A 60948-nucleotide genomic window follows, 5' to 3' on the forward strand; every position below is an offset into this window, starting at 1 on the left:
TGGAGTTACTGCAGCAGTCCTGCAGTTAAAACCATTCTGGCAATTCTCCTCTGACCTCTCTCATCAAAAAGCTTTTTTGTCTGCAGAGAAAGAGAAGAAAGGCCATTTTGTCTGTGTGAGGATAGGCATGGAACACATTTATAAATAGGCTAAAAAGACATACTGCAACATTCCGTACAGCTTTGGACAGAGACAGTATCTTGTCTATCTCTTTTAGCCTTACATAAACACTGAAAACTGAATTAAAGTGGGTCTCCGCAGTATTACAATATGAACAGGGAGAGATCAAGCTTTGTTCACCGGATGACTAGCCACTTGAAATCCCAAACCACATGACCACCACCTTCAGCAACAACTACTTGGTTTAGGGCCAGATAACAAAGGCTGTTGGAGTCCCATTGAGATCAGCCCTCATGCAGCAGAATAAGAAAAACTCAGTCAGCGTGTTATTTTTATCCACTTTGGAAGACGCCAGCCATGGGTTTGTAGCTGAATGTTTGTGTGCATGTGCCGTTTTTCCTGTTGGAGCCTCACACCAGCAAAGGTCTAGCCTCACTATTGTCTATTGTCTCCTGCTTGAGCCTTGCTTCCTGACACGCCAGAATTCACGGAAATGGGAATGCAGTCCAAACACATTCCTTGAGTTACACCCCCATCCCTGTCTCATTGCACCCCTCCATCCAAGAAGCATAGTGCTCATAAAGGGTCCACTCCCAACAGGATGTTAATTAGCGACACACTCTTCAGGAAGTCAGGGAGGGAGCAGGTGGAAATGGAGACACATAGACTGAGGATTTGCTTCTCAAACACATAAGACTTTATTGAGTTAACTAATCACAAAGTGGTTGCAAGATAATAAGTCTGCTCTAAATTTTTGGTTTAAATAAAGAACATTCAGTGCTAACAAATGCAACAGTCTCACCCTCCCCATTTACCACTTTCCTTCTCAGATGGCAACATCTGGCTTTTATAACCCAAATGTACACTGCTTTCCAGTTTCTAATGGAACTCGAATAGGAGGCCTGGCATAACAATTAAATAAATATTTGCTTTTGGGGGAACTTTCTTGCAAGGGAATATGGAACAAAGGTTTATGTTAGCTGTGTCTCTTAAAGTCAGATGGTGGTTGCTAATTATAGTTTGTTGAAATCAATAACCACAAGCATTGCTACCAACATTCTCATGAAACTCTCAAGAATTTCTAGAGGTCCAGGATGCATATAAACTACACACCTATGTACACATACTTTGACATACACATACTGTACTATGCATTAAAAAGGAAATGTGGATCAGGAAACAGCCTTTATATACACAAGTCTGCTAAGATTTTCAGCAAGCCAATAATTCACAGCAATGACCATCTTTCATTTTATAGCCATCAAACAATGAAAGGTCCTGCACATATGTTGATCTTAAAACACAGGATATAAAATCAGTCTGAATTTGGTTCAAAGCTGTAAAATGTATACTTAAAAATGTATTTGTATCCATATGGTACTCTGTTTCTGCAGAGGTAATATTACTAATGCACAGGGGATTACAGCATCATAAAAATAGCTTTAAAACATGACATGCCGACTAAGATTATATAAAATATTGACTTATGCCATCAAATATGTTTTTAACCGATTGATAATATAAAGTTGCTAAATAAATGTGCTTTAAAATTTGTATGAACAGTTTACTTTCTTTTTTAGAAAGCATGTCTCTTAGCCACTTCACCCAAGATTCTTCCCACTGTTCCCACTTTATGACTTTACCTTATATCGTTTTCTGTTTAGTGTTTAATAGACATGCATACTAATCATGCTTAATGCCTGAATGGGATATTTACAAAGAGCACTACCTAATTCTAAAAGAGCACTGTCTACCATTTTCAGGCCAGCTTTGAGCCTGATGCACAGTAGTAAGCTCGTGGACCAGTACAGGGCCAAGAGGCAAGGAAACCCACTCAACAAGTGAGAACATAGACTCACTGTTTCCACTAAAGCACTGTCTTCAGTGTTCATTGATTTGGCCAGCTGTTTTTTCAAATGTTACAGAAATGGTTCTCTCATCATACTCAGGAAATGACACCATGATCCATATCTCTACAAAGGGATGCTGGTATAGTCTAAACACAGTGAGAGCACAGAGACACAATCTCGCTTGGGTGTATGTTCACCAGGCATCAGAAGCAGCTTCCTTATCACACCAGTTACTGATCAAGAAGCAAAACAGTGCAAGAGAAGGAACAGCAATGCATCAATGGTTAAAGAAAAAGCAAACAAAGAACAAAGCAGACAAACAAACTTAGCTTAAAGCAGTAAAAGCATTAAATACTTCAAGTCCTATCTCTTTAAAACGTAAGCACTTAACCAACACTCAGAAGAAAATGCAGGAACCTTATACAGTACAGATCTTTTTAAAAAATTCATTGTTTAATCAAACTTCACAATATGTAAAAACATTTGAAAGCATGCATAAATGGTACTATAACTGCTTGACTGTTCCTCAAGTGAACTGTGGCATTATAAACTTCAGTATGCACTGTTTGTTGTCCCAGTGCTCATTACAGATTAATGCTGCACAGAGTCAGCCTCGGGACATCCATCAACCTTGAGCTTAATAAACATTTCCATGATAAGCTAAAAGTTCAACACTGGATTGGTTCCCTTTTGGCTCTCCTCATGGCACAGGAATCACAGCTGAGGGGCCTGAATACCAGTGGTTTCTGTGTGAGGGGACTGAAAAAAAGAGCTGAGAGAGAAACTCTCAGAATAAATGTGTGAAATGACCAGTGGTTAAGAATAATTCCTTGATGTGTCCTCTGATTACTCAACAAATGTACAAACCCATTTAGTTAGAAGAATTAAAGACAATTTGTAGGTGCAATTAACACCTCTGAAGACCAAGAAAGACACATGGAAGGATCCTTTGAGCTTGTGAAAAAGGAAGGGAATGAAGAAAGAAGACAGGGTAAGACGGATTGTGGAACAGTCAAATGTGTGGAGCACAAAGGCTAAAATGTAATCTGGCCTCCCTTTGGGGACCAACATCTGAACCTTTTCCAAAAACTACACGTTTTTTCTTAGCAAATAGCTGGCATGCTTGAAGGGAAGCATTTTTACTCTGAGAAATTCTACTATAAGTTGCTTCAGTGGACAGAAATGAGGAGAGTATGAACACATTCGAGAAAAATGGGTTAGTCAAAGAAGAAACACATTTTGAAACAATTTTATTGTGGTCCACTATTGTATAGTGTACTAGAAGTTATATAAATTCAATAGGGCTTACAGAATCGAAAACAACTGATTATAGAGATCTCATTGGACAAAAATTGTGCATAAATCAACTAAATAAATGCATTATTTATGATAAGGAAATAAACCGTATGTAAACTTGTAAGCTTGTGTCCACGAGTCGGACACTTTTAGACTTTCCGGTCTTTTAGACTAAAAGACTGAAACCTGAGTTTCCTGTAAGTAAGTTTGAATCATTATTTGATATGGTTGGATTTACTCCATATAGACAATTACTGATAACCCATAATTTGTTATGAGAATGAGTATAGACAGTGGTTCTGTATATTAGCAAAGGCCCTCAAACATGTGCCTCTGTAATCTTTCATTATCATCGTAACAGATTCTTAATTTATCGCTGTTAGAAATTATTAATGGCTCTCTATAAACAATATTTCCTATTGGAAATAGATCCAAGTAGAAACTCTTTTAAAATGCTAGAATTATTAAACATGAAATAAAAACTGTGAGGCTAACATAAACAAACAAACAAACAAACAAACAAACAAACAAATAAATAAATAAAATGATGATTTTGATATCAAAGAAAATATATCAGATATTGTATCTTGTTACAAATATCCTAATTGGTTGTGAAAAATAAGTTCAAAACACTAAAACAACTTGAAGCATTACAGAAATGTTTTTGTGTTCTTCTTAATTATAAAATATTACCTTTTTTACTTTATTGACTGTACTAAACTCTGTGTACCACAAACCATCAGAAATGCTGCAATTTGCTTCAACATCCTTTGTTTTTTTTCTCTATATTTATAGAAATATATCATTATCCCTCTTTCTGCCACTCTTCTTTTCCCCACCATGTTTTTCTTGGTCTGTGTTTCCAAACAAAAAATTCTACAAACAAGTCACAAGACTATAAACAAGACACCTGGCAAGGCATTCAGCTGAAACTGTATTCAGCTGTGTTAGGAATGATTATTTCACTTTATTGAACTGATGAACTTCACAAACTTTATCATCATTCTGTTTGTGTGTACAAAGCTGTGTTAATAATATAAAGTGGTTTGCAGGTGGTGGCGAATGGATTAACAAAATAATTCCTGGATTTTAGAAGTGATCATTGCATTTTGTGTGAAAGCAGTGAAAAATGATTTGTAGTTTGGTTTCTATATGGCAAATACACTTTAACCCTTATTTTCTTATAATACTCAGTGTTTAATCAACTCTTCTAGGGTCCTCTGAACATGTCACGTGCTCTTCCTCTACTGATACAAAGTCACTTCACTGTGTTGCTAAAATAAGGGATTTTCCTCAGGCCCAGAAAAAACACGCCCCTTTTGTGCTGTGTCCAAATACACCCTCTAAATCAAGCAGACTGCTGCCTGCAAGAGTGTGTGTGTGTGTGTGTGTGTGTGTGTGTGTGTGTGTGTGTGTGTGTGTGTGTGTGTGTGTGTGTGTGTGTGTGTGTGTGTGTGTGTGTGAACTGGGATTGCTAGTGGTGTGTGCCGCCCATGTTCACCAGAGCAGAGGCTGCCTCAGTGTGGAAGAGTTACAGAGGTAGAGCTTGTAAACTCCATAGTGGAATATCTCAGAAACATGGAATAAAATCTCATTTACAAACAAGAGTCTGATGAGCTAGCCTTCATCGGGTAAGTTGGCATAAATGATTAAGAAACCTAGTTTATTAACTACATTAGGCAGTATTCATTTTCACAATTTATGACATGGTTGAAATGAAGTGAGTATTTTTTATAATCCTGTAAATAAAAGATGTCTAGTTTGCATTCATGTGCCACAGCACTGCTACTCGATAATGTTAACTCTGCAACATGCTTTGTGAGCTCTTCTCTGTCCAGTTCCGTCATGTGTCCTCATACAGGCTATTGTCATTCTGCAGTGGAGTTAGTATGAGAATTAGTCAAGCCTGGTCACAATTTTAGGGTTGCACAATATATTGTTGGTTAATCATTGTTGTTCAAATGCAGTACTTTTGCAATATTTCAGAATGCCTCAATGTGTAAAAAAAATCTCTTACCTCTTACTAATGTACTGTGAAAATCCCCAGATATCCATTTAATAAATGTGGATATAAAACAGGTCTAAATGATGTATACTGCGGACTTGTAGCAGGTTCCAAAAATAGTTTAGTTACATAAAAAATATAATGATAGAATGAATTACTATTTAATTATGTATAATAATTAAATAATTGAATAATAAATTATATTTCAATGTGATTGAGATTGATACATTTTATAGTCCCGAAGCCTATACTATTAAATTCCAGCGATAGTGTATACATTTTATAGATGCATATCATATGTAATATCTTTACAGATAGCCCATTTTTCATATTTATTTTTCTGAAGAATTGTGGCAGAATATTTGAAAATTTGCGGGCCTTTTTATCAGAGTGCTCAGATTAGAAGAAAAGCACAGTCCCTGACAATAAAAATTTTAATATAGTGTTATGCAAACTTGATTTATACCGTCATTATTAAAGCATGCTTCAGTATAAGAATGCAGGAGACATAGGTCATTGGCAGAAGATAAATGAGTCATTATCTTGCATGTTTGTCCACCTGGTCAACTCCGTTACAGAGTAACATGGACTCCATGAGACTGTGTGTGTATGTAGTTTGCAGAGTTTAGGAAGAAAGGGGCCAAAAGGAAGTCATGTTGTTGGGGTGATTGTCTGGAAAATGTTGCTCGATCTAAAATAGTAGTAATCTCTTTAATTACAGTAAATAGGAATCTGTTTATCAGGATAGAGGTTTGATTTGCATCAGTCTCCTATCCCTATATCGGCAGCCTGGTGGGGGTTTGTAGAGAGAACAAGCAGACGAACCAAAATATGTTTCCAATCTTGGATGTAGACACTCTTCAGTCTAGTGATGTTCCTCTTAGGAATGTGTTCACACACACACACACACACACACACACACACACACACACACACACACACACACACACACACACACACACACACACACACACACACACACACACACACACACACACACGCACGGGTCCCATTATTCTTTGGTTTCAGAAATTTACATCGCCCTAATGTATCAACTCTCTGTCTGGTTCCTAGAGCAGAACTGTTCTCGTACGGTCTCAGTTTTTGAATGCAATACATCATGAGGTTTACTTTCTGCATATTATATAGATTCCAATCACTTCATATGGCTTAAGGGACATGACTGAAACTTATTTTATATAGCATCAATTGCCTTTAAGACAGGCTCAGTGTCCATTTCTTACTTTTTTCACTCTGAAAGTACATGAAGAAAAATAACAGCCCTAACACTCTTTCATCCCGCACTATATATATCTTTCATACACATCACTCTAAACCGTATTAATAAACAATAAATTATTTTGCTTAGGTGAAAATAATGTTATTTTACAAAAATCTTCTTCCCACTTCCCTTTTATTGCAGGACAGTAATTTTCAAGGACGGGACCCCTCCACACTGCCAGAAAGCCAAATGGATTGAGGGAGACAGAAGGCTTTGAAGGGAGGAGATGCCCAACATTCAACTGATTTCCCCCTGACTGTTTTACAGATTATTGCTTTTACGTTCTTGCATTTAAAATACTTTTGGTCTGACCTTTCTGAAGAGTAGGCCTGTGAGTCTGTGAATTTAAAATTTAGGAGCAGAGTATCAAGAAGACAAAGGAACATGATGAAGTAAAGCCTCCGGTCACAGCACAGAGAGGGATAAAGCAACAAGTCTGTCTGGAGTGGTCTGGACAGAGGGTGTTGTGCTGGCTTACTCTCCAGGGCACACTCTCAAGAACACACACTGACAGTGCAGAGGTACTGAATATACCAGGATTAAGGGAGTATAAAGTCTGACAAATTAGGCATGAAATTTATTTCTTTGTTTTATCTTGAACCAACATTTAAAATTATAATCATTTCATAGGGATATTATGATTTGACTTCTTAAGTCTTTTACTGCTTTGTTAGGAATCATACCCAAGGGAGAATGAGCAAGGAGGTTTTGTAGGGACACCAGCATGGATTCTTTGTTAATCCAGACTTGAATTATACTTAGTACACAGCAAACAGAAGGATTGTTGAAGTACTTCAGGCTAAATAGTTTTTCGTATGCGGGCATGAGACCTACTGCTGTGCAGGAAAAGAAAAATTCACTGCACTTAAAAGGGTAGTCTGTTAAAATAAAACACCAACAATCGGTGCATGGGCAAGAATAAACTAAGGCCTGGTTGAGAGTTGACGTAATGCTGTTGGATTGCTGTAATAACTCATTAATCGAGTCAAACTAACATGTGTGGGAGGCCAGTCTCAGTGGAAAAAGCTCATAAAATAGACAGGCTTGTAAATGTGTGCTACTTTGTCAAAATATTTAAAAAGCAATGACCATTACAAATTCCATCTAACAACAAAAGAACATTAAGGCAAGGCAGTGTATACTGATTTTATAATAATATTTTAAAAGTATTTTGAGAGTAAGGTGTTTTTTTATGTAACTCATAGGATGTTTTTGGTTTTGATATTAAATATTCACAAATAAGATATGTACTTTGTGGACATTTTGTCTGAGATTGAGAAAGACATTTTGCAAGACATATTGCAAATGAATGGCCAAAATACTAAGCAGTGTTAGTTGCAAAACCAAAATAGTTCTCAGTTTGACTTAAGGTCTTTGAACGAGAAGTTACTTTTTTAAAGGAAGGGAAGTGGACTTTAGCCTGGAGGATTTGGCATAGGACCTAACTTAGTTTTCAAAGCATAAAATCAGCAGAAACCTGCAATTATTTATGTAGCCAAGTGCTACCCACTCATACCACAGGCACCACGTCACTTTCTTTTTTTGCAAAAACAAAGTTTGCAGATATTTTCTTAACATTTGATCTTCCTCAACATACAGCAGTGGACTCTCTCAAACCCACTGGAGATGGAATATATGGATCTCATCCTAAACCACAAAGATCTCTGCAGTCAGAATTGGATTTATTTCTGAGCCAAAAACACAAAACAACTGTGCAGCTCAGTTTTTCTGACCACATACCCCTCTGAGGTTTCCAGGATTTGGGGACATGAGTATTTTCATCTCACATCTATCTCAGTGGGATCATTTTGGATATGGACAGCAACCAGTGGCAAATCTTTGTGTACGTACTTATGGAAAAACCTCTCTGACTCACTCAAACTGCACCTTTTTTAGATTTCTTTTTTAGAGAAGCCCTGAGCCATGCATAATTTTGCATGAATGTGTGGATAATTTCCTGTCTAGCTAGGCCAGATTCCCTCTACTGCATAAGACACACAAAAAAACTGGAACACCAAGAGTTTTAGTTGGAATACTAATACTTGGAGATTTTGTGGTACTTTCCTGTGGTTTTATTGTAAGCTCAGAAAACTTAGCAGTCATGAACTTGGGCAAACTCTCTGGGCTGAAGGGACTGGTTTCTCACTCCTCAGGGAGGCGACGCTTTAAGGGTGATTTGACTCCAGACATGATCAGTCCACCGTTGGGAGACTTCCGCCACACCATGCATGTGGGCCGTGGGGGAGATGTATTCGGGGACACCTCCTTCCTCAGCAACCATGGTGGTGCAGGGAACAACGGTGATGGAGACTCCATCACCGCTTCAGAGAAGAGCGAGGGCTTCTTCTCTCGCACCCTTCGGCATGTCCGCAAGACTCCAGAACGGCCACAGGGGAGTTCCAGAGACCTTTCTCCTCCACCTCCACCCATCTCCCCAATCATAAAAAACGCAATCTCCCTCCCTCGCTTGGATGTGGACTCACCCAATGGCTGCCCTGTGAAGGTGCTGTTTCCCAGCACACCCAAGACATCTGAAGAAAGCACCTTTTCATATGGTAAGAGCAATATAATACCACAGTGCCCTGTTTCCCAAATGCCTCATAAAGTTACCATGACTTATGTGCTGCAATGTTTTTGTGAAACTAAGCCAAGCTCTTTTGGTAGAACATATTTGACCTTCACCTGTTCAAAATAACAGTAGTGCTAATGAAATTGATTTACTATTTTAAAATGTTCATTGTTTGATTATTTGCTCATAATTGGTGTAATTCTTCTTAATTCTTTTTCATTTTGAATGATCAGTGCCCAGTTTAACAAAAGCATTGTAAACTGGTAGAGAGTGAACATTAAGATCATGTTGAGAAACGCTACTAAAACTTTGCTATCAAGGGCAGATTTTTGCCCTTTCAATGTTTCACCTTGCAATAATAGCACTGAATGCCATCTACAAACTTGTTACAGCATAGCAAAGGTCCAGACACTTGGTGTCTGAATTCCAATGTCCCTGATACTCATACACACCTCAACTATTAATCCCCATCTGACCTAACTGTCCATCATTAGACTCAGACAGCTCAGACACCCACACAGCAAAGTTCTATATGCATATTCAGGGTCGTATGTAGAATTACTCTCTCTGTGAAATGTGAAATGAAGCTTTTTGAATGAATCCAGAGCAATTGCTCTCTGATATCCCAAAAGGATACTGTTCAGTTACTGTGTTATTATCACTCTTTCACTATAAAGAGACATTAATCTCATGGGGATTCTGCATACTGAAATACCAGAAATACCAGAAGTGAAGGGATGACAATTTAAAACCATGTGAAGGAGCGAATTTACTACACAGGTATAAGGACTGACATACATAATGACACACACACAACACATGCAGCTGTGTTTTGAATAGTGTCGTGTACTGAGCTGTTTTTCTGATCAATTGTATTCTGTCCTAAGCAATCAATATCGCATTCCCAATCTCAAATCTTAGTTAAGCCTGGTTTGTAGTCAAATGTTTAAATGATATACTTCAGTTCACATGAATCTTTATGTTTATGTGCCAAAGTCATAACATTACTATATTAAATATTAACAACTGAAATGCATTTTGAACTTAAGTCCTCTTAACTGTTATAAAGCATTTTCAGTGTGGTGTTTGCTCTACTATTTGATGATGATCTTTGTGCTGGAGTACTTTTGAAACTTGTTTTAGGTTATATTATACATACCTGATGATCTTTTTCCTTAGTACAAATTCAATGAAAGTAAAGAGCTAGCTATGTTTAACAAATCAGATGTTTATTCTGTAGATTTTGCATTTCTTTAGATATCTTGTGTTTCAGAGGTGATCAGTACTCTCACAGCATAAAATATTGAGAGGCAGGAAATGCTTTGAATCCCTTTACTCGTCAGTGCCATCTTCTGGGAAAAAGAGAAATAAAATTTATATAGAAAGAAGTTTCTCTTTTACTTCCAGTCAAGTAGAAGCACATGATCGTTCATTCCAATTGCCACTTCTCTGCTTTTTTTCACCTGTTTATAGGTGTAGAGTCGGGTTTTGTCACACTGCCCAGGCTGTCACGTTCAGAGAGGCCTGTGCAGACTGCAGCTCCTTCATCCTGCTCTGCTGAGATACACCGTGGCTCTCTCACAGATCTGCCGCTCACCCTCACTGTCCCCGACTCACTCTGCCCCTCCGATTCCATGACTTCCTTCACCGTCGACCTCGGCCCCTCGCTCATGTCAGAAGTCTTTGCCTTGATTGACAGGCCTAGCGTCCACGTGGAAGCCAATCACTTCTCTGAAGTGGAGGACAATCCTGAGCTCTGGGCTAATGGTGACACTAAAATGAACTCGGACACTAGAACCTCATTGGTGGATTCACTTCTGAGAGAGGATTCAGAGGGCCGGAGTTGCCTTTATGGAGATGAATGGGGGTGTGGGGATGTGATGAATGGAAAATCCAGGAAACCATTCATGGTAGGTGATCTTGTGCGCTCCCACACTGCCAAGGAGCACGGCATGGAGGCGAAAAGGTTCCAGGAGGCTGCAGATGTGCTGGCTCGGCATTACGGCAGTGGATCAAACAGGAAAACTGAAATGATCATCACCCAGAGGAGACAACCATATACTTACCCTGATGAGGAGGAAGAGATCAAGGTCTAGCATGAAGGATGAATGACCTTGAGCTTTACATTTCTATTGTGCCAAATGTACCAGTAGTTTTGAACAAAAAAAAAACTATTAACCAAGCTTCACTCTTGTTTGATGACTGTACTCTGTTGAAATAAGAGAAGCAGAGGACTTGAAGTTGAAAACAATGCAAATGAAGAGTCTGGGATCTTAAAAGTTGTGGCTGTGGAAGGATGTTGAAGTATGTGATGAATGCTGGAATATGCGTTTATCTTAGATGTGGATATGAAATATGTACTGTGTGTTTGATTGTGACAATCAATGAACAAATTGACCTCATTGCTATTATTTTCCTATTCTGTTTGAATATGAGTAATATGAACATTAAACCAGGAGCAGAGTCTAAACAGCATGAATCTAGGCAAGTCAGCTTTCCGCCACAGAGATTGTATGTGAATAACACTTCTCTTTGCCAGTGCATGGGCTACAGTAAGAAAGGTTAAGCTATATGGTCAACAAAATAAACTAGTTTTGACTGGTACAGCATATATGATATTTACACCAGCATTCTTATTTGTATGTTTCAGAGATTTACTATGCATAATGTTTCAGAGATTTACTATGCATGTACAGTCTGTGGCTCTAATTGTCCATATTATACATAAACCTTATTACAGACATATTTTATGTGGAAAACAGCTGTCATATTATTATGTGTATTAATAGTACTGCAATCTCTCAGTTCATTATTTAGTTTATTAAGTAAGCAATATATATATATATATATATATATATATATATATATATATATATATATATATATATATATATATATATATATATTGCATCCACAAATAACCTTTGAATTAAAAAACAACACTCTTGGAAAGTTTTTTGATAAAAACATCTTTATACAATGTTTTGTGTGACACTAAAGCTGTAGATTATAACAGCTAATATGACAATAATGTATGAATTTTTTTTTTAGATTTTGACAGAGGAGTTGACTTCTCAATCATGTGACCTATACTGTATATATACGAATGTGTTCCTTAGCACAGGAAATCTTCACATTACTAATGTACCATTATAAACAATTTGAATAATATATCTAATAAAAAACAAGGAGAAAACAACACAAAATTTAGTACACTATTTACATGTGTGATTATAATTTTCTTGATACTGCAAAACAGATAAACGTCCCAGCTTGCTGAGGACATTGTAACTGTCTATGTCACTGCTGTAAACACAAAGCAGTACATGAAGCAGAAACCAAAGGAAGTGAGATTTCTCTGTGTTATATTTGCCCCTACCGGAACCTAATGGGGAATGCCAATCTGTAGAGTAAGGTTTCACAAAACTACAGCAGTTTGACATTACAAATAATAAGTGAAAACTTTTTAAAAAAGCAGGATATGTACAACACATGATAAACTTGTCATTCAAAAGATATATGATCGTAAATCAGTGTGAAAGTAAATGTAGTTTGGGCTCACTGGGCTGAGGATGAGAGCTGCTTGGGCAAGGACGGAGGTGGAAGTGGAGGAGGCACTTTGGGTCTCTTGCTCACAGCTTTTTTCTGAGGACCTCCTTCTGGTGGAGGAGCTGAAGGAACAGAAGGAGCTGAAGGAGCAGGAGGAGCTTGTGGTTTGGCTGCAGGCTGCGTCTGTGCCTCAGAGATTGCGGGCATGGCCGGTGGAAAACTTCTTGGCAAAACTCCGACCTCGCTAATGGGAGCTACTGGGGTTTTGGGTTTGCCATAACTTACAACAGAGTCTTTATTTAATGATCTGTGCTGAACAAACGACCTTCTTGCTGTAAGACATAAAGCAACAGATTGATATAGGATGAGTATTTTGAAAAATGTACATGCTATCAAGTCTTAATTCAGATGGTTTATGTTCATGTAAAACATCATACGTTTAAAGGGAGTGGTGATCTTCAGTGTGGCTTCAGGGGAATGCTGAGGCTGTTCTGAGCTGTCCTCTGGAGAGTTGTTTGCTTTCAGCTGAGTTATATTCTGAGTCTGAGATTGAGGCTTTGCTTGAAGCTGTGTCCGAGGTTGTGGTTGAGGAAAAGGCTTATTCTGATTCTCAACAAGAACTGCATTTGAACTAGAAGAATGTGCAGACGGCTGACTGGCTGAAGCAGGATTGTTATTCTCCCATATTATTGCATGATTCACTGGACCAGTATTAATATTTACTGCTGCACCATTGTTTTCGGATGAAGACAGACTGGTTGGTATAGAAAAGGAAAACTTTAAGCATGCATTGCAGCTAACACAAATGCTGTAAATATATAAATGCAGATGAAAGATTTATACATGAAGGAAGAGAAACCCTGGCTACCTGAAAGATGACTTATTGCTTTTATTAATATTACTGAAGAAGAACAATATTTAGACTTTACCTGTCTTTTTTTGAGACAGAGGCAGTTAGAGTTGGAGGAAAGACAGTGTCTACTGGGGACTTCTGAGGTAAAGATGGAGACAGTGCTGGGAGTTCTGGAATCTCAAAATCAACATCTGGAAAACAGTATATAGGTTGTAAGGTGACAAGAGACACTGATGCAGAAAACTTACATGGGTAATTTTTTTCCAACCACACGGGTCTGCAGTACCTTCAGGGAACAGGCTTTTGCAGTACTGTATGAGTGGTTCTATCACTGTTACGACCTGGACCGATGAGGCGGAAGCCATATCTAACAGAGATGTCTCTCTGCAAAATAGTTCCCGAAAATAATCAGTAGATAAGTCAATTATTTAAGCATTAGAAATAAATACAGAGCTAATAAAAGAAAGAAATGATGACATCAATTTCAAAGTGTGTTCATATCTCTGTGTTATACTAACCCTTCAACAAGGGGCCACAGTAGGTTAGGTCCAAGCACTATGGCAATATTGCTAGGAGTCATCCTATTAACTGCCTGGTGCTCTGACAAACATGCTAGAAACTGGATGAGGTATCTGAGGTAGAGAGAACTTGTGAGTTTTGAGTTTTAAACATTTCATGCCAGTCAACAAATAAAGAGTTGACCAAAATGTACCGTAGATTATTGTAGTTTTCTGGTGGAAGTTTTTTCAATACAGCTCGTAACTGCTCCAATTTGTCATCTACTTCTTTTGCTCTTAAAAGACAGAGTCGGAGACACCTCGTTATTATTGCATCTTATTTTACATGTTGGCATTAAATGTGTGCTGTTAATATTTTGATTCAAATGATTTCCAATGTTTTACCCTGCTGCCTCAAACCATTCTTTATACAGTTCAACTGTCATGAGAGGTTCTGGCAGCTCTCTCAAGTAAGATTTCAGGGCACCTGTGAGAAAATGCGACAAAAACAGTTGTTATAGACTTCCAACCTCCTTAAGCCATATCCACCCATCATATTCTACAAATATCTATGAACTCTAGAAATATTTAATAGAAATGTTTTTGTGTGTTTAAAATATTGCCACCAGTTTTCTACTTACCTGCTACAGCATGAGGGTCAGAACTGAACTCAGCATGGTCTACTGTCCCTGAGTTCAGACAGCTCTTCAGCTTCTTTACAACAGAGGCAGCCGCTGTTAACCTGAACAATCCCTAAGAGAAGCCAAGCAGTGTTCAGAACAGATCATTTGGAAATAGGGGAAGCATGTGTGGGTGAGTGCAAGCATGAAAGTCATGTGGTCAGTCATGCTTAGGGAAACACTTCACTGTGGCTAAAATTGAAAGGAAGCAAAGTCCAGATGAATTTGCATAATCCTTTATTGGCCTTTGCTTTTATAATGTTCATTATGCATAGCTTTGGCATTTGTGTTTGCAGGTCTTGGCTCACCTCTTCTCTGAGTCCTGTCTTTAGAAGCATGGTAACACACTCCTGAATGGGTGCAGCAATCTCTTGGCCACAGTCCTTAAGGTGGGAGAGCAGTGACTCGCCATACACTTTCCTTGCTGAGACACCCGGCTGGGGTTCTGTTTGACAAATAAACACACACAAGGTCTGCTGAAGGGGACAACGCATTCTTAGAAGTGAATCATGAATTCTTTTATGTTGTTGAGAACATTTTAGCTGAAAGTTTTATTTGTTTTTGTTTGTCCCTCTGGGTGAACCATTAATGCTTCTGTGTATAAATCTACAATGGCATGTGTACCTTTTAGTAAATATTGGAAGCTAGACCAAAGATAGATAATTCAACCACCTCAAGCACAAATTTGCAGAAAAACAAAATTTGTGATAATTCTAACCAAGAAATACAAAGGGTGATTTTCAAGGACATATGTTGTATTTGTAGCCTCCTGGTGGTCCATCAGCTGGATCTCATGCTCTCATTGCTGCAGTTTGGGTTTGATTCCCTAGCAGGGAGTTAACCCAGCCACTGAAGAGCTAACTCTCAGTGCCAGACCCAAGCCTGGATAAAGTGGGAGGGTTGCACCAGGAAGGGTATCTGGCATAAAAAAACCTGTGCCAAATCAAATATGGGGACCATGTGATCCGCTGTGGAGACCCCGAACAGGGGACAGCCAATAGAACAACAGCCTATCAAGAACCACAGAGAAAATCTATTTTAAAATTGTATTTAAAATTGCTACTCACCTGTTTGGTTGTGATTTTCTTTGAGTTCAGTGATATTTTTTTCCAAAAATGTATAGGAGTGTTTGTGGTATTCAGCTTGGAGCTCTAAGAGCTAAAGAAAGATCAACGTAAGATATCTAACTCCATCAAAAGTGAATTTCTCATAACAGCCCTAATTGGAAAGATTTAGTACTCACTCGTAAGAAGTAATTGGCATATTCATCTTCTTTACTACCAAAATGGTAAAGATCGGCTGAATACTGATCCTATAAAAGAACAGCACAGTACAGTACAGTCTACATGTGCCAATAAGACTTTTTGCTTTTTGAATCCTGACAAATTCAAGTCAAACCTTGATTGACTCCAGTTTTCTCCAGGCTTCCTCCACTTCCTCCCTCAGCCCATCCTGCTTAGCCTGGGGACCTGTACTCCCTTGAGCTCTGAGAAGAAAAGAAATATCAAGGTAAAAGTCTAATAAGTTACTCTATTAAAACAACACAACACTAGCATCTACCTGATTCGAGCATTGTTCCAATCTGTTGTCAGTTTTGCAAACTGCTTCTTGTTCTTCAAAATCTCTGGAAGGTCTTCCTAATTAAATATAAAGTTGTGTGTTCTTAGTTCTACTGAAGGCCTAGGATTAAATACGAGTAAAATATGGTAGAAAAGCAGTTACCTCACTGAGTTTATTTAAAGGCTCCAACACATCCTTTTCCAGCTTCACCTCAAATTCTGCTAATGTCTGTGCCAGAATGTTTTGCATGAAGCAGCACATTTCAAGAACTCTCCTGTAAAAAGACACAACCGGTTGTGGCTAAGAAAACAGAAGTTATCCTTTTTTGTCTTATCAACCAGTCAATTTTCTTGACCACATATTTCTAAATCTTTCAGCTTGTTCCCTCTGCTTAGCTCAGTTGAGCTCACATTAGAAAGCTGTTGGTTGTAGTGCAAGATATTCTTGTCACAAAAAACTCAAATAGCAATGTGTTATGGTCTAAAGCATGTATATGTTTAAAAATAGTGTCCATAAATTCTCACCTAATAGAGGATTCACCATCAAAATCTTTAAAGCTCTCAGCCATGCTGACAGAAAGCAACATAAGTGGTAGCTTTTTCTAAAAGATGACAGACGGGAAAAATGCATAGAAAAAGAGGCAGGGTGTTAAAAGGCAGGATTAACAAATGGAAATAATGCCTTTCTGGAATTTTGATATAAGGCATTAGATGAATTCAGGTGAGGATTACCATTCGTCTCTCTGAGTCTAGTCCCTGCTGACTCTGCAAACAACCCACCAGCTTCTTATGGATGACCTGAGCCGCTTTCCTGGTCGGTTCCACACGCTGCTCCACCTTCACACAGCCACATGCACACTTAGCAACTAGGCTTACACACACTGGCCATATGAAAGGATCTTTAGTGGTGCTAGCATACAGCTAATAGTCTAAAGAAAGCAACAGAAAGTAACTCATGAAGCTGTCAAAGTGACTCACCAAAACCAGATCCTCAGAAAGTAGGTCAGTTGCATCTTGTGCCCTAAAATGGCAACAGCACTTGTATAAACATTTATGGATTAACATTTTTTTTACATGATTTCAACCTTAAGATACTACTATTTGCAGCATGTTAATAAATACAAGCAATTTGCAATCCAGTAAATCTCAAGAGCTATTAAACTTACTACAACCCGAATTCGCTGAATAAAATGAAAACTAAAAGACATTCAAGTCACATGACCCAATATTTTATTCACAATAAAACATAGATAACAAAACACGTTTAAACAGAGAAATTTTACACTTTTATTGACTAAATGAGCTCATTTCAAATTTGATGCCTTTTACAGGTCTCAAAATAGTTGGGACAGGGGCAGGTTTACCATGGTGTAGCATCTCCTCTTCTTTCTGAAAGATGTCTGGACATGGAGGTTATGACTTTCTGGAGTTTTGGTGTTGGAATTTGGTCCCATTCTTGCCCGATATAGGTTTCCAACTGCTGAAGAGTTTGTGGTCTTTGACCTATTTTTTGTTTAATGATGCGCCAAATATAATGATGCGTCTATAGGTGAGAGATCTGGACCCCAGGCAGCCGATTCAGCACCCGGAGTCTTCTAAGACGAAGCCATGTTGTAATAGCTGCAGTATGTGGTTTTGCATTGCCCTGCTGAAATACACAACGCCTTCCCTGAAATAGACATCATCTGGAGGGGAGCATGTGTTGCTCTAAAACCTTTAGTTACATTTCAGCACTCATAGTGCCTTTAAAAACATGCAAGCTGCCCATACTGTAGCTGCCCATTTTTGAGACCTGTAGCAAGCATCAAATTTGAAATGACTTAATTTAGTAGATAAAAGTGTAAAATTTCTCTGTTTAAACATTTTTTATGTTATCTGTGATAAAATATTGGCTTATGTCATTTGAAAGTCATTTAGTTTTCATTTTGTTCACATTTTAAAAATCGGAATTCGAGGTGTACATTCCCAATTCTTATAACTCTATACTGGTTCTGTATAAGTTTCACTTTGATTACTTGGTTATTCATTAAATAATGATTCAATATTAATCATTGTTTCGTTAAATAGTGTTTAATTAAACACAACTACTAAATAATTTGGATACCAATTTCGTACCACATTTGCCACAAGTTATCATTTCTTGTACTCTTTTAATATAGCCATTTATATGAGCCACATATGAGGCCCATTATAGTGTAAAAAAAAAACAAAAAACACTCTCTTAATAAATCAGCACAACATATTTTAAGAACAAAATCCAAAATATTAAACACAACTTTAAAATATCAATATATAGAACAAAAGAAAATGGACTTGTTACTTTGTTAATCTCTCAGCTATTTAACTTGAGTTCATAATCAGTCTCGTATATCAATCTTCACCCTGTGACACTTTTTGACAAGCTTTTTATCTAATCTAACTGAGCAAGCTAGCTATCGTTTAAAATAGTTATATCTTTCCAAGATAAATAAACTGTTATTTATAGTTGACAATAGTATACTAATGATATTTAATTTGATTTTTCACATTCGAGGAAGAACAGATAAGTTCACTGTCCACGCTATTAGAATATATTCTGAAACTGGGATGCAGTGCTGCTGCAAGTCAGGCACTTCATTATGGCCCTATGATACTCCAAGAAGATTTTTTTTCAAGCACAATAGCGAATGCAAATGAAATTTGGGACAGTTTGTAGAGAAATCTTAAAATACATTTCTGGTATATATATTTCACAGCTGTGTGGAAGTGGCCAAAGCTCTGACCTCAACCCCTATTAGCACCATTGGTCTCACTTCACCCAACATCAGTGCCTGACCTCGTAATGTCTTGTGGCTGAAAGAGCAAAACCCTACAGCAAAATCTAATGAAAATCTTTTCCAGAAGAATAACGGCTATTATAACAAAAAAAGGGAGACCAACTCACTTTATCTCTATACAAACTATTTTAAAATATTTTGCCCATGATTTTGAAATAGACACATACATGATTCAGGACTGCCATAAATTAATATTAATTTGTGTTATTTTTTTGTTTCCTTATGATCTAGAAATAGCTTATATTGTTTATACTAGTTAAACTATTACAAACAGTATTGAGATTTTTCTTAATTAAAAAAATTATAATTTTATCCCTTGATAAACATCATTATAAATACATTAATGTAATTAAAAGTCCAACACGTGAAAATTCTGTCTGAAATGAGAAAATGTGGTGCACACATGTGAGTGCATTTTGATGCTGGTTTCAAAATACTAAAAAGTAAAATTAGAGTGTGGTTACAAAGCAGGCTGATGAGAATGTAATTGGGGAAGGAGGAGGCAGCTACTGCTAGCTGCAACATGTACTTCCTTTACTTATTTTACCTTCCACAAGCAGTGTTATAGAGCAGAATCATGGCTTACACTATGGATTACACTGTATCAGGGAGATCAAATTCTCTCCCTGTATTAGGGATATTTAATCAAGTATACATTTGGGTCAGTCAGCTATTAAAAATAGTATCACACTATATAGAAACAGCATCTGAACCTCTGATCTGGAAGGCCTGCTGTGTGTGAAGGCTTTCAATACAAATGCAAACTGACATGAAGTGTGAGATTGACATATCTGACTGACATCTGACTTCATTTACAAACACAAAAGATGAAACAACAAGAGAAACCACAGACTCAAAGAGGATACCACTCCCTGTTAATGTGGAAATGCTGCTATCTCCGCAGGTGCTCTCACCAACTGTTTGCACATTTTACAGTTTAATCAGATACATGCAGGTGTGTAAAAGAGGCCAGTTTTAGGATCTGATAAATTATTTCTCTGAAATATTCTTTTTTTTTTCTCGTTTACCGATCTTTCTTTTACCGATCGTTTTACCAATCAAAGTCTTTTTGACTTTGACAAATACAACAAATACAACAAATGTTCAACATTTAGATATCTAAATGAATTAGATCTATATCTAGCCTAACTGTATGTTTTATAGTGTTTCGTTAAGTATATTACTTCGGCTTATTTGAAACAGTTTGAAAATTTAAAATATGATTAAAAGATAAAATAAAGTTCAGGTTATTATTAATATTTGCATTGAGATTTTAAGCTATGCACAGACATCAACGTTGGTGGCCGTTTATTCTTCTTTAAATCAGTAGACATGTTGAAGTATTCATTAACAGTACTAACAGTTAGTGGGATGCAAAATGCCCCCATTTTATTTGCACCCTGCACATGCAGTGCAGCCTACAGCAAACAGCAGCTCTGCATTAACACCCACCGTATTTCAATCTAGTACAAAGGCCAACTGAAGCTCCCTCGAAAAAGCATCTAAAACAAACCAGTTTTCTAGAGCATTTGACAGTATTAAAAAACATAGAAATGCATTTAAAATGACATTTTTCTCATTTTTTTCTCTGGTTAAAATTGGCAACAATAGTTCTCCAAAGAAAAATTACAAATCCGAAATGCCTAAAATATAACCATTGCTTTTTAGTCAACCTAGAAAAGGAATATGAATCACTGAAGGTGTTTTCTGAGTCAATATGTGAACTTCCCTTCATATAGTTTGGTGTTAGCTTATGCAAAATCTTTCTGGTCAAATTCATTTCATGGTGCCTTTCATATTGCTAAATTCAGAGTATAAGAATAATTTAAAGCTACAATTTAAACAAACAACAGTAAACTAGAGATGATCACAGCACAATATAAGAGCAAACATTATCATTAGTTATCACATGAAAGTACTTACTTCCCCACACTTCCAAACTGCTTCAAAAGGTTAAACTGCTTTAACATAGTTATAATGGGTTACTTTTCTTCCCACCGCCTTGTCGTCCGTTTTCTATGCTTAGGTCAAGATCACACTCATTTGATGGTTATGTCCATATGATTTACACAAAAAGAAAAAACAATGTGATTCACTAAAGTTCTCCTACTTGAAGCTTTCAACCAAACAGTCACAAATGCACACGCCTCAAGTCCAGAAAGAGGAAGTCAAAACATGCATACAAGGAAGGAGTTCTCTGCATCACGCTGTGAAACTCTTTCAGTCATATATATCGATGCAGTGAAAACAGAACTGTGATCAGTAGATTCCCCATCTTACAGAATTCCAGTGTAACAAGCTCTGTTTCACTGGTTTTATTCTCACAGATATGTTTGACACACTGATAAAAAAAAAATCTTTCCTAAAGATGGAAGTTTGGTACAGAAACAGCTTACTTAGAATTACATCATCTTAAACGTCAGCCTTCATATGACTGCAATCAGAGTGGCTGTCAGTCTTGGACTCGGCAATTAGGAGCACTTCATTTTCATTACTTAACATTTATTAACATTATTTGTACGATACTTATGAAGCACCTAATTTCTAGAACATATAATGTCTGATACAATTTTACTACCAACAAAGGTTTCAGAATTGTAATGTACAATATTGATACTTCAGGGAAAGTTGGATATTAAAGACAGCTTATATAGGCCTTCATGAACATTTCAGTCAATTTCAAAGTCAACTGTGGGTGTTAACAAGCTCAGAACAGAATTTATATGTAAGGCTGCCTCTCAGTGGCCATAGGGGATTGGAAAATATACTTAGGGCACTGGAAAATATATAATTTGTCATTTAAATATATTAAAATTTGAACAGATTCATCATTCAAAGCACTCGGCCTTCATGGTCGAGGTTTGGACATCAGTTCAACCATCATTAAAAACCAATGCCTTGTTCATTAGTACAAAATGAAACAGCATGTGTGAGAGACAAGACATAGCAACCACAATGTATTTTTGGTTGACGCTGAAATGGCTGAGGATTTTGAGGTTGTTGGTTTCCTCTGGCTAGTCAAGGATCACGTGACCTCTCTAAAGCGGCGTTTATTCATTACCACAGGGCTAAAAGTATAGCAGAAGCAAAACAGTCACAGGAAACGTTGTAAAAAAGTTTCATGAAGTCTACTTAATGCCTGAACTCACATGGATAATTCATGACTTTAGTATCAGAGAAGTAGTGCAGCCCCTAGTGGCTTCAATGGAAACACTTTTTTGAGGAGTCTTTTGCCAACTGATTGCAGTTCTTGAGTGTTTTGCTGACTCTGTCAGGGGCTTCATCCTGTAATATAATGTCAGACTGCAAAAACAGCCTAATCTCATCCTGTTGACTACGGTCCATTTCGGTTCAGCTGAAAGTGGATGTGAAAAATCCTCGACAGCAAATAATCTGATATGAATGCCAATAAAGTTTATTAATCACACCTTTGCATCGGACTGATTGCCACAAAACTTTAAACTACTCCAGCATAAGGTGGAAATGTATTTTTTTTTTAATAAAAACAAGAACAAATGATTGTACTAATGTTTTTATTTCTAAACCACAAAATCAAATTGAGATACACATCCAATTACTCCCCAACAATAACGCACGTAAATATTTCAGTCATGGAGAACACTTTACAAATCTTTCAAACACATATGTAAATATATTCCTTTTCAAACTGAGCTGAATGTTTCATAATTTGCATCACTGTAATATTGCTTCCCCTAATAATCAAGGCGATTCAAGTCCCACCAAAAAGCTGAAGCATAGAAGACCCTTTTCTGACATGGTATTTACATTCACCCTGAGTGATCTGATCACAAGTTGCAGGCATAAGGAAAAAGAGGAAACATGTTCCTCTGCGTCTTTAAGCATGCGCTAAAATCAGATCCTTCAAATGACTTAAACGCATATGACAATACAATCTGTAGTGTGAATTCAATACAAAGCACCACCTAATCCACTGTGTCATAGCCATGTGGTTACTGGAAATGCATTCAAGATGCTGATCCATTGGTCCATGTCTGATCACACCACACTAGACAGATGTTAAAACCCAGTGTGAGCAAGGCCTGATATAGAAGAGGTATGTTCATGAGTTGGTCATGAGGAAAAAGGCATTTACAGAGAAATGTAAATCACAACAGAATAAAAGGGGGTAGTAAAAACTTCTGATTATAAGCATACATAATAGGTGTGCATATTAATACTGCTGAGGTCCATTCAAAATGAACAAATCAATTGTGTTTAAATGGTATACAATTACTGGCATTTTTTATTCGTTTATATATCTTGCAACTAGCATGCAAAAATAAGTAGGGAAAACATTTGTTAAGTAAAAAATAGGAAGCATATGTGTAGCTTATCCACAGAGAATAAAAAAAACATACAGCAATAAGGTCAGAATAAGAGCCGATGTTTTACAAGTTTGCTAGTGTTTCTCCATTCATTACTCTATCCTACCCTCTAGTAGCATGCCAGGTGACGTCAGTAAGAATGCAACCGTGGCCAACAACCCAAAGCTTTATTAAAACATAGCAAAAAAGCAAATTTAAGAGTAAACTTGCAGCTGTAGGATCAGGACACATCAGAGGTATGGGGGGAAAGGACATGAGATTGTGGTGTTGCTTATTGCTTCCTGTTTTAGGTACCAATAAGCAAAGCAGTGAATTCATGTCTTTAACCCCCACTTTATGTGATGTGGCTCTTAATGTCCAAATCACTACCTGTCCCTGCCAGCGAAGGATAAAAGGACAGTGTCTGGACACACCCTGAGCTGTTTCCCTAATTAATTTGGTCCCTTCCCTCCCACCCCCATTAACAGAGTCCTCAGGATGGGGACGAGCTTTAACGTTTCGATTTGGCCTCCTGTGCATCTTTTTCTGAAACAGATTATAAAACAGAACACAAGGTTTTTCATGTTTTCCAAAGAAAACACACTGAATAAAACGTATACTAAAATAACTTAGAAATGAAGTAGCTTGCACATGGACATTGTATTGCAATGAGTCTAATGTACATCCTGCACATTATTATTTCACCCAACATGATAAACTCACCTTTCCTCAGTTCCTCTCGCTTCTTTGCTGCATCTTCTCTCTGTTTTTTAATAATAGCCAGTCTTGCAAGGTCTGCTCTGGCCTGATCAGTCTTTCCTTCCAGATGCAGTTTCATGTAACGCTCCTTAGCTTTCTGCTTCTCGATCTCCTCCCTGCAATCAGCACGTTTAGAAACAGACCAGATTTAGCTAAAACAACAGAAAAAGCAATCAAGTCTGAATCCTCAGGTGTTCAGCACTACCTCTCTCTGCGTGTGAGCTCTCTCGGTTCCTCAACATCGACCTCAGCAGCCTTTTTGCTCTTCTGGGAGACACGGTTGGGATTCTCAATTTCAATTAACCCTTGTACCCCATTCCTTCTTTGACTCTTTCATACAGAATTAGGGAAAGAGAAAATGTGTTAGCAAAACACGTATACATACATATACATATACGATAGACACAGACAGACAGACACACACACACACACAGAGACAGACAGACACACACACACACAGAGACAGACAGACACACACACACACAGAGACAGACAGACACACACACACACAGAGACAGACAGACACACACACACACAGAGACAGACAGACACACACACACACAGAGACAGACAGACACACACACACACAGAGACAGACAGACACACACACACACAGAGACAGACAGACACACACACACACAGAGACAGACAGACACACACACACACACACACACACACACACAGACACACACACACACACACACACACAGAGACAGACACACACACAGAGACAGACACACACACACAGAGACAGACACACACACACAGAGACAGACACACACACACACAGAGACAGACACACACACACACACAGAGACAGACACACACACACACAGAGACAGACACACACACACACACAGAGACAGACACACACACACACACAGAGACAGACAGACACACACACACACACACACAGACAGACACACACACACACACCCACACAGACAGACACACACACACACACACACACCCACACAGACAGACACACACACACACACACACACCCACACAGACAGACACACACACACACACACACACACCCACACAGACAGACACACACACACACACACACCCACACAGACAGACACACACACACACACACACCCACACAGACAGACACACACACACACACACACCCACACAGACAGACACACACACACACACACACCCACACAGACAGACACACACACCCACACAGACAGACACACACACCCACACAGACAGACACACACACACACACACACACACCCACACAGACAGACACACACACACACCCACACAGACAGACACACACACACACCCACACAGACAGACACACACACACACCCACACAGACAGACACACACACACACCCACACAGACAGACACACACACACACCCACACAGACAGACACACACACACACCCACACAGACAGACACCCACCCACACAGACAGACACCCACCCACACAGACAGACACCCACCCACACAGACAGACACCCACCCACACAGACAGACACACACACACACAGACAGACACACACACACACAGACAGACACACACACACAGACAGACACACACACACAGACAGACACACACACACAGACAGACACACACACACAGACACACACACACACAGACACACACACACACAGACAGACACACACACACACACAGACAGACACACAGACAGACACACACACACACACACAGACAGACACACAGACAGACAGACACACACACACACAGACAGACACACACACACAGACAGACACACACACACAGACAGACACACACACACAGACAGACACACACACACAGACAGACACACACACACAGACAGACACACACACACAGACAGACACACACACACAGACAGACACACACACACAGACAGACACACACACACAGACAGACACACACACACAGACAGACACACACACACAGACAGACACACACACACAGACAGACACACACACACAGACAGACACACACACACAGACAGACACACACACACAGACAGACACACACACACACAGACAGACACACACACACACAGACAGACACACACACACACAGACAGACACACACACACACAGACAGACACACACACACAGACAGACACACACACACAGACAGACACACACACACAGACAGACACACACACACAGACAGACACACACACACACACAGGTCTTACTTTTTCATCGTCACTGCTACTTTCCTCCTCAGAATCTGATGCACTCTCTTTCTCGACATCACCGTTTTCCTCCTGCCAACACACGGTTTATCAATCAGAGACCGACAGGATTAAAGACACCAAAGTAAAACTTTCGGACAGTTTGGACTGCCGCTAAAACAAACATGAGATATTTACCAGCTCCCTCTGCGCCTTCATCTGTCGCTCGATTTCCTCGGGGTTGCTAAACTGCTTACTTCGACCTTTGTGGCCCTTTTTCCCTAAAATAGTCCAATAAAACAAATGTGGCTAATGAAGAAAATACACAATAAACACGAGCTTTATAAAAAAAAAAAAAAAAAAAACCTGAACATTTCATGACGTTGTTCGTTTTGGAGCATGTTATCTCTAAATGTTTAATAAATCAGTGTTCACACGACCGGCCATTTTAATATAACGTTTCCCTTTGAGACGTGACCGGCTGAAGCAGCAGCGGGTTTACTTTTGTTTATCTACGCGTTAGGTTCTTGTCCGTACGAAGCTAACACTGTTAGCAAACAAGCTAACATGCTAACATGCTCTAGACACATGAGGTCCACTTACCTCCTCTCGGCATCGTGACAATAACGTACAATCCTTCGAAGACAAAACACGAATAAAAATCTGACCACGACTTCACCGAAAAGTATAAACCAGTTTCTTTTTATATTTCTAAAAATATATATATATCTTTGTGCCTTTATTGAGGTCCTCGAGTGCGGGACCTTCTCTGTGCCGCTTCCTGAGTGTGACGTCTGTTTTCCTTCTTCTGTGTTTTTAATAATGACGGGTTTTAAACTGCTGCATACCGCCACCTGCTGTACCGAGGAGCGGGTGACCATCTGATCAACACGAGAACCATTAACTACAAGAAGCACCAAAGTTAGTCAGTAAATTCATGCATCTGGACCTTTCTCTGGGTCACTTGGCTATTTTACTTTATTTCTCTTGCTGTCTCAGTGTTAAATTTCTGCACAATTATACTGCTGTAAAAAATAAAATCTGCCAGATTATATGCTTGTGTTCAAAAATATATAATACCGCTTATTGAGCTAGATCCAAGTGTCTTTATAAGATTTCTTTAAATCCGTCAATAGCATTTATCTGTTTATACTGTATGAACACTTCAATAATTTTATCACATAAAAGTGTACTTAAAGCCTTGTATGTTACTGGCAAAAAGTAAAAAAAAAAAAAAAAAACTACTATAATTTACTGTCAAGGGTTTTCTTTTTTTTAAAATGTATAAATATTTTATAAATAAATAAATAGGTGGAAATGTTGCTTATAAAATCACAACCATGGTCACTCTCCAAAATCCACTGAGAGCTTTATGAATGCAAGAACCAACTGCTGGCATATTATTGCTTCTCTTATTGCCAAAGAACAGCAGAAATCTAACATGTAATCTAAAATACGAGGGACAATTCGACTTATTTGTAGGGCTGCAAAAGATAATTTATTGGTCAAATGAAGTGCACTTCAAGTGAAAGGACATTGATATAAAATTGGATCTACCGAAATTATTTATACGTAAATATCAACTTATGTCAAGTTTATTTTCTATTTCAATTAAGGTTAACTATTGTCCATGGCATGGGTGCCTTCGTGATTAGTATGATTAATGTTTTCCTCAGTATCGCTGTCCTCAATGGCAGGTGTGTCCTTTTTCTTCTGGAGCTTAATGTAACAGTAAGACGCAATGGCAAGAAAAAAGCCAGCGGCCATCAACTCTCCTCCAGCCATGTAGAAAATCAGCTCATAGTTCTTGTAAGTATCCACTAATCGTCCTGAATAAAAGTATACAGAGAGAGAGAAAAAAAACTTAAAAAGAATAAGTCTGCTTACTCTCTTCAGAGATGTGTTCTAATATGTGACACATTTTAAATCAGATATATATTTTACTGGAATATGACTTACCAGCAGAAGGAGGTCCAATGAGCACAGCTGTTGCCTCTATTAGGAGAACTAAACCAAGGGCGCTGGGAAAACTGTTAGTACCCACAATTCCCATCAGCACTTCAAATTGGAGTGCACCCACCATTCCATAAGAAAGGCCAAAGAACACACAGAAGATCACTAGACCCATGTAGTCTGTATTTCTTGCTGAGCAAACATCTGTAAGGCCATTTAGGATTAAGGCCAAGCTGAAAAAGTAGGGCATTTTGGCTCGTATGCACTTTAGTCCTGCCACTAGGCCACATGTTGGTCGAGCAAAGATGTCAACAAATCCAATAATGGAGAGGAGGAAGGCAGCTTCCTGATCAGGAACGCCTTGATCTTTAGCATAGTTTACTAAGAGAATTGTAGGGACAAACAAACCAAGCACAACTACAAATTTGGCTACTATGTAAATTATAAGTCCTTTGTCACAAAGTACATTAAAGTCAAGGAGTTTCTTTCTCTTGGGGTTTTCATACTGAGCCTTCTCCAGATCATTCTCTTCTTGACCAGGCTTTGATGGGAGCATCTCTTTCAACTCATGAGCAATTGATTCTTCCCTGGCTGCAGACTTCTGATCTTTATATCCCAATGGTCTCATAACAGCACCACAGGTGCAACAGTTAAGCAACAGCCCTCCCATGATCAGGAAGCCTCCCCTCCAGCCAAAGCAATCCAGTAGCACTTGTCCTAGTGGAGAAAGAGCTGAGAGAAAGACTGGGCTTCCAGCTGCTGCTAGTCCATTGGCTAGAGGTCTGCGTTTGTCAAAATAACACCCAAGCATAATAAGTGAGGGCTGGAAATTCAGAGCAAGACCAAGCCCTATGGAAAATAAAGTGCAGGGCGAACTTATATCAGTACATCTTTATACATTGGAAACAGAGTTTAATGTTGAATAAACATCAGGGTCTCTCAGATACTATCGGTATGTCAATTAGGTGATTGGTTTTCCAGTCACCTAATTTTGGACTAAATAAAACTGGAATCACTATAAACATCTATTTATTATGTGTTCTAAATAATGACTTAAGACTTCAAGTAACATGAAGTGAAACTCTTGAAGAATTACAAAAAAAGGAAATGTCCCTATCATGCACTCAATATGGTACTTTGACCTACAGTATCTACAACAATTGTGTTACGGATACCAAAGCTTTAAAAAAAACACATGCCGCCATTTACTCACCTGTAATGACTCCAGCAGTGAAGTAAAGTTGGATGATGTTGGTGGTAAAAGATGCACCAATCATACCAACTGAAGCTAACAATCCCCCAATCAGCATTACTGGGCGACACCCAAACCTATTAACCATGATGCTGGAAACTGGACCTGTTTAGAAAAAAGAATTAAAGATTTATCTATGCATACAAGAGTAACCATGTGAAATGCACTATTTGTTTTAACTTTGCTTCTTACCTGAGCCATAAAGCATGGCAAGCATGATAGAGGAAATCCAAGCTGTGTCACTGTAGCCACAGCCAAAATCTCGCATCAGTTCTTTAAAGTACACACTTATGGCTTTAGGAAAAGCGTAGGAGAAACCAGTGATAATGAAGCCACCAAACAGCACCACCCATCCCCAACCTCCATCTGGAGGATCCACTCTGTTTCTCTCTACCACACTGCTTCCCATGTTCTGTCAAGTAATTCCTGCAGAGAATGTATAAATCTTTAATGGACCCATTTCTATATTTTGTTGTTTTAAAAACAGGAATTGGAACTGATTATGAATGAATGTCCATATAACCAGATATCTTTAGTACTGAACTTATAGTATGTGCTATTGCTATTTTTATGTAAAAATTTAATTCATTTAGATTACATTTGAATCAGTTTAATCATGTTACAGCTGTAACAGTGAATAAACTTCTAACAAAACTCTGAAATCATTTATCAATCTCTCGTCTGTGTTTCCATTTCTCCATATAGTCAAGATCATTTATATGATTCCCCAAATTAAAACAAAACTCAAAGCTAAAATAAGCAATAAGCTGTATAAACAAATTATTTAGCTTTAACCTCTTGAGACCCGAATGTCCTCATATGATGAGGACATAACATTTTCTCACAACTTCATTGTCTATATATATTTATTGTACCAACCTTATATGAGGACTGTTAGGTATAATTCTTTTGCGAAACTGCTTCCTTGAAAACACTGATTAAATTTATAGTTATCAGCTATGAATTAAGAGAAACAGTCAGTAGAAATTGTAATGTACACAATAGTAGCATACGGGTCTCAGGAGGTTAAGGACAAACTTCAGGCTGACAAAAATAGTAAAACATATTTTTGCATAAGGAAAAGGAAACCTTCTTACTTTACTAGCACTCTGAGAAGAAGTAACCTTCCAGAAAACTGCTGATGATGTGACAACTATTTCAGCTCCACCGTTCCCACACATGGAAGAATTCCAGATAAAAGAATAAGAAGGAACATATTTTCTTTACCTGTGTTCATTTCACAGCAATGTTTCTTTACTTAATGGTTAAATGTTTACTTAACGGTTTTTCATATTTAGTCCAGTCCACTATGTCACTCCTAGGACTCTTCTTTTATGATTCCAGTCTGAGAAAAGCGGCCAAATAAACCCCATGCTCCTGTGTTCCTTGTACGTCCCATTTAATCATTTCTAATTCCTTATAAAGCTCATAATTATTGGACATGGTGCACAGGAGTGAGCTCTATTAGGAAATACTTAATCTGAAAGTCTTAATCTGTGCAATGTTTTCCTAAAAATATAACCTATAAACTATTTAGTCAAAGAACATTTAAATCCATTAACTGAAATAATTATAAGGGGGAAAACAAGTCCACATACATAAAACTTGTTTGTAAATTCTGACAAGACAAATGAATAAATTTAAAATGTCTTAAATGTATATATTTTTTTAAATCATGTAAGCCGAGTACAATGAGTGTTATCACATTGTATTTATCGTGTATTATGCAATAGACGCAACTGAATTCACAAAATAACATCAGAGTCCTCAGATTCTTAGCAAACGTATCAAATGTTACTGTACAACTGTTTCCCAGCCTCTTATTGGACCCCTCTTTAAAATCAAGCTTCTTCATGTCGTCTAATACCCAAGATTCTGGGTGCTGCCAAGTGACTAAGTGATATAAAATTGTATTGAAATATAGTTAGAAAACAACAAAAAAACACACACACACAACACAAATGAACAAATATAAAGAGATGTACAACCTGTTTAATTACATACATGTCATTGCTAATAATTGCTAATGTAACTAAAGGTAAAAACTGTTGCACAAACAGCTTCCCTTCTCTTGAATTCTATAAATCAGCCTACTTATAACCACAGAAAAGAACAATCTCTGTTTATTTGTTTCTACTGATAATAAATTTAATCTAGATAACAAGCTAGTTAGCTGTTCCTGGCTGCAGTGATGTACAGTATGGTTACAGTCTGCCTGTCATGCAAGAAGCAATTAAAAATAACATTTCCTCAAATACAACATGACAACATTGTATTCATTTTTAGAACTAATGCAATACAAATCCTTTAAAAAAAGCAATCTTTTCACCAGTACTGTACGTGCTTCATACCACATACAACAATCCCCACAAATCTGTGTGCACATTTTAGAACACACACAACCCCAGTAATCTGCTTTTCTTAAAAGCTGATAAAACAGTACAGTAGTGTACTCAGGAAAGAGATTATTTTACCACAATTTTAAACTTCAGTATACTACTCATACTCTGGCTTTTTGGTTGCTATGTAATGGTAATAGCTGTTATTCTGATATGCCTCTTAGCTCTCGGCTCTTTTTGTAATCCTTCTTTCATATTTTACCATAACTTCTTTCAGTTCTCCAATGTCAGACTCTAATATTTTATTTCCGTTTATCCTAGCACTGAAAAACATCCACAGCAAACAATTACTTCAGTAAGAAAATAATTTCATTGTTTATACAATGATGAAAGGAAAAACGTTTTAGACAAACATCATAGCACAGTTTCATGAAATAGTCTTGGTTTTTAATACACAATTTTACAAGTTCACAAGAATTGAAGTCTTATAATTAAAACCCAATCATCTAAAATCCATGCTTCCCATCACTTCTTTTGTTTGTAGTGATTCTTCATGTTGTCTAACTCTTTCTGCATTAGATGTGACTCAGCTGTGGTTTCTGAAAGCTAAAAGATGATACAGTCAATATGTTATAAAAAATAATAATGTTACAGAATAACAACAGAAAATACATGCTTTCATCTTAAATTAAAATAATATCTTGAGCGATATAATAATCTGTTTCTAACTTTTTACAACGTTCAAGTACAAAATGGATCATTCCTATAGATGACTTTATCCTGCTGAAACCTAACCTATTCCCTTAAGCCACTGATGGTTTATTGCCTGTAATTATCCTGCAGCTCTGTACTATACGGTATTTTCTCTGTTATATCTATACATTTACAGAGTCATAGCATATACTGTATATATATATTGTAAAAATCTTTGTTTCTGTAAATACATTATTAATTATCCATAACAAACTAATTATTTATTTACTGTTGAATATACACAATGTACAAGTATTTGCACATCTGGTAGATTGCACTTCTGAACTACAATGATAATTTCTAAATTGGCAAATATCTAAATTGGCACCCAACAGCTTATGCCAATTTCTACTGCCAGCATTTTTGTAAATTTAAACTTTACATTACATGGCAAGTGACGTCAGTAAACAATCCAATTTATCCAGTGGCTCCACTTTGTTTTTTTGTCTGTTTTGGAGGCAATTCAGTAAAAAGCTATAACGGGAAAGAGATTAAGTTCATTGTTTGAGATTTCAACAGCTGTTTGTATTTGGAAATCTTCAGGCACAAGGGTTCTCTTCCTCTTCCTCCTATTTTTTTAATCATTACATTCTTGAGGAAATTGCATATAGGAGTTATATTAATAACATGTATTGAGAATAATTTGTACCTGTAAGTGGAAGAGTAAACTCACCATATCTAACAGAAGTTCAATCTTAAGTTTTAGAAGGGTGTTTTCTTCTTCTAATTGCAGATTCCTCTTCTTCAATTTCTGCACCTCCTTGCTGGATGCATTAGCTCCTGACTCTGTAACAAAGTGCAAACTTTAAACGCACCACCAATAAAGTAAATAACATAGGAGGGATTTTAATCAGGGGAACCGTCTTACCTGTAATCCACTGCCCGTCTTCAAATTTCAAGCTCTGTCCTCCAATATTCATTACAGGGGCTCCATATTCCAGGCCTAACTCAATCTCCCGTGTGGATCGATCTAACTGTCAGAAAACAAATGCAAACCTTTATGTACTATATAAATTTATTGAGTAATTAATTAATCTATTGAGTAATTAATGGACTTTTGTCCGCTCTATTATTACTATAAATAAAATAAACTTATTACATTAATATTATTACGTTACATATGATTATTATTATTATTATTATTATTAGTAATCTCTGAAGCATTATGAAAACTTTATTATAGTCACTGTAATGATGTCTTACTGTACGAAGGTTAGAGAGAGATGCTGATTTTCTGGGTGGCGTCTTCTTGGGACTGAATGTGTTGCCAAAAAGAGGCATTTTTAACTAAAGCAAAATAAGCAAAGATTTTCAACAGGGGATCTACAAAGTTTATAAAGACGTTTAAACAATATTCAGGTGTATAACTTACCAGAGATGCGCTGATATTAATACTGTAATGAACAGGTACAGAAACATCTGTATAATAACCCTTTTCTTTAGGCTATGAAACGCCAGACACACGTTTTAAACATTATCTCCAAAGCTAGTTACAAGCAGAAAGCGATGTGCGAGTCTGTTAATACACTAATACACAAAACCGACCTACTTGTTTTATTCAGCCCGTTTTCAAAAGAACAAAAACGTGTAAACATTCTGCTACTTCCGGTGGCGCTTAGCAACAGCGGCCACGCGTCCGTATTCAATAAAAGTCCCATTTATATGAATTCATTCCCATGAAAATAAACAAATAAATAAATTTAAGGACATAAATCTAAAACAAATCTATACAGAGTAACAGCTGGTCTGCTTATATGTAAATATAAATTGGTCAACAACGAGTTTAGGTCATTTTACAGAATGGGCTGTATCAATGATCCAATGTGCAATCAATGCTAAAGAGGATACAAACACATCTGCTTACATCTGATTACACTTGAAAAACACTTGAAAGTGGAACATTATGGAACCGGTATCAAGCTAAAGCAGTCAATTAAAGCTTCTTGACTTGACTTGTTCCACAATAAGAAGTTCATAACTACAGGGCTCTCAAGTTTTGAAGACAGGCAATGGTGACATTTCCAAGTACACACAAAAGGGGGGGGGTGCTTGGATCACTAAGTATTTAGTCCATTTCCATTCATTTGTGTGTGTGTGTGTGTGTGTGTGTGTGTGTGTGTGTGTGTGTGTGTGTGTGTGTGTGTGTGTGTGTGTGTGTGTGTGAGAGAGAGAGAGAGAGAGAGAGAGAGAGAGAGAGAGAGAGAGAGAGAGAGAGAGAGAGAGAGAGAGAGAGAGAGAGATTATGATTGGTGTTGTTTATTGTAAGTGTTTGTTGCCTTTTTGGACTCCTTTATCATTTGTAATGTTGGCTCCCATTTATAACAGTTCGGCTCAAGCCCAGCCATTTTTAGGGTCATGATTGAGAACAATGTCCCGTCCAGAGACAAGCTGTTTCATGTTGAGGTTTTGTTCAAACTGACCATCGAAAATACTCTCTGGGCATCAGCATTAGAATGTGGAAGCACTAAAACCAAGGCTGTGATCTTTGATAGCCTCCCAAATTGGTTCAATCCAGTCACCTTCAAAAAAAGGAACCAGGGGCCTCTATTAATCAGATGTTTTCTGGCACCATCTCAGGGCCCCAGAGAACCAATGGCCTAAACTAGGAGAGTAGTTCTGAACACTTCTGAGCAGGTGTTGTCAGTGAACAGGCTATAAAACTGTTAAATTACAGACACTCGTGAAAAACTTATGCTGATTATCTGGGAAATATTTTCTAATAGCAGTCAAAATGTCATTGTTTGTGTCAAATAAGTTGTGAATTTGTACAGGAGATCATGACTTACTATGTGCTCAAAGTGATGCTCACAGTTCCACCGAGACAGTGGTGCGGACAGATACATTTTGGGCACTGCGGCATATTAAATATATGATAGATAGTAAGTTTTTCTGCGTGAGAAATATAATGTGTGGCGGGAGAGCGTGACAAAAGACCAAAATGCGTGACTGTCACTCTCAATGCGTGACAGCCCTGTACCTACCATGTTAGGATGCTTTCCTGTTTCAGGGTGAATTGGCATCAAATATAGTAGGTGGAACCATGAATTCTGTTTTCTTCTATAACGTTACAGTATTTTTAACAGTCAACATCCTTCCCTTGTGGCTAAATAAAGCAATTCTGCAAAGACAAGTGGGCCAAAGTTCCTCTACAGTGACATGAAATATGAAATACTGATCACCAGTTATCAGAAGTTATCCTAGTTATACTTGTTATTAGTTATAATTAATTTTTTTACAATGATGTTTTGATAAACCTGTCTTCCTCAATTCATGAAATTTTAATTTTCTGTGTTTAACAACTATTTTCTAATTTATTTTTAAATTTTACAAAAATAGAGGAAATCACAAAAAGACAAATACTTGTTCTTATTTTATATTCTTGTTAGATTATGCAACCGTACAATGACAAATACACTTTTCGACCATCAGTAAATAAAATTGTAGAACAAAACATGCATTAAAATGTGTTTTCAATGACCATACACAGACACGACTTTTAAAAGATCAATACAAGCACAGAAATCAATATCACACACTACTCCTAAGTTCCACATGCAAGTGTGATTTGAGAAGAGCCACATAGATAAATGTGATAAGAGCCTGCTGAGAAACCCTGGCCAAAACATATAGACATATATTAAAAACCTAGTCGTAATTTAGCTGCTCTAGTTTTCTAATCATGACCCATCACTGCCTGACACATGCATTTATGTCAATTATTTACCTGACGTAAGCCTATTGGACCAGAGACTTTCTACCAGGCTATAGACATTCAAATTGGAGTTTTAACAGACTTTCATCAATTTGTAATTGTATATATTCTCTCGGGTCTGATTTACTTATCAACATGTCTTAAAAATGACAAAAAGAAAATGTGAATAAATGATACGTGTTTATTCTGTATTTCAAGTTAGCAACTGCTATGTTGCAAACACCATGGTGTTTGATAAATGAGAAGGGCCACAAAACTTTATTCATAGCCAATTATCACAGATTACATCACAGATTGTTAAGCAGTAAAGGTGATTACCATTTTGACCTAAAACAGACTTTACAACTGCACAATATAAGTAACTGGCATAGAAGTATTTAGTTTTTTCAGACTACTTTCAATACTAATTGAAATTTGTATTGCGATTGCATTTTCTATTTATGAAAGCTTCAGTTGTGACATAATGTAAAACGAAAATGCAAATTGCGTATAAATGTCTACCAAATTTTAAATGTAAAAACAAAGTTCATTTGCAATTGCATTTTCAATGTCTAACGAGTTTATGACTCATACCAAAATATGTGTACCGTCTGGAGCTTTGTGTGATGTCTGGAGCCTGCCAAGATTCTAATGGAATCGTAATTTCCTTTGTATATCTGATATCGTGCATAGAAACTTTGTCAGTCTGTGTTGGGGGCAGGAGTAGAAATGGGGTGAAGTCTGAGTCCACTGCATTTTAAATGCCCTTTTATTCAACACCTAAAGAAGGAAGATGGAACGTCTTTGTGTTTATGTTTTAATTGACACATCAGTTATGCAACATTTATTCATCAATTTAAATTAGTCTTGCATAAAATGGCGCCATGTTGTCCATCTCTATGCACATGGTTTGAGCTGGGGCTGTTAAACAGCGCCCCTTACTGACGTGTATGTTTCAGAAAGCTGTCTAATCGTCTCTCTTTAGGACCCGCCGTTTCAGCCCATTGGCCCAATTCAACTTGGGCACAACTTGGAGAAATCGACAGTGAAGTCTCACATGTTCCGTCTACATTCAACAACGTTCATTTCGGTTAAAGGGTTACTTGGAAAAAATGATTTAAGGTTGAACGATTTACTTCCAGATTATTATTTTTTTTAACAAGGAATTCACTGGTGTTTCAAACAGACTGTGGAAGTGAACCGGATTTGCCCGAGGTGGGTGAGCTAATGTGCACAAAACACGCTGCTATTTTATTTAACACGTCTAGATGACTTCGGTTCGGCTTAAACCGCTTACTGCCTTAATTAAAAAAAAATGTTTATTCGGTTTGACTGGAGGTAGAAAACGCAAACCGGCTTCATGTGAACCTGCAGTTTATGTGATCCTGGTGTTGTTGAATGTGGCGTTTGATTTCTTATGACCAACTTCTTCCAGACGCTAATCTAGCTAATGCTACATCACAATAAACAAACGATGTGCTTGTACTTATGTGTGTTTAATTGTGTGTGTGTGTGTGTGTGTGTGTGTGTGTGTGTGTGTGTGTGTGTGTGTGTGTGTGTGTGTGTATGTATAGAAAGCAGTGCAATCTGCCTACCCCAGCAAAAAGCTAGCTGGCTAACATCAGTAAATGTTAGCTAACTAGCTAACGCACGAGACGGTTGTTAGCCTTCGTGTTGTTAGAGGCCCAGTCCGGGAATGTAGCCTGCTAGCTAGCTCCAGTTTGTCACAAGATAACGCATTATTTCAACATTTCACCAATACGTTGCTGCGTATAAAGTTTGACCTTAAAGCGCTTAGCTCATTTGCGATACTAAAATGGTTATAACTCAGCGCTAAGTGTGTGTTTTATAAAGTTAACAGGTAACTACAGCTAATTAAGCTGCTACGCTAGCTAACCATACAGCTAACTAGCTGTAGCCAGGCAAATAGTTTTTGCTTCATACTTCAGGCGAAGTAAACATTTATTTAGCTTAGCCAGCTTTTTTTTTCTCTCCTTTTCTCAGGTTTAGGGCAAAGTAGTTTCTGTTTTATTATTTTTTTAAGTGATCAATAATCTAGTACAGAACGAGGTGGTGATTGTCAATAAAAAAACAAAAACAAAACAGCTCTAGTTAGAAAGCAGCCTTGGACGTGTGAAAAACAGGTTAATATTAAAAGTTCAAGTCACAATGATTATTCATTTTATTTATTTTTTTAGTAGTTTACACTTCATCCACTTGAATTAGAAAGACAGATTTTTAGAATGTTAACAGTATCCAAACTAACTACCAATGATCTGCTGTATTCTGTAGTAACAGCATCAGAAAATGTGGGAAAAGTGTTAATAATTATAAGTTTTTATCTTTATTTTTTCTTCCTTTTGTAGCAATGGATCCAGAGAGACTAAAGCGCAAGGAGGAAATAGAGAAAGCCCTGGGATTTATACAGTATGTCATTTTCCTGCTTTTCAATACCTTTTTTTTTAACTTCAGAGTTTACAGTTTGTCTGTTTAATGATGTTATATTATGGTTCTGCAGGTCATCTCTGCCTTTCCCTGACCCTGATGGTTATGAGGTCAGTGTGTCATTTTACAGTTTGTCATCTCTGTGTGGTAATATATTTTGTTTCACAAAGAGAAATATGTGCTTATTCATTGTGATTACTAATTCTGTGTTCATCTCCACTGTGCAGGCATTTTTGAGTCAGTTAGTTTGCAACTTGCTGGATGAAGGGAACACAGTGTTTCGTGAAGGAGATTGGAGACAGGCAGCTGTGCACTACAGTGAAGGTGTGAACGTAGCTCGATATGCTCAGTCTGAAGCACTGGTCATTCCTCCAGAGCTACTTGAAAGTCTTTACGTGAACAGAGCTGCTGCACACTATAGCCTTGTAAGTGCATACTTCATGTCATGTGTTACACCCTTCATCTTGCAGTGTGAAAGTGATGTACCTGTCTGCTTTTGGGTGGAGCTTATGATTAAAATCTCTTTGGTGTTCGGTCTTGTCTTTGTTCAGGAAGAGTATGATCAAGGGGTGCAGGACTGTGACTGTGCACTGGCTGTATCTGAGGGAAGCCGGAGAGCACTCTATAGGAAAGCACTGTGCCTGAGAGAGCTGGGCAGATTCAGAGAGGCCTACGAGTGTGGCACTGGGTGTCTGCTTGCTGCCCCTCATGTAAGTCCATCTTGCCCATGTTGCCATGCCAAGACTTTTGTTAATCCAGTTGAGTTTGTTCCAGTTGCAAAATGAAATGCATATGAGCTTTTTATACGCACTCAAAGCTCGAAATCTCCATTTACGTGCATGCTGTGTGTAAATTAAGCATATAGACATGCAAGCAGCATTACCATAATGAGACGCTAATTGTTTAACGTGTGTGTTCCCTCACAGGACTGATTTTGTATACCAGTCTTGTAGGCCAGCATGCATCAGCAAATCAGCAAATAAGTGGATTATTATATGGATTACTCTGATTGGTTTGCAATTTCATTTAGATTGGCTTCAGTCCTTTATTCAGATTTAGGTGTGTATGTTTATTATTCTAGTCAGATTCTATGTTATTTCGCTCTTTATAAATGCAGCTTCAGGTAGAAGTACGCGTGTGGGTGTGAGCTTATGTTTGAGGAAATATTAGCTCTTTCTTTTGCAGTTAGCTCTTTTTGCTTGTTTGGTCTTGTGATGCAACATGAACAGATTTGAAAAGATGGCTTCACAAGTCACAGAGGAAGCACTTGACTTCCCTGACTTTTAGAGGTAGTACAATGGGAAGAGCATTAGCTCCCTAGGCAAGCTTTCATCAGTGTTGTGCTAGATTCATTTTTGAATCCTGAGTTTCTGCAGCTATAAACTTCCAAATTGTTGCTATGATTTCTTTAGCCTGTATTGAATCACTGAGAAAATGCTTTCTTAGGCTACAACATATTTTGTGACATCATTGCTAGAATCCCTAATTTTGTGTCAGTGTACAAAAAAGGTTACCACGATATTTGTTGCTTTAATTAAACATGAATTTATGTTTGTTGATAATGTTTTCAAGAATTTAATCATTCGTTCAATACAGGACAGACAAGTTAGCGAGTTGGCTAAGGACCTTGCCAACAAACTTGGCCTGAAAATCCGCAAAGCCTATGTTAGTCCTCAGGTATGTAATCTAGACTTATTGTGACTGGTATTTGTAGGAAATTGGAGATTTTAGAGGAAGCTTGTAACCGGTATGTATTGTTTTATGTTCAGGTTGACTCCACAACATCTGGTGCAGCAAGTAATGGGGAGACTGCACCTTCTACAGGGGAGGCAAGTATAGGCTACTGGCAGATAAAGATTTGTATAATGGCAATTTATATAATGTCACTTGGTCCAACTTTTCCTATACTAAATCTTTTTTCAGACATCTTCAAATGGTCTTGAGTCGCTGACCGATATTGGTTCAGGTACAGCTGCATTTAAAGATATTCAAGTGTATATGTAGAAATGTATTTTTGCTTTTAAATGACACCTCTTTTGGCATTTTTGAATAATTGCATAATCAAATGTGTCTTTGGATGATGCCCAGATATGTCCAGTGCCCAGTGCATTCCTGCACCGTTGGCCACCCCAATCCCAGTCAGTGATGACCCTGCAATGCCCTCGCTGGCTCCCATAGTTCCCCAGGACACCCCTGAGAGCCCCAGTCAGGGGCCCACAGGGCAGGTGCAATATTCTGTGCCGGTGTCTGACGATGTGGGTGAATGTGTGATTAACACAAATCTAGACAGTCTGCTGGAAAAAGGAGCGGAGGTCACTGTGGTGAGTCCATGATCAGCACTTGCTCGGGATTATAGGTCTGAGCGCAACCATTGGTAGCATGTTTGTGTTTTACATAATCTAAAATATTGTAGTGACATCACTCTATCAAATTAACGAGTTATTTGAGTCTTTCTAGTCATGTAAAATAGTTAGCTATAAGTTTTGGAACTATATTAGTTAGACCACAGAAATAAATCAGTATTTGAAATATTTTCCAATACTAAATATATAGTATATATGAAATATAAAGTTTTTATTGTTTAATTGGCATCAAGCTTTATTATTATTATTATTATTATTATTTTGTTAATCAACCAACTCTCTTGTTTTCTTTCTGTCTTTTTCTTAGAACCCTGTGCAAGGTGCCATTCCTACTAACCTCCCAAATACAGCTGTAGGGTTGCGTACTACCTACCCCTCTGCTCTCCCAGCCTCTTCGTCCCCGCTCACTCCCCCTTATTTTGCTTCCACCATAAATCCCCTCACTCAGCTGGACCCTTTTTCATCACTTGTCCAAAGTGAGAGCTCACAAGCCATGGAGTCTCTCCTCCCTTACCCTGCTGGGTCTGGAGAGGCTGTTGGAAGGGCCAGAGCGGAATCACTCAGCACACAAGGACTCGATTCTCTTTCTGAATATACATTACCAGGTAATCCTACATCACAACTTTGTTAACTGTATGCATTAAATCCCTTTTTGTCTTTGATATATCAGAGCTTTGTTTATTGGCTGATTTGATATTCTCAGTAACTCATTGGTGTGTCTGGAAGTATCTGTTACCAAATTATGTGCCAAAACCCATGTTAATGTTTTAAGACCTGAATATTGTGCCACTGTACACACTCCAAGGATAAAAATACATCAGTAGACCCGAAGTCACTGATGTTGAATTTTTGTCTTGTATACATCCTGATGCATGTTTAACATTGAAATAATTGCAATAACTAACATTTTAATGATTAAGCCTTTTCTGCATTTTGCTTATTTTTTTCTTGATCTCAGGAGGAAGAATCTCTAGCACTTTCTTCTCTGGATTACGGAACCATAGTACCACTCATTCGGTAAACACGTTTTTCCAATTTCAGCCACTAATCAGTCTTACATTTCTCTTTATAGACAGCGTCTCGCCTGTTCACACGTTGATCGTAAAGTAAATTTTGTCCAACAAACTATTTTTGATGTATGATCCTGTAGAATGGCTCAGCTGCCACCAACCTTTCCCTCTTGTCCCAGAATCCACTGGCTGTCACCCATGAGTTCAGACAGGCGTGTCATGCATGTTACAGTCGAATAGGTATCGTGTGTGTGTGTACACGTGTGACACATCTGTCATTACTAATTTTATATTCAATGTACTATATCAGCATTGTTTTTAAGCAAATTTGATAATTGCTTCTGATGTAGGTCCTCGAGTCATGGATTACAAATATCAGCCCGATGCAGCACATCGTTGTAAAAGAGATGTGCTGCTCTGTCGCCTCAAATCATCTGAAGACACCACTTGGAAGAGGATAAGACCTCGCCCTGCTCGCAATAACTTTCTTGGAGCGTTTGTTCTTTGCAAAGGTATTTCACGTTATTGCACACTTTAATTACCCCTGTAACAAAGTTATAAATGTCATGAGTTTCATTTTGTTTTGTTTGACAAATAAAATAAATCCAGTTGATTTGTGTAAGTTTGCTGATGCTTTTTAATTCTCCATGCAGAAGTGCAGGAGCGTCAGGAGTGCCAATATGGAGAAAACTGCACATTTGCTTATTGCCAAGAGGAGATAGATGTGTGGACCCAAGAGAGGAAAGGAGCTTTAAGTCGAGAGCTATTATTCGACCCCCTGGGCACAAATGAGAGACGTGCACTTAGTGTTACTCGGTTATTGCAGATTCATATGGGCATGTTCATGTTCCTCTGTGAGGTAGTTTAACACAGCATATTATATATAATATATATATATATATACACAGCAACAAAACCCATATACATTACTAGCCAGTTTGTACAAAGATTTTTAGCTTTAACCTGATATCACATCACTCTTCTGTTCTTCATTTATCGTAGGAATGTTTTGACAGTAAGCCTCGTATTATAAGTAAGCGCAGCAAAGAGAATCTAGGCGTCTGCTCCAACCTGACTGCAAAGCATCCTTTTGATGATAATAAGTGAGCCAACTCTCTGATTGTTTTTTTAAGTTGGATGATTATATGATTGTTGTACTGTAGTCCATTGTTAGCCATTTTTGCCCACTAATGTGTTCTATGTGTGATGGCAGGTGTCTAGTGCATGTGGTACGCTCAGCCAACGTGCGCTACAGTAAGATTCGTCCACTCCATCCACTCTGCCAGTTTGATGTATGCCGCCATGAGGTGCGCTATGGGTGCCAGAGGGAAGACAGCTGTTCTTTTGCTCACTCAGTTATTGAACTCAAGTGCTGGGTGCTACAACAGGACACGGGTACAAACTGCACAAATACTTGATTGCCCACCTTTTATCAGCAGTATAGTAAATGTTTGTGTAAACCAACCCTACCAAACTAAAATCCACTATATATTAGGAAGGCTGATTTTCTTTATACTCTTTTACATATCTTGATCCCTGGTAACACGCAGGCACAGCACACTTGCATGTAGTGCCTAGGCAGGGAGCACACTAAATAAACATTCAGCATAAAGCCAAAAAAAGCAGAATAATTCATTTACATGATGAGATTTTACTTTTGTCATAATTAAATTTTTTTTTATTTTTGTCCAAATTTGAATTATTAATGTTTTGAGTGCTGGAACATTCTCACGTCATTTCAATGCTGTTAATTAATAAACGACTGGGTGTTACTTTGAGTTTCTGACCTAGTGAGTTTTTGATGAAGACCCCTAAGGAATTGTATTTATTTTATTGAAGGAATTTTAGTCATGACGACAAATTAACCTTCCTCCCTCACTTTTTGTAAATGTGTGAGTAGGTATCACTCATGAGGAGATGGTGCAGGAGTCTAAGAGACACTGGCAAAGACTGGAGCAGAATGCGCAAAGACAGAAGGTGAGGCTCTCAAAGCCTTTGACTCATAAGAGAGAAGAGTCACCTCACTTATTCTACATTATAATTAATTGGATGCCTAAGAATCTCCCTTTTTTTTTAGTTAGTCTTCCAAATGTTTTTTTTTTTTTTTATATATATATTTTTGTTAATAAAAACTGAATAAAATGCAGTTCTCTACTCCAGCTGATTTCTCTCTCCTTTGTGTCTTTCAGCCCATGCATATGCCTCATCAAACCAGCGCTAGCAGTAATTGTGTGAGCAGTGCTGGTTTTGGGACTGGAGGAGGTGTTGGAGTGGGTGGTGATGGAGGTGGAGGCTCAGGAGGAGGCACATGTGGGCGAGGCCGTGGGCTCAACCTCAAGATGAAGTTTGTGTGTGGCCAATGCTGGAGAGAAGGCCAGGTCAATGAACCAGACAAGTCACTGAAATACTGCACTGCAAAAGCCAAACACAGGTGCAAAACCTACTACCTTTTTTTTGCACAGCCAAATATCTATTTTTTTAAATACTGACTAAACACTGTTTCATGCTATGTTATGAACCAGGCAACGATTTACTCCCAGAAACCTGGTGCCAGTTAAAGTCTTAGTTCTTACTTCTTCTGTTGAAATGTACTCCTGTAAGAAATGAATGGTTGCTATGAATGCAACATAGCTCTATCAGAAAATTCTGTATGCAAACTTTTTTTTTTGCATACAATACTGTCTCTTTGTTTCAAAAGCAGCATGTCTGTAAATTAACAGATTGGATTTTATCTTTGTTTTACCTTCTTATAAGTCATGCCCTCTCCTTTGCTTGTTTCTATTTTTAGCTGGACAAAAGAACGTCGGGTGCTGTTGGTCAAATCGTTTGAGAAGAAAAAGTGGGTTGTTGTACGTCCACTGCCTTTCTCTCGAACTTACCCCCAGCAGTATGATGTAAGCTCTGAGCTCTTTCTTTACCATTAAACACATCATAGTTTCTCAATTAAATCCAAGTTTCTATTTAATTTTTAAAATTATTGTTGTGAACGTAGGAAAGCAAATTTGGCAGTAAGGCTTCACACTTCAAATTCATAACGTTATGTTTGTAGATGTGTGTTCATGTGATGAAACAAAAGAAGTGCCACTACATTGGGAACTGCTCATTTGCACACAGTTCAGAAGAAAGAGACGTGTGGACTTACATGAAGAACAACAGTTGTGAGTCATGAAATTTTTTTTTTCCTCATGAAGGACTAAAGCGATCCTTTGTTATTGTTTTGTGGTATTAAAATTGATTTGTATGTCACACTTGCAGTGAGAGACATGCAGCAGATGTATGACTTATGGCTATCACTGACCAATCAAAACCGTCGATCAGATGGCCCCATGATGACTGCTCCTCCTGAAGAAAAACAGAATTCTATGCCAGCTGACTATTCTGACTCGGTGGTGGGTGATTTTTAGGGTTTATAATTTATATATAATTTATTATAATTGTTGGCTTTCTAGAAGCCAACATTCTGTTTTCCTATTTAAGCTTGGACCAAGGCCTAGGGCTTTCGAGCCACATGCAAATTCATCCAAATTCAGATATGTTGTAGACGCTGGTCTGAAGTTTGTTGCTATTACTTTTCTAAGCGATCCGAGTTCCGGTACTTCCGGTACCGGGTCTCAAAGTGGCCTTTTTTCCCATAGACTCCCATTATAAACTTTGGAGGTTTATAACTCGGCAAGCTTTCGAACTATCTACACCAAACTCGGCTAGCTCCTTTAGAGTGATACTTTGAACAAAGTTTTAAATTGGTGTACCGACTGGCCTTTCGGTTGTGCCACAGCCCTACCCCCAATATATGCAAAATCAAAATATTTTGGGGAACTTCCTCATGTCTACTCTGATGACATCATGTGATGTCATGTGAAAATAAAAAATTTTGCACAACATGGGCATGTGATACATCAAAAAACTCAACCCAATGAGGGGAACTCCCTCAGGAGTATTTGGATGACGTCACATGCTCATCTCCACTTGCCTCCAAATGTTTTGGCACCCTATCTTTCTGTCCACTCGCCTCCAAAAAGCACCAGCCTTTGCAAATACTTGCCTCATCAAAGCCAACATCAAAGTTTGTCACTACGAACTTTACAAATCTAGTTCTGGTTTATAATTTTCATGAGTATAGAAATTGAACCTTAAGCGTAAATCTTCTTCACAAGATGTAAATTGTTACTGGCACATGACTAAAATTATATACTGCATGGAATCTGTAAGTATGGGCAACCTGTGTGGTCTTAGCCAAGGCTTTAGTGATCTTGCCTGTTTTTATAGTGTGATGTCTGACTAATTGTATATGTGGCTTTGATTGACAGGCTGGGCAGCGCATGCCAGGAAGTGGGGAACTGTGACCACAAACAAAGCATCAAGTGGTAGCCCTTGTGACTACCTGGATGAGGCTTCCTGTCAGGAGAATCCATCAGAATGTATTCTCCATTCCCTTCAGTGCAACTATAGGAAGCACTGTAATCTCCTGCTGACAGTCTGACTGTAAGCCTAACACGGTGATAGTGAACACAAACACATGCTTTATCATTCATGCCCAAATACGTTTGTTGATATTACACTTGGCTGTATGTTTTGTATGCAAATCAGTAATGACAGCCTATGTAATGTAAGGTCATTTTAATTCCAAATTATTCCATTTTAATATACAAGTACTTCCTTACTCTGTATTTTTGCCATATTGGCAGAAGAAAAGGATTGTATAGCCAGCAAAGGCTCTCCAAAAGAGTTGTGAAATTTATTGAACACACCTTGGCACTATCCTTTGCCTGTCGGGCTGTTTCTTTATAGAACTAGCATGTAGGTTTGCTGCCTGTCAATCTTCACAAGCCAACCTTGCGTGCCCAAACTTGCGTTTACATTCAGTTTTGCACTGAGTGAGCTGTGAAAGGGGCAGTGTTTTGTATTAAATAGAAAAGGTCATTGAGGAAAGTGATTGAATAATAGCGTGATGTTCCGGGACATTATCATCAGACCAGTCAGATATAAATGACAAATGTAATTGCAGTTTAAGAAGCATTAATGATTGGAATTAGACTCATTTGAGGCTTCTTTACCCTGAACCATCATAACATTTTGGAGCTCTCTAAGCTATATTCCAAAATAAGTCTTTGAATTCTTAAATGAGAGGCACAATTGTTCTCCGTAACTCATTTGCTCATTTCAGGCAAGCAACCTGAATGAAATTGAGATTGGAGAACTTTAGGCAGAAAAACTTGACATGGTGTGCCTATACGTAATTATATTCCCTACAAAAAAATATATATATATAAATATATACACACACTCATCATATACCTTGCTACTTTTAGTAAGCCCTGTCCATACGTATGTTGGACAGTACATATTTACTATACTACTAATGATTATTGATAACCTAGCAGTTAAAGCTTAATTAAATATAGCCTGACCTTGTATTGATTACATAGAATCTGTTGTTATTGAGCTATGCTATATGACTTGTATTGCTGATTAGATGACTAGTGATTTTTCTTCTCGCTTCTGTGAGGGTCATTCCAGAAACGTCAGTATTTTTTGTTTTGTTTTTTTGTTTTGTTTTTTTAAGGTTGCCCCAGCCTACATCAACAACTCAAGATAAGAAAGAAGAAAGATAACCATAAATCTTACTTTTACCACAATAACATTTTAGAAATATCAAGAACTTTATGAATTTGGGGCTGGGAGTTGTCTTGGTTTCAACATGTATGAATTCAGTGAGGGGTTTCTGGAATGATCTTAATGTATGCTTCAGTGAGGGATTGTATTATTATTATTACTACTACTATTATGATTATGATAATGATTACTATTATTGACTGTTTATCCTCCTATATTCTATTGATATATGTATATGTTAATTGCAATGTATAACTCTCTCTTAAGTATATGTATCAATGTATGAACATAAAACATAACAGTGAATAGTCTATGTATGCTGAGAGACTGTCAGTTTAGGGAAGAGGTACTGTGTAGATACATGTGCTTGAGGTTTTGAGATGGTCATTAGTTTATTATTGGGCTAGAACATAAAGTACAGCGTGTTTACAAATAGATTATAAACTATAGGTTTTTCTTCTGAATTGTTTAGAATGCGTTTTGTTGCCGATTATAATGGTAGGATCCACCATGTGCCTTTATTTTACCATTGATATGACTGGTGGATTAAGTGGAATAATAATATGAAGTTAATTATATTTCAAAACACATGGCTCACCTGCCCAAACTCTCTTGCCTGGTTCTGATCAAGTCCTCAAGCTCATGTATTGTCAGCTGTATTGTGAGTAAAATGCTAAGCATACATAAGGATTTTTTTGTTTTGTTTGCATAGCACCTTATACACTATAAACATATATACAATTATAAATATCCTGAGCATATATAATCTTTCTCCTTCAATATATGATGAATATATACATACTTAGACAACTTAAATAATGAAATAGATGCAAGGTGGTGGACGGGTTTTGTGGTTTGTTTTGTTGACTGGTGTGGTTGGTTGTGGCATGCAGCTCCAGTTGTCTTCGAAATTCTGTGGAACATCAGCAATTTCCATAGAACCGTTGTTTTTTCTGGTTTTGTTAGCAGTTTCCACTCTTGATGACAGGTTGACAATCAGAAGTGTAAGCTGAGAAGGTGGTGCAGAGAGACTCGGTTTACAGAAATGCTCATTAATGAGGAGGATTGCAGATGGTCATATCAAAGGGCCAGAATCCCCCTAACCCTGGCCACTGATTATTCAATGGAATTGAGAGAGCATCATCCACTCAACTAAATCACATCCCTGTCATTTTCAACTTGAATTTACTTCATTGAGTAAACATCACTGAATGTGAACTTGTGATATTTTGGATCTTGGACTCCTCTTTTAAGTAGTTTGAGTAAATGGGTAGAGATTGCACATGGTTAGAACTTTGTGTTTAATACTCTCTAAAGCCAAGTCTCCAGTTTATGGCAGACAGTTAAACATTGATCTTGACATGATGTTCCATATTTATCCTGAAAAGATTTCGTCTTTTCAATACAACATATGGATAAAGTTTAAGATGCTGTTATCTGTCAAGATGAATTATTTTTCACCTAATAGCTGAAAACTTCAGGGTTTTTGGAAAGAAGAAAAAACAAACAAAATAAATGCCTCTTTTTGTACTGTATTTTTACATTGTTTTTTTTGTTTCTCCTTTTTGCTCCCTTATTGGAATGAATATTGAACACAGTGGACCAAATCTCATGAGTGCTTAACAATAAACAGATTGTTTTAGAAAATGTGTTGTGTATTTATTAAAGTGCTAAACAGGATAAAATGAAACCAGGGTCTGAGTAGCTGGATCATTTATAATGCGGCTTGATCCCCCCCCCCCTTCTAGTAAAAAATTTAAAATATTAAATCATACAATTGGTTGTCAAAAATAGTCTATTAATGTCAGCTTATTTTCATGACCGAGATGCACTCCTTCCCGCCTCCGCCTTGTGTGTGTAGAGTTTGCGTGCTCTCCCCGTGCCTCGGGGGTTTCCTCCAGGTACTCCGGTTTCCTCCCCGGTCCAAAGACAGGCATGGTAGGTTGATTGGCATCTCTGGAAAATTGTCCGTAGTGTGTGAGTGAATGAGAGTGTGTGTGTGCCCTGCGATGGGTTGGCACTCCGTCCAGGGTGTATCCTGCCTTGATGCCCGATGACGCCTGAGATAGGCACAGGCTCCCCGTGACCCGAGAAGTTCGGATAAGCGGTAGAAAATGAATGAATGATGAGAGACACTCCTGAACAAATTTGAATTGTGACCAGGTTGTAAGTACTGCTTCAAAATGCCAAAAGAAGAAAAAGGAGAGAAGGCACTTAAATTTTTAAAATCTTATAAGAAATTTAACGTTGCGAGAGCCCTTGTGCAACTCAACAATTCTTCCATGTTCATAGACAGAAAGCATTTTTGCCTTTGCCATCAAGAAATGGTGATAGTGTGACTGCCTGAAGGACAATGACATGTTTTAACTTTTTAAGGTTATGGTCTTAAACTTTTGATCAGCTTATGAACAGCCTTTTTGAATTTAAATGCAGTTTTCAACAAATTCTCCACTCTATTTTTTTGTCTCTTGCTCCTTTTTTTTTTTTTTTTTTGCCGTAAAACAACCTGGTATAGATCCATTTGGCCGAAATACAAATACTTGTAATGTTTTCCCTGTTTTTCATGAGTGTATTTACACGTGCTTTGGATTTGCTTAGATAACCTTGCCTTCATTTCTATTGGCTGCCAAGCGGATTATGAAAACCGCCGACATCCAATCACACATCAAAGCTCACAGAGTAATTATCTCAGAGAGTAGGAGGTGGTGTTTATTATCTGTGCTCTCAATCTGTAGTCTAGTGTTTAAGGCAAGTCGTATTAGGTAATATAACAGACCTAGAAATCTGTCAGGAAGTTTAATGTTCTGAAAACATGTAATCTAGTCGTCACTTAACTTGTTAGTATAGTCATATCATGAGTTCTGAAATGACTTCAGATATTCCAGACATATTCAAAGCCCTGCTTGAGGACCCTTTCTCCTTCCCCAACATCAACAACGACGGTAAGTGCATATCTCTCTGTGTTACATGTGCATTGAAGTTGGCTTGTGGTAATCATTTACTGACTGTTTTAAAGCACATCAAGCATGTTGTTGATATTCAATGTGAAGACTTAATAAATTGTATGAGTTGTTGAAAAAAATTACTGCAGCAAACTGTGAATGTAAATTGCTTTTTTTGATCATAGCAATACATAATAATAGAAATTAAACTGTATGCCCGTAACTAGAACAGAAGCAATCCTGTACAAATCCTGTCCAGCAAAATCTGGATACTTTACTGCTCTAACACAACCTTTTAATCTCACTTAAACTAAATTAATGGATGTTAGAGCAGGTACTGAGTCTCTACACTGAAGATGCGAACAACGGCCACAAAGACAAAGTAATGCCCAGATTAGATTAGATCTGTCACAATATAGACTAGTGCCCAGAATACACTAATGTAAAGATGCATTATATCTTTACACTTGAAATACACCACATTTTGCATACAGAGATATCCTTGCATCATAAAACGTATCAAACCGAAGACAGAAATCAGTATTGAGATGAAATTAAAGTTATAGATATATTTGATTTTTCGTTGCATTCATAGAACAAAGTTGTTTCACACTGCATCAGCACATCAGCCTTGTTTTTATTCTTGAATGAACGCTTGGTATACATTTATTTCTAGCACGATTCCATTAGGTATAATGTATATGCACAACATTTTATATATGTTTTTGTAACGTCCAGGACGAGCAAAGTAACCTGGCAAAGCAGTTATTACACTGTAGTATACAGTCACGTGTGTGTTATTGACATCGTCTGGGTTATGGTTTATAGCTATAACCATGTTTTACTCTATGACCATGTGTGATGAGAAATATTCCTGGAAACGTTTTTAAATCTCGCGAGAGTTTGGACATCAAAGGGGCACCGCCTCCTGGTTACCAGCAGTTTAATTGGTCCAACTGTGTGTTTCGAAAGCGACAACGGCACGTGCAGGGCCATGTGTGCGTGTGTGTGTCGTCCATGTAGACATGGAGACTAAGGCATCAGCTTTCACGTTTAGTGTCTGCGGATTATAAATTTGAGTGATTTTGCAAGGTTTCCAGTACAAAACGTTTTCTCCACTCTGATTTTGCCTTTTTATTCTTTCTCTATTAACATTTTTAATTACCTGTTGTAGCTGTTGTTAACTTGCATTTTTCATCGTGTGTGTGTGTGTGTGTGTGTGTGTGTGTGTGTGTGTGTGTGTGTGTGTGAATTCGGACATGGACACAATGTGCGTGCTCGCAGCCCCCTGCGGATCAAATCTCTTATACATTATTCATATAGGTGAATCCTGATTGGCCCGTCAGGTCTGCGCACACATCTGCATTTATTAACGTGGGCGGGGTTTAATCTGCATATGAAGGAAGCTCGTGCGTGCACGATATGGAGTGAAAGGCAGCAGGCTTGTTTATAGGGCGCGGTAGTGTTTACGAGTGTTTTTAGCCGAAATTAGTTACCAGAACGCTCTTTTGACTCATATATATTGTGACACCGAAAAACAAAATGTCAGCGGAAAAGCTAACGGTACGTTCGGAGGAAGGCGGTGGTCCTCCGGCTGCGTTTCCAGTGGCGTTACAGAAAATACTGGAAATTCCTCCTCCGAATGTGTTGGAGTGTGCAGACGGTACGTAGGTCACTGATCTCTTACAGATTTTTGTGCATAATGTTATAATGTGTTATACAGGCCAGGGCGGGGGGGCCCACTGAATGTGTGAAGATAAATAAAGCAGTTAAAGATGCCCTAATAAACCTGTAGGCTTCATGTTATGACACACGTCATGTGGTCTCTCTCTCTCTCTCTCTCTCTCTCTCTCTCTCTCTCTCTCTCTCTCTCTCTCTCTCTCATACATATATATATATATACACACTGGAGATCAAAATTAGAGAACAATTTATAAACAATTGAACAATTCTGTATTAACGTCATCTTCACTGCTCAACAGTTGAAGGAGTTTTTGTCCTGTCTATACCATGCTACCAGCACACCTTTTCAACAAAATAACTAAGGCATTAACTAAGGCAAAAACTCCTTCAACTGTTGAGCAGTGAAGATGACATTATTTCAGAATTGTTCAATTGTTTATAAATTGTTCTCTAATTTTGATCTCCAGTGTATGTATGTATATATATATATATATATATATATATATATATATATATATATATATATATATATATACTGCATGTACGTATATATGCTCACTAAAAGTAAAACCAATGCTAGTGCAATAATTTAATGATTTAATGATAAGACATGAATCTATCATAATATACAAGTTTAGAGTTAGATTTCATCAAAGCAATACTCATAGTAATCTATGCTCTTGGATATTTAATAATGTATTCAGAAAATAGATTAAAAGAATCTAAAATAATTTTGTCATCCAATCAGATATTTATAAAGCTGTTCTAAATGTGGATTCAGCTAGTGCCTTAAATGAGCTGACAATACCATCGACACTCCCAGAGTACAGTGATATTTTGCTAAACATCTACATTTACAATATAATGAGATGAGCGAGGCAAATGTTGGCTTTTTTTTAGTAAATTGGAGTTTATAAACAACGAATGTTAAGTACCTGTTCAAAATATTTCAGCTCCGGGTTTTTATTCCATGAAAATGGTCATCATGCCAAATCTATACCATATAGACCTGTGAATATGTCTGTTGTGTGATCTTATAATTAATGACACTTACAGTGTAGCCACATTATAGAGAACAGAATACACTAATATCTTGAGATACGAGTTTAATTCGTTCCGTGACCTTGCTCGTATCTCAAAATGCTTGTATCTCAAAGCAATTTTCCCCATTTAAATTAATTGAAATCCAGCTCACAAAATTCCACTCCAGTTGTTTTGTTTGTGTTTTGAACATGAAAAATGTACAGTACTTGTATTTATAAATGACAAATATTGTATAAAAACATACTGTAATAAAAGAGAATGTTAAAAAAATAAACTGCTTTTACTTTACGGAAGATGCGCACGGCGGTTGAGGGAGGAGTAAATAGGCGGAGGAGATAGGAGGAATTACACTTTCACTTTTGTTCACTTACTCACTACTGTACACTCTTAATGCTACTTTACACTTAAATGGAACTTAACTAAACTGCACTAAAATTAACGAACTTAACTGAAATTCTCTTAACTTAACTGAACTTAATTGCTACAATTTCTGTTTTCTTTACATTTAATTTTGCTTAATTTTCTTTATCGCTTTTCTCTTCACTTGTTTTTGCTTTTTTTTCTTTGTCACTCTTTCCTCACTAACATCTGCCGGTCATTTTAATAAAAAACCTGTCCGGTCAGCATATGAAATGCGGTGTAGTCGCACAAGTTCAAATTTTTTAACGGATCCAACTCTCAGAACGGATACGAAAATTACGGATCCGCAGATGGTCGGCACCTCACGATGCTCGGATGCTCATATCTCAAGGAAAAAATTTGGTCGAATCACAGCTCGTATCTCAAAAAATCCGTATGTCAAAGCACTCGTATCTCGAGGTATCACTGTATATGTTTGAAACAACCACGATTAGGCACCCCCTATTAAAGTTTTGTAATAAATAAATAAATGATGATAATAATAATAACAATAATTGTAGTGACCATTTGTCAAATCAAATGAAATCAAAAAAATGACTCAAATAATCACCAAGATACACCATGAGTTTACGCAGTTAAAGGGTTGAGTCCAAGCCAGATGATGCGTTTGGTGAGCTTTATTAAAGGGTTTACAAGCCAACGAACAATTTTGCATCTCCTGCTCTTTGTGCCCAACTGGCTTGATAAACTGGTACAAAAATACCATAGGCCCACCCAGGTGCATTTTGGGCTGCCACAACTGAACCCCTTTTATACCCTAGGTGCACATGGCCTAACACAATAGAAAAGAAATACTCTGTAAGTTTTTCTGCAATGTGTGGTGGGAGAGCGTGACAAAAGACCAAAATGAGTGACTGTCATGCTCAATGCGTGACACTTGAGAGCCCTGAATACTAAACCAATCCAATCAGAAGAATACTAAGAAAAGTAAACATATTCTAATTAACATAACAAATTAACACACAAGACCAAAAAATAAACTACTTAACAAACTAAATTTTAACATTACACAAACAAAAATAGACAAATAGCTCCTACAATAATAATAATTACAAATATAAAATGAAATGAAATAAAGCCAGAAAATATAAGGAGAATTCTATAGTAATGTGATTGTTTGTGTTTGTTGTTGTAGAAAATGAGAAAGAGAAGCTTTCAGGAGATGATGTGGACTCCAGAGGTGGAGTCAGTGGACTGGGGCCATCGGCTGCCTTGACCCCTGCTATTTGGGACAAGACAATTCCATATGATGGCAAAACCTTTCATCTTGAGTACATGGATCTGGAAGAATTTCTGATGGAGAATGGTATTTCCGCTTCTGAACAAGTCCAGCAGAAGACCGTTGCTAAAGAGAGCTCCAAGCAGCTACTAGAGGAATCCTCCCCCATCATCCCAAAGACAGAACCAAGCCCAGCAGCCCCCATCTCTCTTCTGCCAACCCTGGAACTGGAGCAGTGTGAGGAAGTCATAACAAGTGTTGTATCAAACTTGGACTCACCACAGACCAAAACAGGTCAGTATAGAATAGAAATGTCAGACTCAGGTCATGGCCACAGACAAACAGTTATCATAACATGCCACCAAATGTACTTATTAACGGATTTGGTCGTTAGCTCAATAGTTGGATCTGGTGTATATGAAGTGTTAGTGAAGTACACATTCGAGTCTGCAGTGTGTTGTCATACACCTTGATAAAAGTTTGTAGCTACTTTGTTTAAATCTGTTCAGAAAACAACACACAGAAAGTGTCTAATAATGTACATAATTTATTCGATTTTTGTTACACATAAATTCATTACAATCAACCTCACTCTCAAAAACCCAATAGACCAGAGAAGTTAACATATTTTTGCTAGTAAAATAAATAGTACATCTACAGCTATCAATTTACAAAACATTAGAAATAGCAGTGGTGTTGTTTTCTCTGTGAACCGGCTCGATGCATACTCGTATGACTGTGTATTTCAGGCTTAAACACAGAGAGGGAGCGTCTGACACCAGACCCCGTTAATCCAGAAGAGATTGAGATAGCAGTGAACTTTGAGCCAGATCCTGCAGACCTTGTGCTATCCAGTGTTCCCGGAGGAGAGCTCTTTGACCCTCGCAAGCATCGCTTTAATGAAGAGGATCTCAAACCACAGCCCATTATCAAGAAAGCCAAGAAAATGTTTGTGCCTGAAGAGCAGAAGGTAGGTCAATCATTTCAGCTAGAACTGTGTGCTTGACTGTTTTTCGATATACTGTTTTATACCACCGTGGCCCGGTCCTGAAGATACTTTTGACCAGTTCTGCCTATTTCTGCATATGTTTGATCAATCCTCTCACTCCTGCAGTTATTTTGTTTGTCCCCTGTGCACGATTCCAAAATGAGCTTTGTTCTGTTTCATTCTTTAGTTATTTATTCCACTGTAACCCTGACTATATTGTTGCACTATTGCACACTTTATATTCATTACATTTTTTTTAAGGAAAGTATTTTTTATTTTATTATAACAGCCAGTAATACCAATTATGCAAAAGCTCATCTAAAGCAAGCCTTGCATAATGTAGTGTTCACATTGTTTATGGATTGCAATTAACATTTCTGCAAATCTTTCCAGGATGAGAGATATTGGCATAGGAGGAAGAAAAACAACATTGCAGCAAAACGTTCCCGAGATGCCAGAAGGCTGAAGGAGAATCAGATCACAGTCCGTGCAGCCTTCTTGGAGCGGGAGAATCTGGCTCTGAGGCAGGAGGTGGCTGAACTGCGCAAGGATTTGGGACGCTGCAAGAAAATCGTGGCTAGCTATGAATCGAAATACGGAGCACTGCAATAGATGACAGCTGGACGATTTGTATTTTCAAGAGAAGTCAGTAAATCCACTCCATCTCCTGACTGAAACCTTTACTATTTTCACATTTCGCCTTTATTTAGTTTACTTTAATTTTTATATGCTAGTCCAAACCTTGGAGAAAAGATTGTTTTTTTTTTTACTGAAACATGGCATTAATGGACTGTTTATAATGCATGGGGGGCAAAATGGTGACTTAAAGGGATTAATAAAGCTTTAACAGCAGAAATCAGATAATCACATGGTTAGTGAAAGCAAGCCTAACTAAAATTTCATATAGCCCAGCTAACTGTTATGTTTATATAATATTGTTTTAATCATATTTTATCTTTTAGTAACAGTTTGCCTTAATGGTACCTGCAATGGGCTTTCATACCATATTAATGAACATTGCTTGAATATTTTTAAAGCAATACCGGAGTATGTTTGCAAAGCTTAATTCAAAGTCTGAGATATGACGGGTGATATGAAGCCAGTCAAATGAATCATTTATAATTATTTATTTATTTTAAAAAATGATTGGGGTCACCACAGTGAATCACATGGTCTGCATATTAGATTTTGGAAGAGATTTTATGCCGGATTTTATGCTAGGTTACCTCCCTGCCTAGGAATTGATCCCAGGCCACGGCAAGGAGAGTGCGGGATCCTGCCACTGGACCACCAGGAGAAATGAATCTTTTTAATACCCTCCAAATAAAGTGAAAATCAACTTTGTAAAGCACTTTTTTTTACCATCTTAAAATAAGATTGAAAGGATTAAAACAGAAATCTCAGTCAGACCTTAATAATAATTAAGGGTTCATTTTTCTCCCTTTGATCTTAAGACAAAGTCCAAAAAAAACCTCAGGATTTTTACATAAGCCTTTCCTAAATACTCCAGCAATGCTTTATAAAATATTCATAAAATGCTTATGAATGTTAAAATGTCAGTACACTTGAAATAAAGTGTGAAACAGCAGTGCTAAAGAAGTTTGAACAGTTTACTAGAGGCCTATTACTTGCCTGTGCTTTTATGTTCTTCCTGGAAACATGAAGAGAATTAAGGTTGATGTTCAGATCGAATTGGTCGTCATGACTCGGAATAGGGTTAGGGAAAACACTGTAAATAAAACCATCGTGTCTTGTGACTGAATAGCTACTTCAAATTCACCTGTCAAAATTAAAAAGTCATGTGACCAATAACATGCATTAAAATTAAGTCAACTGGTGCATTTTTAATTGAACAATTTTAATGTTTCATAGAAAGATAAATAACAACAGGTATGCATTTAATTCTGTGCTTTTTGTTTCTCGTTTTTCGACTGTTTTCATCTGGGTTAAAAGGCCATTTAGACATTTCTGGCACATATTACCCATGTTTAAATGCAGGGCATCTTTTTCAAGGTAGAAAATGTGCATACTGTTGTAGATTACAGAGTTTATCAGGGACTACTTTGCATTTCGTAATATATGTGCATATAACTAAGCTGCTTTTGAATTATTTTTAGACTCTCTGTGGATATTTTATATAAAATACAGTTAATGGCATTTTACCTCAGTGATATTTTGACAACTTGTGCTTCCTTAGAGGAATTCCCCCCCATAAATATTTTAAGCAACTAAATTATTTACCCCTTTCTTAGTCACAAGAAAAGGGTTGTTGTACTGACCAGCTCCCGGTTAATAAGCTCAAACATGGTTCAAAATGCAAATAAAAACAGATGATTTCCAGATTTGAATGGAAAGAACATATGTGCCACATTTATAATTTGTGCTGCATGTCTAAAATATATATTTCATGTTGAAAGGTAATTTATACATGTGTATCTATATTCAATAATCTTAACTGGTCTGAAGTCACTGTTCTTCTTTCATGCATATTAATGAATAAACGTTATATTAACTCCAGGTCTGGAGAGTCCGAGTTTCATTCTCTGAGTTCAACTGATGAGTGGAATCATGTGTTTCTGAACAGGGAAAGCATTATACTGTGCTGTAACAACCCGGTTTATAGAATATTACTTTTTTGTAACTTTCATGTTGAATGTTCCAAGCTTTTGTGTTATTAAAGAGAATGTGTTGTCAGTTTATGATTCTGTGTGTTATTTTACTCCACTGCAAGTAGAGTGACATGAACTGAACCAGCATTCTGTATATCAGTGTGTATTTATTACATTGGAAAAAAGAATACTTGTACAAAAGAAAGCTGCTGAAAACATGTAAAAAGTCATCTTCCAAATTTCGCCGTCTTCACCTCTTTTTAAAGCCATATTTTTTTCTTTCATAAAAGAGGTCAGTCTTAGAGCTGCCGAGGTTCACGATCTTCGGACAACCATCTCGCTGTGCAGCAAAGAAGAAAAACACTTTAGTAACCAAAGCTATGTTGTAGCTTGCATTGTTGCATTACATTTCCCTTACACACAGTGTTATGTTAAAGAGTGAGTTCCAAGAGTGACAAGGATAGAAACAATACTCCAGAAAAACAAACAGATTTACTTACATCTTTCTCCTGAATGGTGCATTCCTTGCAGTAGTAGGCATCTGATACCCCTGGACCTCCACATATCACACATCGCCCTTGATATGAGCCGTAGTTACATTCATCACATATGCGAACGAGTGTGCAAGGCCGTACATAAGAGTCACAGATAACGCACTTCCCGTCACCTGAAGACAAGATTGACACATCAATAAGACATTTTATGTGTCCAGGATATTAAACTTAAGTCTTAACAGCTAATCAGTGTTCAAAGTATTTTCAAATGTAATAAAAACAACAACAACAACAACCAGGCAGAATAATTACAATTAATAGTTTCCAAATGAGACAGAACATAAGTTTTTAAAAAGTTAAAACGTGACTCAAAGTAAACATCCAAGCTAAATTTCACAGAACATGTTGTATAGCAGATTTTCTCATTCAAAGCACTGAACCCAACAAATTAGATCAAAGATTTTTTTTAAACAATTGCCTCAAATCATCCTTGATGGCAGAAACTTATAGACCAAGATCGGCTTGTTTCCTTTTTAACACTTACATTTTTCACAAAGCCTTCCGATGGCTGCAAAGGAAAAGCAGAAAAAAGGTCATTCATACGAGTCCACAATGTCTTCTTTATTAACCTTTAAAGCCTCCTTATCATGTTATTGTATGCATGTATATACACATATATTTATACACATTTTAAAGCCTGAATATTTAACAACCATCTCGAATATTACAATATTCATTTATTGTTTCAGACATGGTGTCATTTTTTAAACAGATTTACAATTAATACTTCATGCAATCTTAAGAAAAAATCTTATAAAAAAAAAGAGAGCGTATAAAGAATAAGGATATGCGTATAAATATATTTTTATGCACTAAAAGGGTCCAGTAACTAATGCTAATAAACACGGAATGAGTGTATTTATGAGAACCAGAGAATCAATAACTAGTATTTAAGCGCTAAAACCTTTTATCGCTAAACTACAGCCTAAATATTCTAGGAAACGTTTATCAATAATAGTCAGATGCTCTAGCGAATAGATGCACGTGCTTTGTGTATGTATTTACAGCTATGTTTTATTTATTTGGGAGGTAAAATACAGAAATGCTAACATACAAGAGAACTTAGCTAAACTTGCTAATCTAGCTAAAGAAGCTAATCTAGCTAACAACGTGCCTAGAGACATCCCGTTAAACATCCCTGTGTTTATACAGGTCGATTTTACACCACCTCCTCTCTAACATCTGTAATGCAGCTCAAAGGTCGTGCTTACCGACGCCCGCTTGCTTTCTACAGAAAATCAAATCCGGATGATGTTTAGCCATATTGTCTGCTAGCTGATTAGCCGAGATAGCTTCGGCTACACGATACTCTGTCGTAGCAACGTCACTACTAACCTTTCACCTCTTCTTCGGCAGGAAGGGACACGCGCACACACCGCCACCATCTGGTACACAGTCAGAAATGTGCTCTCTCTTCATATCAGTCTCCTCTTCAGGAGGTAAAATGCAATGCTCAACTGACTTAAGTTTGACCGGTTTGGCAAGTCTGAGAACTGATCAAGTCTTAGGTTATGATTTTACTGTTTTTAGGTCATTGTCTTGCTGCATGATGAAGTTCCTTCTAATTAGATTGGATCACATCTTGTGATATGGCCTTTATATTTCTTCTCTCTGTGTCAAATTTTCAGGGTAGGAGACTGAAATACTAGGTTTCTCAGCTTTATTTTGCCGCTTCACTGTAACACAATTGTTGCTGCAGATCTACTGTAATTTTTACACCCAGCAGTCTCCAGAGTTACTTACAGTGGTG

General features: G+C 37.6%; 8 protein-coding genes across 13 annotated transcripts; 3 read left to right on the forward strand and 5 right to left on the reverse strand.

Moving 5' to 3' along the window:
• The first annotated feature begins 4710 nt into the window (after nucleotides 1–4710).
• Nucleotides 4711–12340, forward strand: cdc42ep1a (CDC42 effector protein (Rho GTPase binding) 1a). 2 transcript variants are annotated; one of them, XM_027137568.2, is made up of 4 exons: nucleotides 4711–4897; nucleotides 6695–7074; nucleotides 8153–9108; nucleotides 10596–12340. In XM_027137568.2, exons 3-4 carry the CDS (start codon nucleotides 8655–8657, stop codon nucleotides 11216–11218), a joined length of 1077 nt encoding a protein of 358 aa, XP_026993369.1. In that variant the 5' UTR covers nucleotides 4711–4897; nucleotides 6695–7074; nucleotides 8153–8654; the 3' UTR covers nucleotides 11219–12340. The 2 variants fall into 2 exon arrangements, with proteins under 2 accessions (XP_026993369.1, XP_026993370.1); XM_027137569.2 differs by having other exon boundaries at nucleotides 6695–9108.
• Nucleotides 12341–12666: 326 nt separating this feature from the next.
• On the reverse strand, nucleotides 12667–21243 carry sh3bp1 (SH3-domain binding protein 1). The gene is made up of 18 exons (XM_027137567.2): nucleotides 21000–21243; nucleotides 17239–17281; nucleotides 16993–17097; nucleotides 16786–16862; nucleotides 16424–16535; nucleotides 16262–16338; nucleotides 16100–16187; nucleotides 15945–16013; nucleotides 15769–15859; nucleotides 15010–15146; nucleotides 14663–14774; nucleotides 14427–14508; nucleotides 14237–14317; nucleotides 14043–14156; nucleotides 13811–13908; nucleotides 13601–13715; nucleotides 13109–13425; nucleotides 12667–13003 (listed from the first exon to the last, which is right to left on the reverse strand). The coding sequence occupies exons 1-18, from the start codon at nucleotides 21044–21046 to the stop codon at nucleotides 12681–12683; spliced, it is 2088 nt and encodes a 695-aa protein (XP_026993368.1). The 5' UTR covers nucleotides 21047–21243; the 3' UTR covers nucleotides 12667–12680.
• Nucleotides 21244–22595: 1352 nt separating this feature from the next.
• On the reverse strand, nucleotides 22596–27146 carry pdap1a (pdgfa associated protein 1a). Of its 2 annotated transcripts, XM_027137570.2 has the most exons (7): nucleotides 27058–27146; nucleotides 26924–26956; nucleotides 26519–26601; nucleotides 26342–26413; nucleotides 24366–24490; nucleotides 24125–24276; nucleotides 22596–23947 (listed from the first exon to the last, which is right to left on the reverse strand). In XM_027137570.2, the coding sequence occupies exons 2-7, from the start codon at nucleotides 26934–26936 to the stop codon at nucleotides 23913–23915; spliced, it is 480 nt and encodes a 159-aa protein (XP_026993371.1). In that variant the 5' UTR covers nucleotides 26937–26956; nucleotides 27058–27146; the 3' UTR covers nucleotides 22596–23912. The 2 variants fall into 2 exon arrangements, with proteins under 2 accessions (XP_026993371.1, XP_047673054.1); XM_047817098.1 differs by having other exon boundaries at nucleotides 26924–27134.
• A 666-nt stretch (nucleotides 27147–27812) lies between these two features.
• On the reverse strand, nucleotides 27813–30905 carry slc16a8 (solute carrier family 16 member 8). Its single transcript, XM_027137740.2, has 5 exons — nucleotides 30623–30905; nucleotides 29718–29951; nucleotides 29487–29630; nucleotides 28280–29122; nucleotides 27813–28149 (listed from the first exon to the last, which is right to left on the reverse strand). The coding sequence occupies exons 2-5, from the start codon at nucleotides 29932–29934 to the stop codon at nucleotides 27938–27940; spliced, it is 1416 nt and encodes a 471-aa protein (XP_026993541.1). The 5' UTR covers nucleotides 29935–29951; nucleotides 30623–30905; the 3' UTR covers nucleotides 27813–27937.
• A 590-nt stretch (nucleotides 30906–31495) lies between these two features.
• cby1 (chibby homolog 1 (Drosophila)) lies at nucleotides 31496–34252 on the reverse strand. Its single transcript, XM_027137514.2, has 5 exons — nucleotides 33990–34252; nucleotides 33821–33904; nucleotides 33486–33591; nucleotides 33291–33403; nucleotides 31496–32470 (listed from the first exon to the last, which is right to left on the reverse strand). Exons 2-5 carry the CDS (start codon nucleotides 33896–33898, stop codon nucleotides 32390–32392), a joined length of 378 nt encoding a protein of 125 aa, XP_026993315.1. The 5' UTR covers nucleotides 33899–33904; nucleotides 33990–34252; the 3' UTR covers nucleotides 31496–32389.
• A 3009-nt stretch (nucleotides 34253–37261) lies between these two features.
• zc3h7bb (zinc finger CCCH-type containing 7Bb) lies at nucleotides 37262–49386 on the forward strand. 3 transcript variants are annotated; one of them, XM_027137511.2, is made up of 22 exons: nucleotides 37262–37523; nucleotides 38675–38735; nucleotides 38818–38863; nucleotides 38981–39178; nucleotides 39305–39463; nucleotides 40350–40430; nucleotides 40523–40582; nucleotides 40677–40719; nucleotides 40842–41074; nucleotides 41424–41721; nucleotides 42075–42133; nucleotides 42306–42366; nucleotides 42477–42638; nucleotides 42780–42985; nucleotides 43129–43229; nucleotides 43340–43521; nucleotides 44027–44103; nucleotides 44316–44557; nucleotides 44915–45020; nucleotides 45176–45284; nucleotides 45382–45515; nucleotides 46434–49386. In XM_027137511.2, exons 2-22 carry the CDS (start codon nucleotides 38677–38679, stop codon nucleotides 46467–46469), a joined length of 2652 nt encoding a protein of 883 aa, XP_026993312.2. In that variant the 5' UTR covers nucleotides 37262–37523; nucleotides 38675–38676; the 3' UTR covers nucleotides 46470–49386. The 3 variants fall into 3 exon arrangements, with proteins under 3 accessions (XP_026993312.2, XP_026993305.2, XP_026993309.2); XM_027137504.2 differs by having other exon boundaries at nucleotides 37263–37523; nucleotides 42267–42366; XM_027137508.2 differs by having other exon boundaries at nucleotides 37263–37523; nucleotides 38827–38863; nucleotides 42267–42366.
• A 1050-nt stretch (nucleotides 49387–50436) lies between these two features.
• tefa (TEF transcription factor, PAR bZIP family member a) lies at nucleotides 50437–58729 on the forward strand. Of its 2 annotated transcripts, none has more exons than XM_027137513.2 (4): nucleotides 50437–50681; nucleotides 54964–55341; nucleotides 55797–56017; nucleotides 56429–58729. In XM_027137513.2, the coding sequence occupies exons 1-4, from the start codon at nucleotides 50594–50596 to the stop codon at nucleotides 56645–56647; spliced, it is 906 nt and encodes a 301-aa protein (XP_026993314.1). In that variant the 5' UTR covers nucleotides 50437–50593; the 3' UTR covers nucleotides 56648–58729. The 2 variants fall into 2 exon arrangements, with proteins under 2 accessions (XP_026993314.1, XP_026993313.1); XM_027137512.2 differs by lacking the exon at nucleotides 50437–50681 and adding an exon at nucleotides 51987–52344.
• A 62-nt stretch (nucleotides 58730–58791) lies between these two features.
• phf5a (PHD finger protein 5A) lies at nucleotides 58792–60550 on the reverse strand. The gene is made up of 4 exons (XM_027137515.2): nucleotides 60410–60550; nucleotides 59683–59706; nucleotides 59145–59311; nucleotides 58792–58984 (listed from the first exon to the last, which is right to left on the reverse strand). Exons 1-4 carry the CDS (start codon nucleotides 60459–60461, stop codon nucleotides 58895–58897), a joined length of 333 nt encoding a protein of 110 aa, XP_026993316.1. The 5' UTR covers nucleotides 60462–60550; the 3' UTR covers nucleotides 58792–58894.
• Between the last annotated feature and the right edge of the window lie 398 nt (nucleotides 60551–60948).

This window comes from Tachysurus fulvidraco, chromosome 8, assembly GCF_022655615.1.
Source record: "Tachysurus fulvidraco isolate hzauxx_2018 chromosome 8, HZAU_PFXX_2.0, whole genome shotgun sequence".
Taxonomy (NCBI): Eukaryota; Metazoa; Chordata; class Actinopteri; order Siluriformes; family Bagridae; genus Tachysurus; species Tachysurus fulvidraco.

What these genes read in the sequence shown, in the direction of transcription:
- cdc42ep1a (XM_027137569.2), top strand. Translation starts at nt 8,655, where the DNA reads ATGAACTTGGGCAAACTCTCTGGGCTGAAGGGACTGGTTTCTCACTCC. An exon ending in AGAAAGCACCTTTTCATATG is followed by an intron (nt 9,109 to 10,595) that starts GTAAGAGCAATA and finishes ACCTGTTTATAG; the next exon opens with GTGTAGAGTCGGGTTTTGTC.
- sh3bp1 (XM_027137567.2), bottom strand. Translation starts at nt 21,046, where the DNA reads ATGTTAAAGCAGTTTAACCTTTTGAAGCAGTTTGGAAGTGTGGGGAA. An exon ending in TAGACTCAGAGAGACGAATG is followed by an intron (nt 16,863 to 16,992) that starts GTAATCCTCACC and finishes GTCATCTTTTAG; the next exon opens with AAAAAGCTACCACTTATGTT. An exon ending in CAAAAGCCTGTTCCCTGAAG is followed by an intron (nt 13,716 to 13,810) that starts GTACTGCAGACC and finishes ACTGTTTTCCAG; the next exon opens with ATGTTGATTTTGAGATTCCA.
- pdap1a (XM_027137570.2), bottom strand. An exon ending in GTAGCAGTGACGATGAAAAA is followed by an intron (nt 24,491 to 26,341) that starts GTAAGACCTGTG and finishes TCTGTATGAAAG; the next exon opens with AGTCAAAGAAGGAATGGGGT. An exon ending in GCGAGAGGAACTGAGGAAAG is followed by an intron (nt 23,948 to 24,124) that starts GTGAGTTTATCA and finishes AATCTGTTTCAG; the next exon opens with AAAAAGATGCACAGGAGGCC.
- slc16a8 (XM_027137740.2), bottom strand. Translation starts at nt 29,934, where the DNA reads ATGGGAAGCAGTGTGGTAGAGAGAAACAGAGTGGATCCTCCAGATGGA. An exon ending in CACTGCTGGAGTCATTACAG is followed by an intron (nt 29,123 to 29,486) that starts GTGAGTAAATGG and finishes TATTTTCCATAG; the next exon opens with GGCTTGGTCTTGCTCTGAAT. An exon ending in CATTGGACCTCCTTCTGCTG is followed by an intron (nt 28,150 to 28,279) that starts GTAAGTCATATT and finishes ACTTTTATTCAG; the next exon opens with GACGATTAGTGGATACTTAC.
- cby1 (XM_027137514.2), bottom strand. Translation starts at nt 33,898, where the DNA reads ATGCCTCTTTTTGGCAACACATTCAGTCCCAAGAAGACGCCACCCAGA. An exon ending in CTCTCTCTAACCTTCGTACA is followed by an intron (nt 33,592 to 33,820) that starts GTAAGACATCAT and finishes GTTTTCTGACAG; the next exon opens with TTAGATCGATCCACACGGGA. An exon ending in TTGAACTTCTGTTAGATATG is followed by an intron (nt 32,471 to 33,290) that starts GTGAGTTTACTC and finishes ATCATCTTTTAG; the next exon opens with CTTTCAGAAACCACAGCTGA.
- zc3h7bb (XM_027137504.2), top strand. Translation starts at nt 38,677, where the DNA reads ATGGATCCAGAGAGACTAAAGCGCAAGGAGGAAATAGAGAAAGCCCTG. An exon ending in CTGCTGCACACTATAGCCTT is followed by an intron (nt 39,179 to 39,304) that starts GTAAGTGCATAC and finishes GTCTTTGTTCAG; the next exon opens with GAAGAGTATGATCAAGGGGT. An exon ending in GGTGCTACAACAGGACACGG is followed by an intron (nt 43,522 to 44,026) that starts GTACAAACTGCA and finishes ATGTGTGAGTAG; the next exon opens with GTATCACTCATGAGGAGATG.
- tefa (XM_027137512.2), top strand. Translation starts at nt 52,224, where the DNA reads ATGTCAGCGGAAAAGCTAACGGTACGTTCGGAGGAAGGCGGTGGTCCT. An exon ending in CTCACCACAGACCAAAACAG is followed by an intron (nt 55,342 to 55,796) that starts GTCAGTATAGAA and finishes TGTGTATTTCAG; the next exon opens with GCTTAAACACAGAGAGGGAG. An exon ending in TTGTGCCTGAAGAGCAGAAG is followed by an intron (nt 56,018 to 56,428) that starts GTAGGTCAATCA and finishes AAATCTTTCCAG; the next exon opens with GATGAGAGATATTGGCATAG.
- phf5a (XM_027137515.2), bottom strand. Translation starts at nt 60,461, where the DNA reads ATGGCTAAACATCATCCGGATTTGATTTTCTGTAGAAAGCAAGCGGGC. An exon ending in CGGAAGGCTTTGTGAAAAAT is followed by an intron (nt 59,312 to 59,682) that starts GTAAGTGTTAAA and finishes TCTTGTCTTCAG; the next exon opens with GTGACGGGAAGTGCGTTATC. An exon ending in GCACCATTCAGGAGAAAGAT is followed by an intron (nt 58,985 to 59,144) that starts GTAAGTAAATCT and finishes TTTGCTGCACAG; the next exon opens with CGAGATGGTTGTCCGAAGAT.